This window comes from Gavia stellata, chromosome 10 (genome assembly GCF_030936135.1).
Source record: "Gavia stellata isolate bGavSte3 chromosome 10, bGavSte3.hap2, whole genome shotgun sequence".
Classification (NCBI taxonomy): Eukaryota; Metazoa; Chordata; class Aves; order Gaviiformes; family Gaviidae; genus Gavia; species Gavia stellata.
In genome coordinates this window covers 21,685,470-21,757,558 of record NC_082603.1, presented here as the reverse complement: position 1 = coordinate 21,757,558, position 72,089 = coordinate 21,685,470, and the positions used below count along the sequence as shown (strand labels likewise).

The 72,089-nt window shown below is 37.5% G+C and overlaps 1 long non-coding RNA gene across 1 annotated transcript; it reads right to left on the bottom strand.

The window, feature by feature from the left end:
• Positions 1 to 31,406: 31,406 nt before the first annotated feature.
• On the bottom strand, positions 31,407 to 64,290 carry LOC132317609 (uncharacterized). Its single transcript, XR_009484122.1, has 3 exons — positions 64,228 to 64,290; positions 36,362 to 36,473; positions 31,407 to 32,293 (listed from the first exon to the last, which is right to left on the bottom strand). It is a non-coding gene; the product is annotated as an uncharacterized LOC132317609 (long non-coding RNA).
• Between the last annotated feature and the right edge of the window lie 7,799 nt (positions 64,291 to 72,089).

The window sequence follows — 72,089 nt, the reverse complement described above, 5'->3', positions numbered from 1 at the left end:
GAATCCAAGTGGTATCTCATTAACTCCCACAGGCTTTGTATGGCCAGTGTCTGCTATTTCAGAGAAACTCTGTAAAGAAGGCATTTTCAGGATGCCTTGCCCAAAAGAAGAGTTTTTCTTCTGCTCTCGCCCTTCCAATGCAATGGGTTTGCAATGAGACTTATACATGATTTACATCTCAGCACTATCACTTTGGATACTCTCACCATCCATATGACTTTTTTTACTTGTTTTTAATCCTGCTAAAACCAATGCTGCCTTTTGGCAAAGAGTCCCATGGTATAATTCTTCTTCATTGTGGAGACAAATATTTCCATTCCTCAGCTTTAAATTTCATCTTTTAACTGAATATCCCTTTGTCTGTGTAATATGAGAAAGCTGGAGCTGAATATTCCACTCTCTGCTCTCTATGCCACGTATTATTTTATAAAGCTTTATCTGGCCTCCTTGTATTTATCTTTTCTCTAAAATAAACAGTCCTATTCTTTTTACTCCCTTCAGAGATTTTTTTCATGCCTTCAGTTATCCTCAGAGATCATTGCCAACTGTTTTCTATTTCTTCTTTCCCTCAGCTTTTTCAACACAGGTGACAAAAAGTTTTTACCATAAAGCTTGTCAATGGTTCATATAATGACATGACATATTTGCCACTTTGTTTTCTATAATATATAGATGGCATTTCTTAAGGTACACTGGGTTTAATTAATGTTGCAAAGAGCATTATTCCCTCAAATACAAATAAAAGGTGGCTTTTTTTAAAGTCTCATTTTATTTTATACCCATACTCTCTCTTGAATGTGTCATGTTTATAAATGTTTATATGATATATGTTTATATGATAACACCGACTGCCTGTAGCTCTTTCTAGAACCTGTTAATTTCAGATAAATCAGAAGTTTAAACTTTATTGATACAAAAGATGGAATTGCATTTGGAGTATTAATTTTTACAGATACAAAGTGCCTATGCTGTTTTGCTATATTGGGCTATAAGATTAAGAGAGACAGAGCGACATTTCGAAATTCAGCTGAGAGGTACATTTCGGTAGTTGCATTCATACACGTCTCGTGTTTTGGCTGCCTCCTCTTCTCCCCATCTGCCGTGATGGCTGGCTGCCTGCTCCTGCGCTGGCGAAGCCCCGGCCGCCCGGCCACCCTGCCGCTGTGCCAGGCGATGGAGCCGCCCGGGCAGAGCACACCCTCCCTGCCGCAGTAGGTCCTTACTGATGTTAATGCTGAAATATTGGCTTCGCATGCCCCTTTGAACATTGTTACACCTGCCTGACATTTACATGCCAAAAGTACAAAATGGAAGCACAGGAAAAACTTGAAACACAAAGAGTCAAGTGCAGTTCATTACACAGTGCTTTCATCTTGAGAAAACAGCTGGCTAATGGAAGAGGACTAACTCCTGCCGAGTGGTGGGGGAGACTGCAGGGACGGTGTCGCATGCCCAAGAAATATCCCAGGATTTCCAAGCCCACTGGCATGAGCTATGGTCATAGAAGGACAATTACACCTTCTAGATAGATTATAGACAGCATAAACCCATGTCAGGCATGTTTGCCTGTAACCCTGTGCACTACTGAACCAGGATGACTGGATTTGAGAAAAACTTAAAGACTTACATTGATGTTTCCTGCCTCTGATATCAGTGCATGATGATGATGGATGTATACACCTCTAGACATACTCTGACATATATTGCAGGTGGAAGAAGTGAAAATGAAATTCCTTGTAAAAAGGAGCAAAAAATGATGGTATGCATTTCCACCAAGATAACGGACAAGGAGAAAAAGAAAAAAGATGCACATATGCTCACGTGCATGTACACATGCACACATGCGTGCACTCACATTCGCACAGTCATTGCTGGCTCTGTCACCTCCCAGCTTGCTTGTACCAAAAGAATGAAACATTGTGTAGACAGAAATCTGATTTTCAGTCCCTTATGTTCTGCAGGATATTTCTAAACAAAGTTCTGCTTGTTATCTGCTACAACTAGTTAGCTGTATGTTATTCCATGCTGTTATCTTATCCTATTTATTTAAAAATAAATTCATCTACAAAAATTACTCTTGGTATAGAATCAGAGAATCCTAATCAATGTGAAACACCTGTTCATATTTCTCACTATTTTTATTATTACTTCAGGTCCACTGCATTTGAAAAGCTGGTATGGACTGGCCACTGTTTTTCTTTTTAATAATTGGCAGCCTAACTGCCTAACTGCTCAGTTTAAAACTTCCCAGACATCTCATTAACACTAATGCTCCCAACTTTTCCAAACCCAGAGATTTTCAAGGTCTCAGTGAAAACAAATGGACTTTTTCAAGAAGGAGGTCTGTAGCTTTTCTACCATCTTCAAGAAAGATCAAAAGTCTATTGAAAAATGTTTCATGGAAAGCTCCAAACATTTTTCTGTGTTTGTGTCACTATTTTCATCATTTGCTTTAGTGAAACCAACCATTGCATTAGCATGTAAAGCCTGATATTATTTGTTCAGATATACTCCTCTTTTCTAGCATTCCTTCTTGGTCATTTAACTCATGACTTTGAACTCCACACCATTGTGACCGGGCACAGTTTAAATAACAGGTTCTGTTTCCATATAGGTCATGTTGACATTAAAAAAATTGATCAATTCAAAGTAAAATATTTGTTGTTTCCTGGGAAGAGATTATAAAGTCCTTAGAGAGAAGTTATTCATCCAAGTAATCCTATTTATTTCAGTGGAATTGCTTGTTTAAGAATGTTTTGAACAGAGAAATCAGTCTACAGCATGGCCCATGGTGATTATAACAATTTTTTTTATATGATCACAATTTCAAGTATCATGAGAGGGGAAGACTGAGATTTTAGGAGGATGCTGGTTTTCTTCCTCATTGCTGTAAAGCGTCACGTTACCTATGAAAGCATCCTTGGCTATCACGTGAAAATTCTCCTTTCTTAAGGGACAAGACAGATAAAAACTTGTGGAGTTGTTAGTTGCTATAATGCACTCAGTTCCCAGAACCCACAGTTTGCAAATGAAGCTGTCCACTGGCGATTTTCAAATGTAACAGCTTTGCAACTCAGGGATTAAATGGAATCAATGAATGTTTGTCTGGGAGACAAAAATGCACATGCAGACTTTCACATGCAGGCTAGTTGTTTTCCTGGGATGATCCACCTGCCTGATTAAAAGGCTGGGAGGATTCATCCCTCAGAGGACTTGCTGATAAAGTGTAAGTTACTCTGATGATGAGTAAAACCTTTTAAAAAGAGCAAGTGTCTCTCATGGCCTTCACTTTCCTGCCAGTTTCTTGCTAACTGTATTACAGCTGGCCGTCATCTATGCCCCTCAACAGAGATTTTCCTTTCCAGAAAGGACTCCCAAGGGAAAAAAAAGGCAAAAAAAGGAGGAAAAAAAAAAAGCAGGCTCTATTATGAGGTAGGGAAACAAAAAGGTTTTCTTGTGTATATAAGAAAATTTATTTACAAAAGAAGGACAAATCTAGTTTGGATACATCTCAAGTCATGTGTTTATGAATCTTTTCTTAAGTATATATACATATATATTTGTACACATTTATCTTAAATTGATATCATTCTAATGCTTTCATCATATTTCAGTAACGTGTGTTAGTGAAATAGACCTATAGTAAGGTTTCTTATGTGTTTGAAGTAAAGTGATTTACAGATATTAACTAATCTTCAAAACACTTTGGAAACTGAGGCTGAAATTTTAAGTCAGTGTCAGAGCCTGGATTAAGTCTGAAGAGCTAATGAGAACCTTTAGACCAGAGGAATTATGGAAGTGCTTTAGTGCGTTTTCTCTGTAGGAATGGACTTAATTGAAGTAAAGCCTGAGAGGAGGTATCTATCCTCTTCCCTGGTCTACATCCCCTCTATCCACTCAAAAGACTGATTGGTTTGGAAAGTAATTTAAAACAGATAAAAAATAGAACCAGACTGAAACTGCCACATTGATTAAAGCTGTATTTTTATATTTTAAAATATTCAGGGTAGAAATTAAAATATACACCAGTCTCAATAATACTCATTTACTTACCACATTTCTTTCAGCAATTTCTCTGCTGCCCTGGCTAATTGTTCCTTATGTACAATTAAGCATGTAACTCTGCATCACTCCTCCTTTCAATTTGCCTAATCAAATATGGTGATCTTTCTTACTGGTTTCTGTCTGGATTAAAAAGATTTTAATTCTTTCCTCAGTAGTGTATTGACCACTTGAGTTCAGTACATACCAGTCAGGTCTCAGTGCTGTGTTGATAGTTCTACATTTTACAAAGAAGTCTCTACATACAGTGATAAGCTCACCTAGGAGTGCATTTGCTTATATGATTATGAAATCTGTTAACTGCTTGAAAGGAAAATAGTATCTAAAACCTACATAAACAAGTAAGCAGCCTCTTTATGCTACATGCTGTACAAATCCTCTCCAAGCTGAAGATCCTGCCATTCAAACAGAAAAGCAGGATCAGGTAAAGGGGAGTGGATGGGGATGAGATGGAGGTGAGAGGATGGTAAGAGGATGCGATTGCCTGATGTAGGGAAACTCCATGACAAAGGCAGGGACTGTGTTCCCCCAAATCTCAGCCTGAAGTCTTTGCAATGGGATTCTCCTACATCTCTCACATATTCCTGCTTACCTTGACCCCCTTACCACCACTTTCTGACAGAGGTGCTCTTTCAGTAGCTCTTTTACATAAGGAGTCAGAATTTCCTGTAATGGGAGAGAAAACAGTTTAATTTAAGTTGTCAAAATACAATACAATTCAAAAGACGAATTCCTGTGTTCCCCAACTAAACATTCACCTCCTGAGTGCCTTATAATTACATCGACAGTTGAACCCTAGGAAAGGATGAAATTTAATGACATGAAGGGTGTGGGGGAAATGAGCATCAATTTGTTAAATACTGCCTTTTCTCTCTGGATTTTAACCTTTGGAGAGTACAATGCACATGTGAAATGTGATTACAAAGAGAAGAGCGAATAGAAATCCTGTTCAGTTAGAGTATAATATCATAGCTGTATTTAAAATTCCTGAAGCGCTCCAGAGTTCTGGCTGCAGGATGTTTTCCCAAAGTACCTAATGTAAACATAAGCCTGTTTATATTTCAGTAGGTGTGAATAAACTCAGCCAATACTCAGTGCCAAGAAATGAAGCACTTTTTTTTCCCCATCACAACAATTGATGGAAGTAATCAACTTGCTGTGTGTTGCGAATGAGGCCTTCATTCTGCTGTCTCCAATAAACAATATTAATGCGTGTTTGAGAAGCTTGGACGGGATAATTTTCTACAGAGAAAAATCTTCATTTCTTGGTGTTTTTGTGGTAAAAGAAACCCAACACAATGTTTTGCAAGACCAACTCCTGATGTTGTGATGACATGCAACAGATTTTAATGGTTAACTCTTAATCATGCCCATGCTATGAAAAGGGCCATTGTTCCAGAGGTGACAGGAGGAGCAGAGGCAGGGGAGTGATGGCTTAATAGCAAAAGAAATAGTTTTAGTAGCCTGTGGAGCTAGTGGCCTTTTCTTTCTCTTGGGACACTGCAGAGGCAAGCCAGCCACAAAAACACAATTGAGCTTTTGATGTCACTGAGTGGAAAAGCTTAGGTGGGGGGTGCAGGGCAAAGGCAGGATTTTTCTAACACGCAAGGAGGCAATAGCATCAGGTGGAACAGAGTTCCCTGGGTTTGCAACAGATTTTTTAAAATGAGATGTTTCTGTGGAACTGAAACATTTAATCTGTGGCCAAGAGCACAGAAGGGAGGTGGCTTTGTATTTTGTAAAAATAATGAAGCCATAGATCCAGAGCCAAATTTTTGAAGAGGATTCTAAATGCTGTTTTGGGGAAAAGATTATGGAAAGAATTACCGGTAGCTGTTGTCACCTCCAAAGCACCACTGCTGAAAGAAAGTACTGAATAGCTTTTCTAATCTTTTCTCTCATCCCTTTCTTTTGGATGAAGTCAAGCAGAATGTAGTTAAAGGCTCTATTTCCACTGAAATGTTCTGTGTTAAATTAGACCTTCTGAATCCAACCCTTCCCAGCAGATGCGATGCTTTTTTCTTTTCTCCTTTCTTTTCCTCTCTCTTCCTCTCTTTTCCTCTCTTTTCTTTTCTTTTTCCTCTTTTCTTTTCTTTTCTTTTCTTTTCTTTTCTTCTTTTCCTTTCCTTTCCTTTCCTTTCCTTCCTTTCCTTTCCTTTCCTTTCTTTCCTTTCCTTTCCTTTCCTTTCCTTTCCTTTCCTTTCCTTTCCTTTCCTTTCCTTTCCTTTCCTTTCCTTTCCTTTCCTTTCCTTTCCTTTTCCTTTCCTTTCCTTTCCTTTCCTTTCCTTTCCTTTTCTCTCTTTTCTTTTCTTTTCTTTTCTTTTCTTTTCTTTTCTTTTCTTTTCTTTTCTTTTCTTTTCTTTTCTTTTCTTCTTTTCTTTTCTTTTCTTTTCTTTTCTTTTCTTTTCTTTTCTTTTCTTTTCTTCCTTTCCTTTCCTTTCCTTTCCTTTCCTTTCCTTTCCTTTCCTTTCCTTTCCTTTCCTTTCCTTTTCCTTTCCTTTCCTTTCCTTTCCTTTCCTTTCCTTTCCTTTCTTTCCTTTCCTTTTCTCTTTTTCTTTTCTTTTCCTTTTCTTTTCTTTTCTTTTCTTTTCTTTTCTTTTCTTTTCTTTTCTTTTCTTTTCTTTTCTTTTCTTTTCTTTTCTTTTCTTTTCTTTTCTTTTCTTTTTTCTTCTCTTCTCTTCTCTTCTCTTCTCCTCTCTTTGCTTTGCTTTTCCTCTCTTCTCTTTCCCTCTCTTCTCTTTTCTTTTCCTTCCCTCTCTTCTCTTTCCCTCTCTTCTCTTTTCTTTTCCTTCCGTCTCTTCTCTTTCCCTCTCTTCTCTTTTCCTCTCTTCTCTCTTCTTTTCATAATAAATCAGTGTTTAGTTACTTGACTTTTACGTGGTACAACCTTTGACAACTTCTTGACTTGCTGAATATTCAAAGTGTACTGTTCAGAGTGTTCAACAATACCAATTGCCTTGTTAGCACTTACAATACAGGGGAGGAAAGGGAAAAGGTTCCAGGAGCTGTAACTCACACAGGTTTGTTACATGTCTTGAAAACATGGACTGCACCGAAATCAAACATGAACTGACAAAGGCCTTTATGATTTTTAGCTCTGATCTAGCTGCATATGCATACATATTCATGCATACCCACTTTTAGTTTGCATTAGGGCTTCGCACAACTTTCTGGCTTTGTGGAAGCAGAAAGCTAGGTTTCAACCTGTGTGGGCTCACACCCACTTCCACCCTCAAATTTGACTATGAGCTTTTGAGTTCAAGCAAACTTAAAATTGCAAAGTGAAACACCATCAAAACCAATGAGTTTTCTCTGGCTTGGTGTCAAAAGTGAGAGAAACTGCACATTTTGCACGCTTTTGGAATACGGCTTCATGGGAACATTTCTAAAACATTAATCATCCTTTCAGGAGACTTCAGGTCTCATGCTTTACATTCGCTAACACATATAAATCACAAATCTGGAACACCACTTCTGATCTCAATTATATTTGACACAATTCTCTTGTCATCAGTTGGGTTAAACATGTTTTATACTGGGTCCTGGTCCTATAAACAGTTTAATAATACAGCTTTAAAATTAAGCATATGCATAAATGCTTGGAAGACCGCAGTCTCAGTTTCAGGCTGTGGAACTTCAGTTTTCAGAAGGTAAAACTGTTGTATTATGCGATCATTTTTCCAGTTTTCTTCTTATTGTTTTCCCTATCTATTTTTAGTTTATAAGAATTTCAAGTAATGTCACACTAAACTTCAGCGGAAGCTTGAAACATTGCATTGTTTGACTAATTAAGACTAAAAAGTTTCTCTTGAACAAAATGTCATATCCCTCAATTATATCTAATGAGAAAAAACATAATTCTTAATAGGCCTCTTGTAAATTAAATAGCTCCTTTTGAAAATAAGTGAGAATTCATAATTATTTGGTAGAAACATGAGCTAAAACCCTATTGAAATTTATATATTAATAAAAGATTATTATCTAAGGAAGAATGTAATTAATAATTGTTGAAAAAAAAGGAAAAGTTGTTTCAGTTCAAAAAAGTTAACGCTTTTCTGTGGTTCCTTATAAAAACACAGAAATAGGAGATATTGTCATAGCACTTTTCTTAACTATAGAAAAAATTAAGATATTGTGTTCCTGCTGCTTCCCCAAAGAGAATTTACGAAGCTGTACTTAGCATGCTATGGATATCCTAAACATGCAGAAGAACCTTAAAAGCAAATTTTGGAAATATATGAATCAGCAAGTTCTTAGCCAAAAATTTGCAGAGTTTAACCACAGGCAAGTTGGCTTAGCTATGACATAAGTAACTCCTATTTTACTGACATTAGTTGAAATCATCAATGAATTGATCAGAAAAAGTAGTAATTCAATGTAGTTTTTCATTTCAAATTTGATTTTAACACTAACTGAATAACATTGTGCCTGTCTCCTATTTCTCCTAAACTGTTGGAATTTACAGTGGTTGAGTAAATGTATAATAATAATAATAATAATAATAATAATAATAATAATTTGTATTTATACAATGGCATTTTTTATCTGTATATGCACACAAAATCTTTGAAATAAATTCTTTAAGTTGGATACCTGAATGTCACACTAGAGTATCCATGAAATGTGTTCCACTCATGCTGTTACATGAAAGCTTCTGGGACTGGTCAAAGTTCCCTAAATCGCGAAATAATTTCCTCTGCAATAAGCTGGGAAAATTTTCCAAGAGTTTCTTCATCCACTAAAGAAATTACTTAGTTCTCCTCCTCCTTCCCACCCAGAAGCACTATCTTCCAGGTTACTTTGCTATCTGCTCATGATGGATAAGAGCAGGAGCAATTTAGATACTCAAAGAAGTCTGATTTGTAGTCTGAAAGTAGAAGTCATTAGCAAAATGCTATTTGGCTAGTGGCAGCTTAAACAGTGATATATGATTTTCACTCACTTTAAGTAATTTCTGCACAATTCTTAGCTCTTATTTAAGTGAATCTAGGAAATTTTCTCTGTGAAATGGAAAGATTTGTGCACGTTAAATGGGAGATTATAAAACATTGTTTTTGCAGCTGTCTGATCTCTTGTTAGTTAACACATTTTTCATATACTTCCTCTTCTCTGAATTCTGGTGTACTTCAGACACAAAACTGAACAAGACTAATACAGTTTCTCGGTTTAGTCTGGTTTGGACCTAGAAATAACTTTTAGGCGTAAACAACTGACCTAATTACATATACAGTGCAGGCATTAAAATGCAATATGGCCTGCAAAATGCAGTATGGTCAGCAAAATACTACAGACTTCAAACCAAAAAAGCTGCAAAACTTACTTGTAAAATTTGCTTTACTACAGACAGACACAACCAGGTTAGTAATAACAGTGTGGGCTTAAAAACTAAAGGCAGCTATGTTTCAATTCAGGAGTCTGGAGAAAAAGAGAACAGCAAAGGGAAACCCCTGAAAATTGTACCTTCCCACGAGAAGCAACTTTGTTTTCTGAAGGGACATCAGTTATAATACCCTGAATGCTGTAGTGAAATGCTTACTAAATAGGAATGAACACTGTACTTTAAAAACAAATCTAACAAACAATCAGCTTTTTTTTTTTTTTTTTTTTTACGGTCACCCTTTTATAGTCTCCCTAAGAGATTTACAGTCTCTATAGCTGTAAACGGTGTGACTGAGTGATCTCTCAGTGAGAACTGCCATGGTACTGTTGCTTCCCAGCAGGCAGTCCAGTCAGATGATGTAGAGTGGGCATAGGGAGACAGATCCCATTTGAATGCATGAAAAAAACATGATGCTGAAATTTCATAGCTGTTGTAGAGTATATTCTAGAGGCCTGATCCTCATTTTTTGCATGCTTGGAGCTTCCATTCAAACATAATGCTGGATTTGTGCAAAACTGCACTCTGTCACTTGTTTGAATTTATCAGCATTTAATTTATGCCAACTCTGAATGCACTGCAGGGCAGCACGGAAATCACAGGAACCACACGTGGCTGATGACCGTGCTGCTTTCGTTCCTGTATCAGCCAGGGCTGCAAAGCCACACACCCTGGCCTTTCGCAAAGGCAGAGGCAGCAGAAGAAGCACTCCTGAAATTTCTTACCACAGATGCCTCATCTGTAAATTGGGACTAATAGCCCTTTGCTATTTTGAGCAGTCCTTAAGGTAGAGTTCAGACCTCTCTAATAGATTCTACTTTCAGCCTCAAATGGTTTCTCCTGTGTCCAACAACCTGCTTCTGCAAAAGTTGCTGACTAGCTTGATAAGGAGCTGGATTAAGCTATTTGTTATCTGCCTGTATTGTACCCCAGATACTTATCTATCTAAGGCACTTATATCAGCACCTTAACACCTAAACACTTCCCAGTCTATAATGGAAAGTATTTTCTTTATCATAGTCTTGGAAATAGTATTCTTTTCAATTTATAGATGGGGAACTGAAGCGGAGAGAGTAAATGACTTTCCTGCAGTTTTAACAAGAATCCTGAGGCGGAGGAAAGACCTGCCCCTTGCCTGGCTGTGTGTCAGGCTGTGGCAACAACCGCCTGACAGGGGAAATGAGAGCAAGTTGGGGGAGAGGGAGGAAAAGATGTTTTAACAAAATGTATTCTTTTGGTTATTTATCAGCCATATATCCAATTCCATAAATTGCCCTGATCAAAAGGGACGTGGGAAGCTCATTAAAACCAAGGATTTTTTTCGCTTTTTTCTGTTTTGGATCATATCATATACATAACAGCATAGTTTACAAAAACTTATCAAGAATGTAAGCATCTTTTAGGAAAAGTTTTTGTTGCAACCTCTACATATCCCCTTGTTGGGGAAAAAAACCCAAACAAGACAAAATAAACCACACATCCAAGTAAAGTAAGACTTAACTAATTCTTTTACAATCATGAATCCTCGTAGAATTACTTTAAGTTGGCAAGATACACTTTATTGTTTGTTAAGACAGAAGAAATTTGCCTCAAACAGGGAAATTCACCTTACAGTAGCAAGAAATCCCATCTCTTCTTACCAGAAACAATCACAATTGAAGAGATAAGTATGGTTATTTTGAAATATAGTCTGATAGAACAGAATTTTGAATTAAAATGAGAATAAATTTTGAACTACAATGAGAATAAACCCAACTATTTTGAAGGAATCGGTCAAAAGCAATTAACAATTAACAGAACATTAATGCCTTTTGTTCTAGCTGGCAATTAGTAATTAGCCACTAGTTGGGACCATATGTCACATATCTGCTATGGAAATTAAAATGACTGACAAAGGAAATTAGTATGACTGGGGTCAGTGATTATATTGAGCCAAGTGAGTATGGGCCAAGCTAGTGCATATGTATTGCATATTATGTTTTATTTGAAGTGTGCTGGGAGCTGAAGGAGAAAGGCCCTGAAAGGGATGGGAGGAGAGAAGGAAAAGGCTCCTTCCCTAAATGCAGCTGTGTGTGTGCAGAGGGGGATCTCTTAGAGCAAACAGGGAAGCTACTGCATGAGAATCAGGGAGAAGATACACGGCTAAGTCTACGAGGTAATAGCAAGGGAGAGAGACTTAGTGAATACTATGGAGAGTTTGGGCAACCTTTAAAGCCACTGAAAGAGTGAAGGATTGGTCCCATGAGGACAGACTGACAGGGAAAAGATTGGTTTCCTGTCTTTCTTATTTAGTCTTTCCCCTGTGGCATGTCTGAGATTTTTTTTATCTGAAGTGTTTTCTATCTTATAGTTTTGTTGCCTCTTCTTAGTGGCCTTCTGTTTTATAGCCTGGAAGCCATATAGGTGTTTTATGTCCTTATTTTAAAGAAAAAGGGCAGACAGTTCCATACAGAGCTCTGGCAGGCATGTGGTCCCACCGCTAAGTTTCTTTGCATTTCTTTGCATCTCCTATAGTTAAGCAATGAGGTAGTATCCCTTGAGAAGTTAATCTCTAAAGAACCACAAAGGTGAGATTTTTCCCTGGGGTGGGGCAGTAACATTCTCTTCTGAGAGATGATACCACAAGGGTGAGAAAAAGTGATCCTGATGGTGGGCAGGGTGGCTGAATATGGGTAGGTGAGTCCGTGAGATGTGAGAGATTTCATTCACCTCCTAAGAAAAGCAGATGCTATTCTCTTACAAAATACTTTTTTTCTTTTCCTTTTTTTTAAAAAATGGTAGAATGGGCTATGGTCTGTGAGCCATTCAGCAGAAATTTTAGTTTGATTCCTGCCAAAATTGGTTTTAAATGCAGAAAAGTGTCAAGTTATTCCTTACTATAAATAGAAAATACAGTGGGGAAAAAAAAGGCAAAGTATAACATATCTATGTCATAACTATTTAAATTATTGCCGTAAATTGTATATCAGACATTTGTTGTCTGAACTAACAGTAGGTAAGCAATCTAAGGAAAAAGGAGTTTCTCTTTTATATCACTTCTATCACTTCATGTTAAATGTCCCTGTCTCACTATGTTGTTGGGGAGAGCACTGGCTAGTGTTACATTGCAACACAATCTAGGTGACATCATGCAACAAGACAATTGCAATTTAAAGAAAAAAGGGGGTTAAGATAAATCAGCCCTTACTACAAGAGCTGTTTAGCAGGATTATAAAAGGAAAACAGTTTCTTCAATTACAGTAAACTGTAGTCCATCCTCTGACTCTTCTCTGGCTGAAGGTGCAAAGGGAAGCATTTGTACAGGCTTTGTTCTACAGAAAGATTCTTTTCAAGGTGACCTTTGCACACAAACCAGTCCCTGGACGCTCTCTCACTTATTGCAGTTAATATTAGCTGGAGAGCCTCAGCTTCAGGGCTTATTCTTTCAAAAGCGCTCAGGCTCTGCTGAGAGCTAAGGTGCCTGAGAGTAACTTCAGGTAGGAGTAATGATTATTCCTTGAAGTGAAGCAGTCCCTGAGGAGAGTGGCTCCTTTTCACGGAGGATTACATAGTCCATGCTTCTCCTTGCATCAAGCCAGCTGGGCTGCCTGGTGCTTGAGGTGGCACTGGGCATAACCCAGCTTGTTTTGGCTAGCACATGGCTTGGCTTTGTGTCAATGACCGTCTCCATTATCTAGTTGATACACCGAGAGTATCAAAGGTAAATCTCACAGCTAGCTGTCTTTAAAAGAGTAGCAAGATTGCTGCTGGCCCTGTTGGTATGTAGAGAGAAGAGCAGGTCAGATGGTCAGGAGGCCCTAAGGGGGGGAAGTGCTCTAAAGAAATGTGCTGGAGAACACAGAGAGCTGCCTGGATATGCCAGACCTCATTTGTATGATGGATATGAAGTATTTGTGACATTTTTGTTAAAACATCACTCTAGGTAACCCTGGAGTGAGCATGATGTTTGTATTCATGTTTGGAAATGTTTGTACAATGTTTCTGGGAGAGAGGGGTCATCAAAAGCTCTGTCAAAGTCTTCAGCAATTGCAGAAAGGAAATAGAGAGGAAAAAAAAGCCAATGGAAGAGTTTTCTTTCAGGTCTTCTGTATTTTATAGTGAGAACTGGGAGAGGGTTTGGAGTGTCACTGATGTCTCCTTGAAATAACTTTAGGCTTGATGTAGGGACTGTTAAAAGAAGAGGAAGAGGAACAGTTGTGGTGAAGCTCATAGGAGCGAGGAAACCAAAAGTGAGATGGAAAGCAAGCGAGATCCCTTGGGCTGATTTCAGCAGTGGACAGAAGGAATGCTGGAGGGGCCCCAGCAGCCCTACCGAGCTGTGATCACTGCAGCAGCTCCAGGTAGATCCTGCTTAACACTTACATGTCCTTAACAGTCCCATGAACTACAGACCCAGTGAACTACCTGTACCTTTAATCAGAGGAGGAAGACCATATCATCTGATATACCACCATCTCTGTCCTGCTGGAATAGCCTGGAGCAGGTAGACTTGCTAATCTTAATTATTCAAGTTTCACAAGTTAGTCTTTTCTTGTATCTCCCTCTCATCTGGTTGGTTTTGCTTAATAATCCCCTGGTTTGGAGGGATTGGTTTATTCTTATCATAGTTGGAAAATTAAGAAAGTTTGCTCATTCTTGAGCACAAATAGTTAAATCTCTTTTTTTTTTTTTTTTTTCCCCCCCTGGGTGTGGCTTGCTCTGTTATTCAAATCTTATTAGGAACACAGAATATAAACCCCTATATTTGGCACAGGGTCCCAGTGGATCCAGCATTCTTCTACTGCTGAGGAAACTGTCTTGGGGTTTATGATTTTTTAATAAAATATGTGAATAGTTACTCATGTAAATGTTCTACTTTAATTATTGATAGGATTTCCATCCTCCTAACGTTATACCTAAGGCATCTTTCTCAGTTCTTTTGTATTTATCACTCTGTATAATATATAGAGAGAATATACATATTTCTCACTGTCATTTTTCATCTGTATGAAAAAACACATCAAGTGTTGGTCGGCAAGGGAATAGAGACAAAAAAGCATTGGCATCTGTTGACAAGTTTTTGCTTTCCTAGCAGAAACCTTTGCTTGCTTTATGCTTTATTATTTCAATTAATGGGCAGCCATATATCCAAGTATTTGTTAGCTTAAAATAATGTTGAGTTTATAGGACTCCCCAATTTTACCTTAAAAAGTGAAGTATTCTGTCAGTGATTTTACAAGAGTAGACAAGCATGAAATTAATTTTATATATTAGCACTAGGTAAGCTTGCAGCTTGCTAACATTGGTAGGAAATTTTACTAGAACTGTAATATAAGGCTGTGGGGATTTTCCCCCCTTCAGCTAGGTGAATTTCTTCAGCAATTCAAACCTCTAATAACTTTTTTAAATAGGGTATCTAAATTTCTATACTGGGAGTTCCTAATCTAATTCTACTCTGCCGCCTTGTGTGTGTGTGTAGCTGTGATATAGAATATATTTTTGTATACATAATATTATTATGGCACTATATAGTTAGATTGGTGCCACGCTGGGAAATTTAGACTCACTGAATTAGAGAAAGCTTGTTTTACAGCTCAGTTGAAAGTAGGGCTGAATAAACATCGAGATGTTTGTCCACTGTCCTAGTATATGGGCTCCTGTTTTAAGGCAAATGAATTGCCAACACAGTAGAGCTCACGATATTCTTCAGAAACAACCATTCCCCTCCTCCCATGGATACTCAAGGGAGAGGTTTGTACTCTGTGACTGATTTCTACCTGCTGGATGACTGGGTTCCTCCTGACACATCCAGATGTGGCTGATTCAGATTCTTGCATAAACTGTTCAGCCAGCTACAGCTGGAAACAGCTCTACCTGAGAATCACCATGCCTTTACTATATCTTTCTTCTCAAGTCATTCTTTATTTACATGATCACATACTTGCATGCATTCCAGTACAACCATTCTAGGAATTGGTTCTGCAGGTTGAAAGCCAGGTTGTATTTTTATACCAGTGTATTTCTACTACGTTTTGATAATGTCTGTCTTTCAGCAATCAAGCAAGCAGGCCTAAGTTTAACAGTAGATCAAGAAGTACTTGTAACTTGCTACTACAGTGTATCTTTGAATATTTAATTACAGCACATAAGGACTTGTGATAGTTCTAAGCATGGTACTGGACAGCTTCTAATGTAGTTGTATAATCTCATCTTTTTTTTGTCTTGAAAAGGTAAAGTAAAATAATGTTTTTTCTGCCTTTCATTGTAAATTAGAGTTTTAAATAATGTGGCTGCCATTCAAATATGCTAATTATGCTATATTATTTTACAGACCATTAGACACGCCTATAAAAATGTGTCTTAAGCTCTAAGCCTTTTGATTAACTTGTTGAGACTCAATATTTCCCAGTACTTGCTTGAGACTGGTAATTGGCATTCAGAGAGGTAGCAGAATGCACCTGCCATTCTGACCACTGGTGACCTTCACTATGAATTAACTGCAAAATCCATGTCTGGCAGTTAATTGAATGAAGCTGTGAACTTGTAAGTGGTAATGGTTATGATTAGTGTATAACATGCCATAACAGTAATGATGTAATCTTGGTCTCAAGAGACTTAGGGTTGAAGTCTTGGGGGTTTTATATACCAAATTAAAGAGGGGATAAATGACAAGTGGGAATCTTGAAAGGGGGAGAGAGAGAAAGGAATCCCTCTTCTCTTCTTCCCAAAGACTCTAAAGATAAAAATATTTAATTGGATTTGAGAGGTTGGTGAACTTTTTATTCCCATCAAAGTGCTTCATCTGTCTTTAAGGTAGAAAGAACTGTCAGCAGCCCTTTCATCTGGGCTAGGAGAGATATTTGTCACTGTGGTTGGATGCAAGGAGTAGTATTAAAATGACTAGGTTTTGTCGTTGTTTCAGGGAGCTGGAGAGCATCCGTGGCTCACTGGGGCACATGCTGTGTGTAGTATGTACGTGTGGACTGGCTTATATGCTACTTCTTTGTCAGATACTTTCGTAGTCATTACAGTAATGAGATTAGTGATGCAAAGCTGATCGTGCTTTCTTTAGACTTTACATTTTTGTATACTAGTGACAAATATGAACTGAGCAGCCAGAAAAAGACATTTGGTAAGGATGATGTGGGTATATCTAAGCACACCCTGCATGCAAGGAGGAAAATCTTTTGTAAACTGTATGGATCCTGCTGGGCTTTTAGCTTTAGACCCACAGATAAAAAGGAACTTATCTTTTGTGAAATTTGCTTCTGACTTCATGCCCTGTTTATATGCTTGTTAGAATATAACATCTTGCAAGGATACTCTACAAGGCATGTTGCTGAACCAATAAATGAGAGAAATGAAGCCTTTCATGGCTGTTGTATCAGGTCAGTAATCAGCCTGCTCGTAAGTTGAAATGGAGTGTATGTCCAGAAATGCAAAGGAAGACTTTGCAAAGTGCTGCCAGTCTAGTTTAAGCATTGCATTCTCATTTTAACAATAGTTGTACTACTGCATCACAAAAAGTGTATTTCAGAAATCTGCATATTTACACTAACAGATTAATTACGTAAATGATATTTTAATATGAATGAATTATGGGAACCAAATTTAACTAGCGTTTTGGAAGAGTAATGGAGTAATAATCTAGCTGTTAAAATGGTCAAAGATCTGCATCGTGGGAGTTACATTAACCTTACTAGTGATTTAGTGCATCGTAATGGAGTTAGGCTTTCTCTTGTCAGTACATTTGTGACCTAGCTATAATAAAACTCATGGCAAGAGAGATTAAGACATAAGCATATGCCTTCTTTGTGTAGTCCACATGAAAACTTCATTGTGGTTGTGTTAATGCATACAAGTGCATGCATTGAGTAATATGACCAGACTGTGTACCTGTATGTTTACACCAAAAATAGAAATTAAGTACTAGCTAACATGATGAATCCACTCTCATGCATTATAGGAACACAGATAGACTACATTATTTCTTCTTGTTATCACCAGAGTAAGGATGGAACTATGCCTCTCTGGGGATGTTACTCTGAGCTTTTTCTTTAACTTTTTAAGAACCCGTCCTTTACATACATCATATAATCATTTATATGATTCTGAATACATGCCAAGCCTAATTGTATCAAATGTTTTATTTTTTTCCCCTGAACACGTTCCTTGACCGTTATTTGATTCAAAAAGTATAAGGCAGTATATGATTTTCTATGCTCCCACACTTAACTCCAGCTTTGTTCCTTTTTGCTGAAGTTACTGCAGTTCCATGAGGTCTTGGCACATCTTGTAATGCATGATCCTGAATAAACAGCTTACTCTTTGGTTTTGTTTCTAAGTCAAATGAGTTTAGTGCAGTTATACTACATGTCTTTTTGAAACCTTCCTAGCGAATTTGATTGAAACTGACACATGTTTTCACAAATTATGGATGGAAAGAATCAGTTAATACAGGTCTTGTGATGGCAAGAGGCCAGGTAGAAGAGAGGGTCTATTAGCAACTCCTTGGAGGGAAAGATCACCTGGAGCCTATATTAGGCATCAGAGAATCCATAAAGAGAAGAGATTTAGAGATGTCCAGACCTGGGACATGCTTCAGTCAGGATTCATGTTATCTTGGACATCCCAATCAACTAATCTGTAGGAATCCAGGCTCCCCTATCTGCAGGTCCCAGAGCATCACTTTCTTCAGCGGGTGCACACATCCTGTGAGGATTTCAGGTCCTTCAGTCGTCCTAGGAGTGTGAAATTATGGCAGAGCAGAAGCTGAACATGGTAGGAGCCTGGAAAGCTGAGCGCTATTCAAGATTGTGGCTAGAAGGCCACAACCAAAGCTAAAAACATATTTAAAGGAAAATAAATGCCTCAACCTGAAAGCTTGAAGAAACTTTTTGGCTCTTTAAAGCATGGAATTCAGATGATTTCTTTCAAAACAGATTCTGAGACAGAAGCGCACATCTATCCATGGGTAACTCAATGTCCAGGAGTCCCGTCACTTTTGGCCTGTGTAATGCATGCACACATAAATGTTCTATTTCTACACTCTAACAGAATTGAAGTCCATTACTGCTGTATGTTCAGACAAACCTTTTGGCTTCTCTGCTTTTATCAACAGACATGGTATAGTTAGTTATCATATCGCTGATAATTGTTCTAATAATTAAATTTTACATCATTTACTTATCTATATAATAGCAAATATCATTACTGTTAAATGCAGTGAGCTGACCTCTTGACAATCTAGATTTCAATACTGCTTGTACCACTAATGAAAGATTTTTCTGAGCCAACGTCTTTGTCCTTAGGACAAATGTCTGTACTTGACAAAGTTCTTTTTCGGTTTAATTTCTAGCTCTGCACTAGAGTTTGAATCCCTGATCCTGATTCTGCCAAGCACTGAGCTCTCCATGTGAAGTTTTTCTGCTATTGTCACTGGCGAGAGCCGAGGGCGTTCAGCACCTGGCAGGAACTGGCACTTTGATGGCAAGCAAGGATATTGCAAAGCAGGATTAAAGTGCACTTGCTGACAGAGCTGTTTGAAGAGGCTTTCAGAGCACCTGTCCATGCTGTGCCTGACTCTAGACTTTGCTATCAGTCCCTCAACCTCATTAGCACCAAATTCATTCTCAAAATTAAATAAATAAGAGACTGTGACAGCGCTATTTAGTTCCTGCAGCATGCCTAAGATATTCCCAAGTAATAAAATATAACATCTTACTGTTCTTTCTCCCACAGGGCAACTTAAGGAATATAGTTGTTCTGGATGCCTTGCCCCAGAACAAAAAGAGAAAGGGTAAAACATTAAAAATGCCTGAAGTTTCTTTAGTTTTCAATAAAATGTAGTTTGCTTTTTTTTTTTTCCCCCCCCAAACCAAGAAAGCAGATGGAAAACAAAATAAAATACATGGTTTGGGGGTTTTACTTGTTCTGAGAGTTTTTTGTTTTCACTGTATTTTGGTGGTGACCGTTATCATATTAAATCAAAAGGGGCAAGAGAACAATACATCTGTGTAGTTGGAATTGCTCCCTACCCTTTGGACTTATCTTGGAATAAAAAATTATTTTTTTGAACTGATGGGTGAATTCAAATTTCTAGAGGCAAAGAACATTGAGGAGGTAATTGGTTTTCTATAAAAACTTTCAAGATTGAGAAGAAACCTTGCCATAATAAATGAAACTATTTGGGCAGAAAGGAAAAGAAAAGGGGAAAAAAAGAAACATGAAAAACAAGTACTTTGAGAAAGTCACTACTTTCCTGTAATGATGAACCTGTAGTTTAGGAATATTCCATTCATTTTTAATGAAAATTTCATATGCGCAGTATTTTTGGTAAAAGGCTACTGGAGACATCTATTTTTTTTTTATAGAAAAGGGAGACTATTCCACTGACAACACAGAAACAGAGCAGTCCTTTGGTATGTTTTAGTGATTATCATTGACCTAGGGCAAGAAACAGGTTACTTCCCAAGTTAGCTTTAATATTCACTAGCAGCTCTTCTACCCTAGCAAGAACTACACTGTCTTCACCCTAACACATCACACAGCCAACTTCCATAAAAATATCCCAGCTGAGACTGCTACCCCAAAATCCAAAGATTTGGTGAGTTCATAAATGAACTCACCTGCTGCTGTTATCTGAGCATCTTCCATGCAATTTCCATACTGTAACAATGAAGATGAGAATAAACTAGATAGATCAGGGAAGGGTGCATGAGGAAAACTCCAGACTTAATTAAATTTAAGTTTCTTACATAAATAAAGTGCCTTAATTTACAGATTTTTTTTTTTTTTTTATGGCACCTATAAAGCTATATGTAGAAAGAGATCATTGTTTCATGTCATTTGTAAAGTTGCTGGTGCATATGTGTCCTCTGACTGGCTTGATGGCTTCTGCAACATTACCGGATAACTGCTAGAACCAATTTAAATCAAATTACATGCATAAATCTAATTATCTGCTATTGTTTATAGAAGTGAGCCCTGAGGGATTTAACAGACAGGAAAGCAAAGTGTGAAAAAAAGCTTTGAAGTGGGTGGTTCTGTAACACTGCCCCTCAGCTTTCAGGTGTTCAAAACTACAGGAAATTAAAAAAAAAAAAACCCACCACTGTGACTCTCGCACAGTAAATCATTACATCAGGCTTCTGATTGGTTCTTTTTATTCACTTTGTGCTACAATGCCACTCAGACTAAAAATTACTCATTCGTGACTGGAACATATTTAATATTTGAATCAGAAAAATAACAAATAGTTTTAGTCTTCCCCTTTCATCTCGCCTCTTCTCCACTAAAAATATTAGAAAATAAAAAAGAAATTTTAATTTTAATTTCATTAGTTACTATTTTAAAGATGGTTTTGTTATTATTTTGTCTGTTTTGAACCTTTCACAATGTTATTCTTTTTCTCATTTTGTGTTTTTCACTGATATCTATAATTTCAAATTCTTCAATAATTTAAGAACATCTTGGGGATTGTCTTCTAATAGCGTAAATCAGGAGTAAATCAACTGAAGTTAATTTAAAACAGATGCAATGGGCTTGAAAATCAAATCTTTTTCTCTACTGTATTATCTTTTAAACAAAGTTGTTTTTCTTGTTTTTAACTACATATGTTTATTTCATGTTTGCTCTGTGTTGATTAGATCTCTCTGGATGGTTAAGACAAGCCTACTCAAGTTATAACAGGAGCAGTGCCTGTGAGCTCAACTGATAGGAAATGCTTTCCAGTTTTGCTGATGATGGCAAGTGTTTTACCAACACTTTGCTGTCTGTTACAAGACACAACAGTTTTAAACAGAATTGCATTTCTAATTGATAATATCTAATCAATAAATTCAAACCTGAGAGTACTAAAAACTCATGCAGTTTATATGCTGTTCTCTTGTTCTCTGTGAAGTTTTTTTGTGCTGGAACACGGTATCATGAATGTTTTCATGAACTTTCCTGTAAATTACACTGCTTGCTTTTCAGAGATTGCTTTGTTCCTTAACAACCTTTGAACTTTTTTCTTTCTCAGAAAAACTAGTGTGTAGTGCTATAAATTACAGTTCTCATAAGCTGTGCTATTCATCTTTTTTAGAGAAGAATACTTGACATATAGAACTCTAACACATGACGCTTAAAAGAAGTATAGTATTGGCATTATTTTCTCTCTTGCTGCTTAGTGGAGTAGGTGTGAAACCAATACAGGGAAGACAAGAAAGAGGTGGTCAGCTGCTCTGGACATGATTTCGGATTTTGAAAGTTCTCTGACCTTTGCCATTCATTCTTCCACACTATAAACAAACTTTTATTGTTCTTAAATACTTAGGTAGCTGTTAACAAAAATTAAATAAGTCATTGCTCAAAAAATATCTGTAATGCTTCTAGCAAGGCTTTATCTTTATGACACTAACGATAATCCCTTGTGTAATTAACTGTAGAGTGGTTATGCATGCAGTATGCAGTCCATGACAAGCCTCATAGAAAATACATCAGTATTAGCCACAGGTGAATTCATTTAGAAAGATTAATGACTGCACCTGAATTTTAATGTCTGAAAAGGGATGGAACACTGAATCCTTAATTAAAAAGTTGAATGACTGGTATGGTTTGTTTAACATCGCAAATTTCAATGGGAGATTTTTATATTCAAATGAAGTCTGCAAAGGAAAGCTTTCGTTAGAAGATGGTGAAGTAAGGGTGAAAAGCAAAAATGTTTTATGTGCTTTACTTTATGTAAATCGATACATGGATCAGTAGCTTTGATATGGATCAAATGAAGTATAATTATGGCTCCTCTCTGTTTACAGTGAATATGGGGCAAAGAATTCTTAAGAAATGCAAGGCATTGCTACTCTCTTACTGATATAAAGTTAGATGAGAAGAGCAGTAAAATTGACGAGTGATCTTATTCTTTCCTTAATGAGATGGTTTCCTCTTCATTATTATTTTACAAAGTTTTTAATGAACAGAAAGTAACCTTGAAAAACACTGTTACAATCCCATTCCCAGAAGATGCTTAACTCACTTTTTTCAAGCTCAGCTTTCAATTACTAAGTTAGTTAAAAGTAATTCGGAGAACCACCATTATCAATGCAAACAGTGTCTTTCAAAAATTTCTTACATTTTAATATTTAATAAAAAGAGAGGCTAGATTTTGAGAGGAATAAATAATTGAAGTAGAACTCTCATACCTGTTCAGAAATGCTAACATAAGGGACATCTGAATGTACTGTTGCTACGCTGCCTAAAAAACATCTTTAAAAACCCTCTGCTGACTGCTTTCGGTTAGTCTTAATCATGGGAAATGTATTCTAAAAACTGGAACCCTGGTAAAGCTTATTTGAACATCAAAATGGATCAGTGTTTTCAAAAGCGAGACTGTGACGTTTATCTACTGACCTGAATAGATACCGAAGGTCAGTTGTTCTGCTGTCTTATTCCTAACAAATGAGAGTCACCCAAACTTTATTTTTAATGAGATCTCCTTCTCTTTAACTGCAGTACCAGACTCTAGGAAAGCAAGTTTCTAAGCAAAAACAAGAAAACTAGTTCAGTCGAAGATTGTCTTCCTAATAACCTAATTATATTTCCCATTGCTCCACTTTTATCCACTCAGAAAAGGAACATAAACCAAAAACTTTGAAATAAGAGAGAGAAGAAAGAAATGGGAAATCAAAAGTCAAGGAAGGAGTGCCAGTGATTTATCCTGGGAAGCGCCTGTGACTACTGCTCGCAGCTGTAGTAAAGCAGATTGCGATGCTCTTTAGCTGCAGCACAGTGCCTGCTGTACCGCTTTTACTGCCAAGCAGAAGCATAGCTTAATTCTTGACCACTTTCCAAGGAGGCCTATTTTTAATGAAAGAAAAGGGAGGAGGTATTTGGAAAGCCGCGTGGGGGTGTGTGTAGATCACAGAATCATAGAATCGCTAAGGTTGGAAAAGACCTGTAAGATCATCAAGTCCAACCACCAAACCAACACCACCATGCCCACTAAACCATGTCCCACAATGCCTCATCCACACATTCCTTGAACACCTCCAGGGATGGTGACTCCACCACCTCCCTGGGCAGCCTGTTCCAATGCTTTACCACAATCTCAGTAAAGAAATTTTTCCTAATATCCAGTCTAAACCTCCCCTGGCGCAACTTGAGGCCATTTCCTCTTGTCCTGTCACTAGTCACTTGGGAGAAGAGACCAACACCCACCTCTCTGCAACCCCCTTTCAGGTAAATGTAGAGAGCGATGAGGTCTCCCCTCAGCCTCCTCTTCTCCAGACTGAACAACCCCAGTTCCCTCAGCCACTCCTCATAAGACACGTGATCCAGACCCCTCACCAGCTTCGTTGCCCTTCTCTGGACACGCTCCAGCACCTCAATGTCCTTCTTGTAGTGAGGGGCCCAAAACTGAACACAGGATTTGAGGTGCGGCCTCACCAGTGCCAAGTACAGGGGCACCATCACCTCCCTACTCCTGCTGGCCACACTGTTTCTGATACAGGCCAGGATGCTGTTGGCCCTCTTGGCCACCTGGGCACACTGCTGGCTCATATTCAGCCGGCTGTCAATCAACACCCCCAGGTCCTTTTCTGTGGGGCAGCTTTCCAGTCACTGTTCCCCAAACCTGTAGCGTTGCATGGGATTGTTGTGACCCAAGTGCAGGACCCGGCACTTGGCCTTGTTGAAACTCAGGACCCGGCACTTGGCCTGATGTGTGTGTTTGTATGCATGTATAAACACTCTTTCAGTTACTCATGTAAACTACCTGCAACATTTGCCAAGACACAGAAAACTAGAACATTATACATATATACACATATCACTTATATATATGTGTCTCTGTGTGTGTATACATAATATATATTGTTTTAGTTTTCAGGTATATCAGCTGTTTGAATGCTCAGTTGAAGAGGAATATGTATGATAAACTGCTAACATCTCCAGTTTAGTGTTTGGCTTGTTTATTGCTTCATACTTCCATAGTCTCTGCTGCAAAACAATCATTGGCATATGAACTGTAAATATTTTTGATACTCAAAGTTTAATTTCCTGGAATTAAACACTGATATCAGAGGATAAAAATAAAACTGGAAAGACATGTTGAAATTTCAGGATCCTTGCCTTGAACTTGGTTAATCCACTCAGCAAAAGTCCATCACAGGATACACCTTTTGGTGAATTAAAGCAATGATTTTGTCGATACCAGCTAAAATAAGTTGCAAAAGGTGTTATTAAACTTGTGACAAGGAAATGCTGACTGACAGAAGCAAGTTAAGTCCTCAGCTAGCCAAAACATTTTGCATAAAATATCGGCTGATTTGGGCAAACCTCAAAAAGCACAGCAGTTGTATTGAGCTCAGATGCTTACCTAAATATTACTATCGAATGATTTTGGGACTTGACCCAAAATAAATAGGATTCCTTCTGTTGACTTCAGTGGAATTTGGACCATCATAGTTTAGGTAATAAGGTTAATAACATCTTCTGAACCAGGTAACTTTAAGTTCCCTATATTTAGCTTTTCAATTTTAAGGACGGTGTTCATTGTAAGAGATGTGACTTAGATGAGAACTTGTCTCTTGGTCTGAATTGTAGACCACCTTTCCTTTAATTCTCTGAGCAGTAAATGACTCTAGAAGTCAAAATTTAAGCTAGACAAGAAAATAAGCAAGGTGAGAATTGATATGATACTAAAAGAATGGAATGTGAAAACTAAAAATAACAATTTCAAAGTTGTTCAATTTTGCCTTCAATAAACATTTTGATATTTCTTATTTTGTTCAGACAATTTTTTTCATTACTATTCTGGGGATTCCATATGCTCAGGAGAAAACAAGCTCGTGGTAAACATTTACTATACACACTATATCAAAGGTCCCATATGGTTGTTAAGAATTCCATGTGCAGACACACTCTTAAGGACATGGGGACACACACTCACACATATTCCACCTCTGCAAAATCAAACGTCTCTGCACCCTAGGGTTCTCACTTCCCAAAGGAGGCGAGGGCCAGGTGTAACATGGGCACCCTGTCTGTCTTTGCTCTTTGAAAACTCTAAGGAATTTGCTCAGAAACTTCCCATGAGTCTCAAAGGTTTATAATGCCCAGAAGGTGACCATCCTGCCCTCTTAATGGAGGCAAGGGTATGTGTACTCTCATTCCCAGAAACCACGGGGGACAGCTCCCTAGTTTTTACGGCAGACTTTCCATTGACTGTAATAATGTTCTGGGTCTGTCTCAAACCCCTGGTTCTTCTGTGAAAGTTTCCCTTTATGGGAATCATCTTTCCTAACGTCACCCTTTTAAGTCAGCACATCATATTTTTAAACCAGAAATGCTTTTAAGTTCAAGTTAGTCTTCAGTTTAATAGCTGGATGAATTCAGATTGCCACGGATCACTTTGTCCAGTAAAATAATTTCATGTGTGGGTGTTGCATATGTTTAACCAAAGTGATACTTTGAGAGAAAGAGATACCATTTTATGCAGCTTATATCAAGTCTAGAAATCTAAAAAGTCTTGGACAGTTGATGCCCTTAAAGGAGTCATGGATAACCTCTTCAGGGTGGACTGCAAGTCCTGAGATACACTGTAAATCCCCACATCTGCTGTAATCTTAGCCTGTTTATGCGGAAGCCAGAAATCATGCAGTGCATTAGTGGATCAGATCTGAACCACCTTCTTTGCTGAAAGAAGGTATATAATGCTTTTTGCCATGAACTGAGCTCAGTAGCATGTTTTGGCATTATCAGTAGAACGCAAACCAGTTTTAACACAATTTAGTTGTGGCTACAGTTGTAGTATCTAGGGGGTGTATCTGAAACGGTCACGTTTCTTGAGGTAATCACTTGAACAATACATAACCTTAGAAAGAGAAGAGAAATCCCAGCTAAAAGTTATTTGAAAACAATGTAGCCCACAGGGCACCCCGAGATAAGCTGATTCTCCTTTCATTACTTCTTAACCATCCATTAAAAGCTAAGCACTCTATTCTGCCCCTACTTGCACCCTGCAGATCCTGGAGGTTTGTGCAATGTGAATGAAAGGCACTGCCCCAATCTGTCATTCAAACTACAATTAGACATCGATCTTCAAGAACCCAGGGCATAAAGAAAATATAAAATAGAGGGAAACAAGGGCTTACTTAGAAAAGTAGGAAACAAAGAACACATGGCCCACATAGGCATGTTACGTGTGTTTTCATTTCTGAAACGTTTTGTAGGCTTGGAAAAAAAAATGGGTGCATAGGTTAAAGCAGTCCCTAGGCAACTTTGACTTGCACAACCAGCATTTACTGAGCTGATCACCATCCTTTATCACTGACCTTGGCAATAATAAAAGAATCCTATATTCACAAGGATAAACTCTTCTCCACAACTTCACCAACTTATTAGGGACAAACAGGCTTTACTTCAGCATCTGGCAAGTGTGATTTATATCTATCTATTTTTCATTCAGCCTCCTCTTTCCACCTCTCTTTGGACAGTGATTGCTTCTCTTCCATTTCTCCTGCTGTGTGCTATGTAGGTAAGTTTTCAAGAGATCAGTTTATTCAGGAGGGAAAGCTGACAGTGAATAATATCCAAGAGAGTGCAAGCTTATGTTACCCCAATTAGTCATGAAGAAGTATGTAGAAAAATATGAGCTGCAAGGGACCTAAGACTGGAAAAAAATCCTTTAGGTTGGGCTAAACTGTACAGAAGATACTGTTACCCATTGTATATTGTTCTCTACTTGATAATTGTTGAAGAAAAAACCTGTGTGACTCATAAAAACCTGCTTTTTAAGCACCTCTCATTACATTTATATTTTAATTCAGAACCTAAACTTAAAGTCAAATATGGATTTCCTTATTATTGTAAAAAAGTGTGAAAAATATCTTTGAGTATGTATAAAAATAATATAAGCTGATTAATATTAAGAATAAATAGCTGTGACTAACACACTGGCATTATATTAAAGACCATCTCAGTATCATTCTTGTGCCAGACTGTCTGTACACTCGGTATCAGAGAAGCACATGGCTAGGTATTACTGAAAAGATAAATTATTCTTATAAATGGTGAGATTGAAGTAAGCATTGCCAGAATGAAAATGAAATTCTTCGAAGATAAGTTACTCTTTAAGATCATATTCTTTAAGAAGTGTTTAGGGGTTTTTTTTAAGAGCTGTTGCAGTTTTAATATTTGTTCTATAATAGAATGTCTGTGGAAAAATCAAGTAGAGCACTTACTGCTAAGCCATTTCTCATAGTTTCAATGTCTATTCTCTACCTTTTGTGTACCACTAAAATTCATTACCATTTTAGTAGAAATTGAGTATTATAAAAAATAAAGAGAAGCATTAAGGCACAAACAATGTAAAGCATTAGGTAAGTATTTATTCTATACGTGTAAGTCCTGATTTCAAACATCAAAATAATTTCTTGACCAAAACAGACTGCTGCACAGTCATATGTTTTATGTATCCAGCAAAGCTGGAGGTTTACAGTTTTCACATTTAGCATTAATACTCTGGGATTATGCAGCTAAAGAGTTAGACCGATTAACAACTGTGCTTTTGTTTATATGGTGTTAAGGCAAAACAGTCCAGTGACAACTGTATTATTTCTTGCCTTTTCAGCTGTCTGCACTTGTGCAACAAGCTCAACGTCCTGTCAGGTTTCATCATGTATCCTCTTCATTATCGCATTGTGTGAACCTGTAAAGTTGTAAATTAGAATGTCTTTTCTTTTTTAAGTTGAATTCCTCATCACAGCAAAGATGCCATGGTTACCATGTCAATCAGGCACGGATAATCAAGTCCGTAATAAGGGATCTCAGGTATGCTTGGTATCTGGCTGGAAAACGAAAGTTTTAGAAGTTAATGCCACCAGGACAGTTGAGGAAAACAGCTGCAATGTAGGACCTGGTAATATTTTATGGGTTCTTTTAAGGCTCAAGGGGAACGCATAAAGCAATGTCTGTTACTTTAAAAATGTTGGCGTATTTGTCTCTCATGTACACGCACTTCCATGATCCTTCAGAAAATTCCCTTTGAAAACGTGATAGCAGGAGTCTGGTGTGGTTGATCAGGACTATCTAAGCACACCACCAGGTTTAGTGTTTGTACACTGTGTTTGTCACTGCGATGGGGACCTCTTATATTTGCAATCTTCATAGTCTAAATTTTCTCTGAAAAGTAGTTAGCAGCACAATGCAATCCCAGAGTTTGGCTTATGGGTTTTTTTCATCAGTATGCAATAATCCATTCTCATAGGATGGCTGTGTGCGCCTCAAAAGTGTAAACGCCATTCTTGCCTATGTTCTCATTCCAGGTGCTGAACCAGGAATTTCTCCTTTGAAAGAGCAATGAATCTGCTAGTTGACAGCAATCTGAGATTTAGATACTAACTTTTCCCCTTGTGTTGCTGTGTATTGATCTCCTTTATCCTAATTTCTGTTTGTTTGTTGTTCGGTTCACTGCCTCTGAGTAAGATAATCTGTTTAGACTTTTATGTATACACATGGCTCTGGTTTAGGCTTGTGTTTGCTTTGGGATGGTAGAATTTCAAGAGTGATCGAGGTGTCTGTTACATGGGTCAGACTCCCCATTATACACACACGTCTGGGGATACTGGAAACCTTTGATAACTGGAGCTTCACCATTTGGGTTTTTTTCCTTGATACCCAGGTTTGGTAAAGTGCAATTAATTTAAAAAAAAAAAAAAAAAGGCCAAAAAATTAGTAACTTGGGCATCATAGTCAGTTGGATTTCTCTTTGTAGAATACCAAAAGACCCCCAAATCATCCAGCTCATCCCCTGTCCCTCTTGATGGGCCAATACATGACTTCTAACTGCTCCAGATCTTCCCTTTGGCTGATGTGCCACTCCTCACTGCTGCTTCTAAGAGCTATTAAGGTCAATGGGCATTTTCATTCTCTGCCGTCTGTGTCTCTGCTAATTATCCCAGAGGTACAAAATAAAAACAAAGAACAAAGAACAAGCAAATAAATAGAATAGATTGAATTCCTCAATCCAATATGGAAAAAAATTGCTAAGAATTGTTAGTAAATTGATGGTAATTGCTAAAACTCATAGCAATTTGTTTGCTTTCACATAAACAAATTACTAAAATATGTTTCTGTGACTTACATGTCCCCATTTCATCTCACTCACTAAATGGTTATTGCTCCACACTTTAAAACACTGTTTATATACAATTCTGTAACAACCTCACTGGATGACAAACTTACATTAACTTGGTGTTTAGAGCATTTGCACTCACAGAAGGTCTGTTTGGAAGGGCCCTAAGATCAATGAGAATTTTTCCATCGCTTTCAATATGCTTACTGTGAATCCCAAAGTGAAAAGTAGCTTGCGGGGAGCCTGGATATTGAGCAGGCTGGTACACACAAGTAGGAAGTGCCAGACTGTAAATTTCTGGGAAATGTTTTTGCTTCCAAGCCAGACTGCTGGGTCGGTGTGAAGCTTCTGCCTGTGGTCTCTCGTGCAGTTGGGGCTACCAAGCATTTAGCAACAGTGACAACGAAGACCTGACCTCCACTCTAGCGCTTTGGCTGCCACAGTATCTCTTCACCCCACATGAGTGAATTTTAAATTAAAAAAAAAAAAACTAGTGGTTCTTTTATGCCTTTCAGTAAGCAATTTTCTTTTAAATGTGTAACATATGCTATGTCTATGTATTTGCTTCTCCTCCACTGCCCTCTCTCTCCTCTTCATTCTCTAAGAGAAGGGAAATTTTAACAATTTTTCCTCTGCTCTGCATGGGAACAACATTCAGACTCGTTCTGTGTCAGTCAAAGCTCATCACTCCACAGTCAGGCATATAAACTTAATCCTGCTACAAAGTTCTGACTTTCTCAAAATCTGAGAACTGAGTTTGTCAGCCAACAAACAGCATCAAATTCCTTGTTCCACATGTTGAATGATGAAATCTGTATACTTTATCTCTTTTTCTGGCTGCTAAATTCTCAGGAGTTCATATGCTTCTCTGATGGGAACTTCAAAAACTTCCATTAATTGTTAGTAGCCCTGGTCAGAGAAATTTAGCTGGAATCATATTTCTCTGGAATATTCAGCTCTGTCAAGATAGTACAAGGTCAGTTCTAATTTTGCCATAATTAGCTTTCTGAAAAAAACCCTGGAATACAGTTCTGACAATGTTACAGGACTCTAATTTTAACTGGTTTTACTTCAAAATGTTCTGTTTATAATAACAAATTAAAAAATCAAAATCAAAGTAACTGGTTTTTGTAAGTGAATTTCAGAACACTCAGGTTTAATTTCTTGTCTCTTTCTAAATTGAAAATTGTTTTATAAGACAAAATGTCCACATGTGATCCGAGAAACGTCAATATAACACTAGGCAGAGTAGACTTTAATATGTATCTCAATGAAATACCTTGTTGTACAGTCTACCATACATGTTAATCACATGTCTAATGTTTCCTATGTGATCTAATAAAAAGGTAGAAATATTCTGGAAATAATGAGCTTGATAGAATGCATTTGCAGTTAATATTTTGTGTAATGCATGCTATACAGTGTATTGTGGATCATAAAAGGAATGCAAATCAAATTACTTAGATTAGTCTAAGTAAAGAACAAAGTCAAATGCCTTTTGCTATAAAACCCAGGTTTTATCCCAAAGTTTTTTGGGTTTTATCCCAAAGTTTTCAGCATTTCTCAACCTTACATATTTTGCAGTGTGATTATTTAAATAAAATATTTCAGTACAAAAAGGTAAACATACACACAAGCACACATTCACATACTACAAACACTAAATCTCACGTCGAATGTGGGTTAAGCAGCATCTAGCTCTTCAAAAAACATCATGAAAAACGATTTCACATCCATCATTAAAAATGCATGAGAAAACAAAATACAGGAGAAATATACAACTTGAATACAAGTAGGGGAAATTTATAGAGATCAGTTCCTTTCTTTTGAATGCACAGGTCACTTCTCTCAAGCCTTTCTCAGCTTGCTTTTTAGTATCCTGTGTGCTGCTCTATCTATCTAACTTGCTACAAATCGCTTTTGAACACTAACTTCTAATAGTGACAGGGTTTTCCACACCCCTAAACTGAAAATTCCTGCAAACGTTAACTACTAATTCAATAAGCATGGGGCCTGCAAAACAACGCAAGCCTTAGCTCTGATTTTCTTCACATTGACCCTTTGCTCAGAACAAACTGCATTCAGTTAATCCCACTGCTCCAGACCAAAATTTAAAAATTAAAATCTTGAAAGTCGCTGCCCTTTGAGCAATTTTAATGGGGGCCCAATTCAAAATCTAGGTTCTTTCTCGCTGCTGACTTTACTGGCTTGAGTGAGCCTCCTCGAAAAGCTTTGCGCTGTCCTCTGCTAAGTGTCCTTTGGCACATAAAAAACAAATGGTGAGAAAGGAAGGTAAAATCTGTTTGCACTTTTTTTTTAATGGAGGTAATTATAGCTGTTTGTTAATTCCACTGAGAGGATCAAATTCTGCTCTCAAAAGGCAGCGTAAATCCACTGAAACCCTTCAAATTGCTCTAAATTCAACCCAGGTAAATGCCAGAAGAATTTTTCCCCTGGGACTGCAATGCCACAATGTTAAATGCGTTAAACAGAAAACCAGAACTCCAAAAGGCAAAGAGTTAATTAGTACACAGCTGAATATATAAACTAAATAAATTATCGAGGACATATTGTGCCCAAAGAAGTGGTGCCAAGCGTAGCTATTTTGAAAAGCTGTCAAATGGAGGCTTTCAGTGGTTTGCACAGCAGATACAGACTGCCGAATGCCTCCCTTGAGCCTGACACCATTGATGCTGTATAACCATAATCGAGATCCAATCCCAAACTCTTCTCCCTCTTCGGCTGTTGGCAGTCAGGTCTACCTGTGAGCGAACAAAATTCCAGATGTAGTAACTCAAAGCTGTAACCTCCCCTCCCCAAACTGATGTGTGATAGGAATGCTTAATATTGAGATTGCTTGGAAAGATTAAAATAGCACTTTTCATCTCTTTCCTGAAAAAGAAAATAAACCTGATTTTCTAAACTGAACGAGACCTAGTATAATTATGTGATAAAGCAAATACCAGACGCATAGCACCAAAGCAAAAAGTCTAAAACATCAAAGCCAAACAAAACATCCAAGTCTGTCTACTTTTCTCCTCGTTTCTGTTGAAATAGTTGACATGTATGCATAACCAACCGTATGTAGCACATCTGCATTCAGAGGCCAGCTGTCTCTCTAAAAATAAATGTAATACTAATTGCAAGAATGAAGTCTGCTAAGACATACGTAGCAATGACATGAGTCAGCAAAAAATACATTCAGCTGTTCTGTCCCTGAAAGTGTCCTGAGGCTTGCACAATGCAAAAGTTTGCCCTTTTCTACTTTTTTCTTTTATTTTCCTCAAGGACCACAGGTCACAGTTTCATTTTGTCCTTCTGATCATTAACTTCAAGGGATGAGAAGAATGATTCCAGCAGAACATCTCGAAAGAATTACAGTCTTGGGTTAAGTTCGGTGACTCCTGCTCTTTGTACCTCTTGGAGCTGTGAAATAGACCCTTTTCTGCTCACCTCTGTGCTGCCACAGTCTCTCCCTGCTCTACTGGCTCTTCTCCCACCTTCTGCCCTTTTGCCAATGCTTTCACATTATGTTGCTTAAAATCTTTAGACTATCTGGTGCTTCCTTAGGATGTAGTCAGCATTTTGCTTTGCTTTGAAGAATATGTCAACAGAAGGAGGAAGAAGGTAGGGTATTGTCAGGAACCTTGGATATTCAAAAGATACTTTTGAAAAGTCTCCTTTTAGAGATTTCTCCAATTTACTCTGAATGTTATTAATTAAAAGAACAAAATGAGAAGTTGCCATTATTCCCTGTAACCACTACAAAAATAGCTCTAGAAGTAATTTTTGTCCTTTAAATTTTTCTTTCATACTAAAAGAAATTAATTATTATCATGTTTTGTGATGACTTTTAAACGTTATTAGAAATCATAGTCAGTAGCCTTTTGATAACTGCAAACCAGTTTTTACTGCAGTATTCCTTGGGTAAATATGTATTTTGGCCATATTACTATGACTAGGTCTGGCAGTCATTGAAAGCAAAGTACATGCCCAGATTTCTTATTTAAATCTGACACAATATATACCACTACTAAACTATAGGTGGATCCTTAGGCACTGTAAATTGAATTAATTCTCTGAAGCAGCGGAGCATCAGAACCATTCATTTATTTTAACAAGCATATAATTAATTTATTTGTTTCCCTATTCATGGTCAGTTAGCCATTTCTGTTTTCTCAGTGAATTAGGATATCACACATAATATGCACACTTTCTGTGTGCTTCTTTCCATGTATTTCTTTATGTGTAAAGAGAGTATCTTTTCTTTAAGGACATGCCTTTTCTGCAAGTTCACAGGGATGAAAGAGGCCTTTTTATAGTGTTACCAAAATCAGAAGAGTCCAGAAAGAGGAAATGTCCTTTCTCATACCGAGGACTCGACAGAGAAAATTGGTGGTTTTCCATAAGTGAGCTGCTTGATTGAAGTCAGATAGTTATTTAGGTCTCATTACATGTGGTTAGTTTGACTAAAAATAGACACATTCAAAACCAGACATCAACGTCTTAAAAGCCACTCATGGGATAAACAACAGCTTCTTTCTTTAAGCCACTTAATTTTTGCCATCAAATTAATATTTTATTATTCCTTAGAGCCTCTGACATAGTCTTTATGGGTTTAAGATGTGCAACACACCATATGCACAAATTCTAAATGGAGTCTTGCAAGTCCATTGAGAAAAGGTGCTGGAACTAAATATTTTAGTTTCCATCAGAAGTAATTAACTGTGTATAACGTTGCAATAGTTTCTTTTAAGTGAGAATGAGCAAGAGAATAAAAATATAAATAAATACAATTTGTGAATTGCTTATCTATAACATTGGCTTCTGTTTTCATCTGTAAATATCTTGTTTAAAGCTGTTGATTGAGTCTCCTGCTGGTAAACATATATTTTATAGCCTAAACCATTCCATATTTCACACAAGAGACTTCATAAAGAAGACAGATTTATAATTTTTTTCATTGATCTCAAAATTATCAATTACTTTTTATAGAACTTTTTGCACCATTTACTGAGAAGGTATTCATGGCTTTATAGACCCTTTGTTTTTTCATCAGTCATTCAGAAGTAAAAGATTTATGAAGTCAAATGTTTTTTATCATGCTCTGATTCATACAAGCATATTGGTTAAAACTGGCGATGCTTCAGTCAAAATAAGTGTTCACAGTAATGAATTTATACTTTTTAATAATGTAGAACAGGTGAATTAAGAAATAGGATGGCATGAACACATAGACAAAGACAGATTAATATGGGCCAAAATTTTCAAAAAGGACTTTCATGAATTAATTGTACTTTCTCATTTGTTTAATTATTGGGTATTTTTTCTGGATTATTGTAACTACTGGAAAAAAAAACTGCCACATTTTGAGCAGTGATTACATCGAACAAGCAGAAAGGTAATAAATCGTTTGTCAGAAATGGCTAGAACAGTTGTGGCTAGGACATGCAAATAGCAACATACAAAAGGATATTTAAAATTCCTTCATATTTAATACAAATCAGGGGGCAAATAATTAGCAACATGTAAACACTGTGGGATTAGACATGCTCTTAACCTAAATTTATACGTATTTTGGAAAGTTTTCTGCACAGCCCCCAGGGCAGGCACACTGATATTGATACGCTCTATGAAGGATTTAGTCAGGTGGTTTTTAACACCACCGGTAGGATCCCTTCCTGCCTCCATAATATGTGCTTGTGTAATAATAAGCCATTAACTAGAATTTACATGGGTTCATTTCTGTCTGGCTCCCAAGATGTGTACAAGGACTGTTGACAGCTTTGTACTGATATGCTCTTACACAGATCATTTTACATTAATATGGCAGTGTATATTTTTTACAGAACATATGACAGATACACAGTACAGCTTTGCTATCAAAAACATGCCAGGAAAAAGCAAATACCAGTCTTAGTGGTCATTAGCAAATACCTGGATTAAATACCATACAGAGGGAATCTGATTATCAAGACAGCTTTCTACAAATGATGAGCAGAGTGGTTATAGAAAAGCACAGAGGATTACAGGAGAATGACCGTATCAGAGCAAAAAAGAGCAGAGTTAGAGAGCTTAATCTGAGCTGAGTGGAATAGGCCAACTGCAGCCAAGTAGGGTAGGATGGCTCCATCAAAGCATAAGAAAGTAGGCCAATAGTGCTGGCAGTGAGAAGAGGAGTGTGAGCCAACTCTATCAGGAGGAAAAGAAGAGCTGAGAAGAACAGTTCCTTTGATGAAGAGTGGAATGAGCCAGCCTCTTTAAAGGGAGAATCAGACCACGCTCAGCAGAGAAGAGAATTGTACAGCTACAGGACTTAAAATCCTGAAATCAATATTACTTGATTGGAAAGAACTGTAAATATCACGCCAGAAGAGGCAGCTTTAGCTTGGATGCAGAGGCAAAAACCATGAAGTACTCCATGTAAAATAGCTTGACATGCAGTATACCATAGTGAGACAGACTGCTAAAGTGAGTGAAGCCGTGGCTTACAGAGCTGTTGGAAATGTGTGTTGATCAATGCTACCAACAGCAAGATCAGTGATTCAACAAGTGCCTCTCACTGTATTTACTTTCCATCAGTATTTCTGTCCTTTACTCTGTCTTCCAATGATACATTGAGAAGAGGAGACAGGTAATCACAGAACTTTTCAGGAATGATTTTGAGAGAAATACAATCTAGTAATGCTTTCCATTCATCGCAAAGTATGATGTAAAAGCAAAGTGAGGTGATCACAGTAACTGTTCATTCACAGACAAATGGAACAAAGCAGTAAAGGTTTAAGATAAGGTTTTGATGTATGTTAAAGCAAATATTTCCCATTTTATACCTCAGAAGTTTGCATTGAAGTAGGAGGTAAACTCTTTCATTTGAATGATGAATTACAAATCTGGGACAAGCAGGTATCTCTGAATAGGTGTTGGGGAGATGCATCATGCTTCCTGCAAAAGAATAACAATTCATGAAATAACAGCAAAATAAATGTCTTTGAGCTTTAGTTTGAATATCTTTTATTTTCCTTTATCAATTTCACCGTTACTATGATGACCTTCTTCAGGTTGGAAGACTGGCAAGCAGGTCCCAAAGACAGGATGAGGCATGGCACAGAGCTGTCACTGTCTTTCGTGTTCCTCGGTGCATGTGTATTGGTCATTGTGGCCAGAAGTCCACTGAAGTATCTTATCAAAGGCAAACTAGCGTCTGGGAACTTGGAAGTTAATTTTTTCAAAAAGAAATAATAACCTGGTGTTGTTACCATCTATTAATTTTTTTAATTTGCACTTTATTCTGGGCAAAGAGTTGCCTCGTGAATCCCCCTGGAATGATGAATGGTGGATGTTTTCCAACTTCTTCCTCTCTCAGAGCTCGATCCACGGTTACGGTAATGATTAATCCCTGAGTATTCATTAGCCTTTCTGCATAATCCTGATCTAGGAATGACAGTAAGGAGGATTCCTCATAATAGAATGATGTAATACTCTGGGAAATCAGTCACTGAGAGTTCCAGTACAATAATGTTACATTACAGAGAGATAATCACAAGAAGAGAAAGTCTTACAGTGACACAGCATGTCTATGAAAGTCTCTGGGTTACAGAATCAAAATGTTTTCTACAACCCCCTGTCCATGTCAAGCTTTAATAATGCCTCTCATCATGACATTAGACAAATCAAACTGAGTTTCCGTTATTCTAGTAGCTCCAAGCCAGAACTGAAAATCCTGGTTGTGACTGATAACCTCAGTTAAAAAGAGAGAAAGAAAAAGAAAAAGAAAAAGAAGAAAAAGAAAAAGAAAAAGAAAAAGAAAAAGAAAAAGAAAAAGAAAAAGAAAAAGAAAAAGAAAAAGAAAAAGAAAAAGAAAAAGAAAAAGAAAAAGAAAAAGAAAAAGAAAAAGAAAAAGAAAAAGAAAAGAAAAAGAAAAAGGGTCTCTTCTAATTCTCCAGGGACTGTCTATTATAGGCAAATCACTTTCAAGAAATGAGGTACAATTTGTGGTAAATTAACATTCCTGAGAGTGAATAGCGCCTGAATTTCTGCCAGAGAATGAAGCTGCCCTGGAGCTTCATCAAAACGTGATGCTAAACTTGAGCATCCAGCAACCATCTGATGAAGTTTTGTTTTGGCCCATGTCTAAAAATAACGGTGAAGTCATAACAAAAGACTCAAAAATGTATGTGTGAAAGCCTATAAGAAAAAAAACCTTCCCTCAAGTAGGTACAGCAATTAGCAACAAAAAAGATGCAGAAGAATGGATCACTTAGTATAATGTTAATAGAAAATAAGCAAGTAGGGAGCACTGGGAGTAAAGAAAGAAACATGGTAATATGTAGAATGCCCTTATGCTATCTCAATTTAAATCTAGCCTGAAAACTTTTCTATTTGCACCAACTATTCAGGTTTAGCTTCCTCTTTCCCCATTTTATAAAGGACTTTGAACTGACTGCTTGATGTTAAAAGCAGTATATAAATTGAAACTCTATTATGCTTCAGAGCAGATAAAGATATTGCAAATGCAAAGAAAAACTTTCAAATGAGACACACTACAGCTGGAAATGCAAACCACATTAATCCAAGAAGTTTTTCGTTTTTAGTTCTGCCAAAGGAAGAGAGAGGTCAAGGGGGAAGTTTTAAAGAGTATAGGAAGGGATATGAAACAAAATCATAGAGGATAGTAAAATAGCTGAATAACAAATGAAAGCACACACTGTCAGATGAGTCCAAGAGACCAGGCAGGAAGCCAGCAAATATGGTTGCAATATTAAAACAAGGGATGAAAATAATCAAGAAAATTATAGACACATTAAATATCTGTATGTGGGGAGGGAAGGGGGCAAAAGTAAGTGACACAGAGGGAGTTGTCAGGTGACTGCATGAGGTTATATTTTACAGCATGTGCAGAACATTCGGGGTTTGTCACAGTTTGCACAGGGCAGCAGTAAGGGCATCCTAAATATTAGGTAAAATCTGGCCATATTGGAGTCAATGTGAGTTTTGCCACTGACTCTGACAGAGCCAAGATTTCATTCATTAAGGGAGGACTTTAATACCCACCTCAGTGAGGTAGTAAAAAGCCTAGTATTTCATTTCGCAGAGGGGAAACTTGGACTCCAGTAGAACTAAGGTCACATTCTGTAAAGATTTGTTGCCTCTGTAAGGTCTAGAGGACTTCAAATTTGAACAGCCATGTGTCTGGCATGTAGAATAAGATCTCAAAAGAAGATTTAGGTGTTCAGCTTTTCACTGCAATATTCAGGTGGAATTAGTTGGGTAACTTAAACCAAGAGAGCTGCCTTGAACTAAGCCAACAGGAGTAAGCTTACACTAGACATTGAGAAAAAACATGGGCTTCCCCAGCAATGTTTTGTGGTTTTGGTATTTTTTAGTAAAATCTCTGTAAGTAACTGGGAATAACTGGGAAATGTGCCTAATTAGCTTAGGCTTGGCATGACACAAAGACCGTCACACAGCATTGTTTCAGATCAGGAGGTGCTCATAGTTCACCAGAAGAAATGCCAGAGGAAACATTCATCAGGTCCACTGTATATAGATGAGGAATACCTTAGGAAATACTAAGTAAAGAAGTCTGTAACCCAGCCCTTCAGATTTAAGGTAAGAGGGAAACAACTCCTAGGCATAAGCATTTCATTTATTTGTATTCCTCGAATGAAATGTGCATGACTTTTTCTCTTTAAAGAGATGCTGGAGGACTTGTTGAATACATGTCATATTAAACAATTATTGACAAAAACCCCTCTGAAATAAAATGCGGGGAGTACAAGCTAGAACACTTCCCCCTTTTCACAGTTGAATGCCCTGCTAAAATTAAAAGCCACGCTCTGCCTTTTATTTTTCCTGCTGGTGAAGCTACTCTTGCTTTATTTACTGTTTGCATTATTTGTTATGACATAGTGTTGTCAAGATAGGAGATGTATATTAATTCCAGACAATCTGGTGACTCATTCATTGTGGTGGTTATGGCTTGTAAACCTCCTGACACGTGGAAATGAACATTGTTCAGGAACTTAAGTGCTTCCTCACATTGTTTTTTGGTTTCTGATGGTGCTTATAGAGATTTCCCATTTACCACAGCTGTCCAAAGCATGTGCACAATGCGTATCTGTATATACCTAAAGATGCTTCAGGTAGGTCAAAAAAAAAGTTACTTTTTTGGCTTATAAGGCCAGAGATCAGAAAGGATTTTAAGCATTATTGGAGTCTCATTTTCAGTGTGTAAGGCATATACGGACATTCGCTTTGCAACTGGTTGGAACATCAAAGTGCTCCAGCCCCTAGACTGTTTTCAGCCAGCTGGAAGCTCGCTATGCTTCCCCTAAAACAAGGACTACGTAAGCACTCCACTTCATCCAAAATCACCAAAGCTTCAGCTGCTGAAACCTTACCTAAAAACTGCATGAGCTCAGTTAACTTTGGCTGAAAATAAAGGAGCAATACCAAGGCCTGACCCATTACCTGAGCTGCAGCTGCAAGGCTGCAGTTGTAGCTAGTTGCAGGAAGGACGTCTGCTTGTGCCTCAGGCTTCTTGGACCTCTTTCTAAACAATGTGCTTTTGATCTCCCAGATCTCCCGAAGTTTGTGCTTAATGTACTGACCCTCCATCTTCCTTGTTGCTGGGAATTTCCTCTTGACTATTTGTCCTGGAGCCTGGCAGTCTCTCCCTAGTCAGCTTGTGCATGAGTTATTACAATGTTCCTACTGCAGGGATCAACAAAACACCCTGTCTTATTAAAAACATGATTTTCAAACTTATTATTTATGTATAGAGTTGCCAGCTAATATGGGGTTTTTTAGTCAGGGTGTTTGTTGTATTTCATACACTCCATGTTCTGTTTCTGTATCAGCCAGGGACCACTCTTTTGGAAGGACAGATCCTTTAAAAGAAAGAAATTAAACTGGCAAGCAAAACTATTTATTCCAAATCATTTTTCAGTTCTTGACCAGCTACAGGCTTAAAGTTGTCTATCCATAAACCATTGAGCCAGACTAGAGTATTTTATATCACCCTTTCTATTACTGGTCTAAATTTCTGACTTAGATTTATGTAAAATTAAGTTGGATGCATTTTCCACATTTCTGTTTCTTCACCTTTACCTACTATAATTAGAGCTGTATTACAGATGAGGGAGACAAAAAGGTTAAGTACCAATACATTAAAAATAAAAAAACCTCTTCAAAACAATTCTCAAATATGTAGAGCATAGGTTACATGAAAGTAATTGATATAAAAGTTTTGTTTATGCTAACATTGGCCAGGCTATATAATTCACCTTATGCTGAACCATTCAAGTCTTGTACTCCGAGTCTGATAGTGGGTAAGCAAGTGGCAATGCATATATAACATAAAAATAACCAGTCAATCACTATATTCACGAAGTCATTATGTAACATGTTTCGTCATCTGCTTCCTTATATCTATGCTTATGAGCTAAGCCTTGAAGTTGTCATCACCATCTGTACCACAGCTGCAGCCTGCACCAACAACGCAGTGACTAAGGTGTAACCTACCCTGCAAAGGGGAACCCTCTAGAAGACAGTCTAGTGGTCTCCCCTAAGACTGTCCCCATTTTCTGCTAGAAGAGATGGAGAGAGAGATGCAGAAAATTGGAACAGGATGTCGTAAGGCTGATGCTCATGACTGATGCTCAGTTCTCCTTGAAATTCAGTAGTTAGATACAGAATTTGCTCATGTTCTCTTGAAGATACTAATACAGCTGCAATGTGCTAAAAGTTGAGAGGTTTCATAATGGAAAATCAGCTAAAGAAAATAACACATTTTATTGTTATAAAATCAAAATATAACTCATAAAAGAAGAATAACATTTTTAAACATAAGGATCTGTGAAATACATAAAGTAGCTGTAAGAAATGCTTTATTGGTATGTCAGAGTCATTCATTGACTGGGTTACTAGTTTAACACCTCAAAGCAAGGCCAGTGTCCCAAGAACAAGGTTTGGTTTTGCTGATCCTAAATCACCTATGCCAATAGGAAATAAAATCTGAAGGGAAAAAAACCCCTAATGATGAGACTGAGCACACAGTAGTTTGTATGTAAAATATATTCTAACATTCTATATACAGGACAAGACACAGATATAAAGTAGTTACAAAAACAGAAAGGAGAAATGTATATTTAAAAAATAATGGTAGTAATATTTTATAAACATTAAAGTACAGGTGGGCTATTGCATGCTGGATAGTCACTGTCAGCAACAAGCAATGTTGTTATTTATTTTTAATTCTCAGTTGTGCCTTAAAATATTCATAGAAGCATAGAATAGTTTGGGTTGGAAGGGGCCTTTAAAGGTCACCCAGTCAAACCCCTCCTGCATTGAGCAGGGACATCTTCAACTAGATAAGGTTGCTCAGAGCCCTGTCCAACCTGACCTTGAATGTTTCCAGGGATGGGGCACCTACCACCTCTCTGGGCAATCTGTTCCAGTGTTTCACCACCCTCATCGTAAAAAATGTCTTCCTTATATCTAGTCCGAATCTCCCCTCTTTCAGTTTAAAACCATTACTCCTTGTCCTATCGCAACAGGCCCTACTAAAAAGTTTGTCCCCATCTTTCTGGTAAGTCCCCTTTAAGTATTTAAAGGACACAATAAGGTCTTCCCAGAGCCTTCTCCTCTCCAGGCTGAACAACCCCAACTCTCTCAGCCTTTCTTCGTAGGAGAGGTGTGCCATCCCTCTGATCATTTTTGTGGCCCTCTTCTGGACCCGTTCCAACAGGTCCATGTCTTTCCATCATTCACGTCATTATTCTTACTAACCCTACAACTGTTAAAAGCTCTGCTGATCTGAATGGTGGTAAAGATTCAAGATTTGCAAGGTTTGGGTTGGTTGAGAAACAGATTACTTGCAGCATCTAGTTAAAAATTGCTTCTCCTTTGTCTTCATATTTCTTCCTTTTTTTTTTTTCCTAATAAATGGCTCAAAAATATCGGCTGTATTAGATGACAATTCCTGTATTCTATGAAAGTGCATGCAAGTATGTGAATAATTTGAACATTAAGCATACGTGTAAGTAATCAGTCCTTCCAAGATCAGAATATAAACTTGCACAATTAAGAATTTGCCACTGTCTCAAAACTAGTATCATTCCACAGTCTAACACGAAAGGTGCTTTTTCAGTTTTGTCTATAGTTCAGGCTGAAAAGAATATGCTTAAAATCATGTATTTGAACAAAAAGGCATTAAATTAGAATATTTCATTGAAAAACATCTTATTACTGGAAAAGAATGCAATAAATCTGAACCAAGTTTCCTCTGAAGAAAAACTAAAAAGAAAACAAAAATCTACAGAGAACTTGGGGCCTGAAATGCAATGGGAAATGCATGTTTTTCACAGATCAAAAATAAGTTTTCTCTCCTATAGAAAGGAAATAGCTGTCCTTGTACTTCAGCCTCTCCACCCCTTGCATAGTGAAGGACTTCTTGGTGTGGTTCTAGCATTTGGGAATTCCCAGTTTCTTTAGAATTGCCTCTATTTCTCCATGCCTCCCAATTCCTTCCATTCAGGAGGAACGTTGTGGAAGAACAGAGGACACATAACAGGCTTTAACTAATGAAAATAATTAAATAAAGTATTAGCATTTACAATCCTTTATCAGTAGTTCCAAAATGAGATAAGTAAATAAAGTTGCAGCCTAATTAAACCATATTCATTTTATCTTATCTATGTCTCCCCAGGTGTCCTGGACAGCTGTACCTTACAAAACAGATACCAGAGATGCCTAAAGAGTAAACTCTCATCGGGGAGGTACTATTAAGCATGCAACTTTTTGTATGCCATATCCACCTGCAACATGCAGTTTTAGAATTCCTTTTGTACCAAAGCACAAATAAGGTACTATAGAATAAAAAGGTAAAACAGAATAAAGACGTGTTGCCTGTTCATTGCTAGCATGATATATTTCTCCAGTGACAAAAAGCAAGGGAGTCCCGCATGGAACACTATTATTTCTGTGTTATCACCTCACGCTGAGATACCACAAGTCCCAGCATATTTGGTGCTTCCCTTATCATCCCTGCTGTAGTGGTCACATGCCTATATAGGAATCCCAAATTTCACTCTAAAAAAGAAATGCTCTTGCACTCATTTTGGGGTGAGAATTGATTCATAACTGTTCACAGCTTGGGTTGCTGGTACAGTTTCTAACCTACTTTAATGTCATTATCTAATAGCAATAAAGGATTTTGATAGCAAAACCAACAACTCAGAAGTGTAACTAGCTCAGAAGCGTAACTAGCTCACCCTACAGAAATTGAGTAGAAAAAGCTGTATTTCAAGCACTTGCCATGGCTGCTGTTTCAAAAACATGTGACTAGCACCTTATTTCATCCCCAAACATGTCATTTTGACTCATTCATCTAAAGCACTTACTTCAGTCTCAGCCAGCTGCAAAACCATTTGAGGTTATCTTGCCAGAGAAGGAGCCTTCGTATCCTGCTCGACTTGAAAAGCACCTTTGCTCTTTACATACCGAAAGGTAACTACACTGTAAAAATGCCAAGGCCTACCACAGTTCAGATATTTGAGAGCCTCATGAAGAAAAGGCACACAGGGAACCTGACTAGATGCTGCCCATGAACTTTTCAAAGAATGCAAGAACATAATTCTTGCCACTCTGAGGTGAACAAGTTATCAGTTCATTCCTAATTCATTCCTCTCTTAACAAGCTTATAGAGCAAACCACTACAGAGAAGAGCGTGCTTTAAAAGGAGATCAATGGCAACCCCACTCCCCAGCTGTGCTGTGAATCTTCTCAGGAGACAAGAGCTATGCATGGCCTTCCTTATGGCACAGTGTAGCATTTAATATCAGAAGTAAGTGGCAGCAACTGTATAATTAAAAATTCCTTTCATTTCTTTTACTTTGCAAAGCAAAGGATGAACAGATTTGAACAATGCTCCTAAGAATAGAGCACATACCTAATCAGGCTCCAGAGATGGCACCGTTTTAGTAAATATTATGTCCGTGTTGAGATCTCCTGCTCATGAAGACAGGGGTTCCTACCAGAAATGATAACAGATGCTTACATTTACCAGCATTAGCAGATGCCACTTTATTAAAGACAGCATCGGACTGAACTCCCTGCGTTTGAATTTCATAAAGTTTATTAAGGAAATATTTTTTAAAAGAGAGGGAGAAACTATGTTTTAATGATGTTCACATGTTTCCCCAAAGAGTGAAAGCTGATATGTGCAGGCGTTGAAAGCATTACATGCTAATTTCATTACAGTGGGGGAGGGTACCTAGAAAAAGCACAAAAGTAAATGCTGTTGACCTCCCTGGCAAGAGGCCGAAAAGGAACCTGCTCTGGGAAGCCAAAACTTTTTGCCTCTGTAACAACTACGTAGGTGATGGCTGTCTTGGAAAATTTATGGTATCATTTTATTTATAGCAGATGTCCCCTAAAAGCAAACAGTTTTGCTTTATGCTGCACAAATCTTATGGATAGTTACAAAATGTAACGTGGAGGTTCAGTAATGCTGCAGACATCAACAGTATTTTCTAAAACGGATTATGAATGAAAAGAGAAAAAAAAGTGTCCTGATACTGATCTAAGTCTTGAAGATAAAAGGTTAATCAAAACAAGACTTTTGCTTATGCTTTCTAGAAACTTGTTTTAAGGGGAAAAGGTAAAAGTTGAAACTTTGTATGGAGCCCACTAATTAAATTATCATTTACCCGAAACGAGTCTTGCAGTTCCAATAAAGATGATCAGATGCCAAAATAAGCCTTAAGTAGTATGAGTAGTTATGGTCAGAGACCACTCTCTACCAGAGAGTTTATTTTGGATATGTATCTTTTTTTCAAGCAGGGAAACAGTCCTAGCTGCATCTCTTGCTCTACCTAAGTAAAACAAGTTCATATCATCAATTCCATTTTCTCAGTGGAACCCATATGATAGACCTCCTTTTCATTTAAGCTATGGTGGTTTTTTTTCCTAAGGAGGCATTGCTGAGCTGCATCTTGCAGAAATTTCATCATCTCAAACCAACTAAAAGAATCAAGAACAATTAAACCTAACATTGTAGTCCCATGGAAAAGTTTTACCAATAGAGAGACTGATTAAAGGGGAAGTTCCACCTTTCTAGGTCAAAATTTTAATTTCCCGTGTTAAACTCTTTCCAGTTTCAAATATAAAACTTGATCCTTCAAGCCCTTGGACATGAACAAAACTGCTATTGATGGGGTTTTTGCTTCCCTAATTTTTTCCCCTAATTAGCAAAGTTCAAGGTGGAAATAAATGAATTTTTTGAACAGGAAATACAAATGGACAGAAACAATACATCTGTGAATTCACTGTTCATTATGCATCGTTTGTAAGAATGCATATTTCAAAAAGAAAGTCATTAAAGTTATTCTGCTGTTCTGTTTTGCAGGTCTTCGTGACAGTTTAAGCAATAAAATGGTTTAATCTCTCTGGATTGCAAAAGCAGAAACCCCTGACAAGGACAGGAGTTTGACAGAATTTGTAATAATATATTTTTACTTATGTCACATATTTGTAATTTCAAGGACATGATTCACAATGACCCTATTGCAATGTTGTGTAGGCATTGTTCTACATGATTTGCATTAATATCTACAGAAGAGTTTTCCTCTCTTTACTGCTTCAGAGGATATGCTTGTCATTAAAATTCTGGTCACAGATGTGGGTTAAAATATCTCTAACCTTTACAAATGTATTATGTGGCACTACTGACATAGCTTTTATTGCAGATAAAATCTATAACAAATTCTGTGTGTGACAGGAGAGGAACATGATTTTGTATTAAACTCAGATGATAGAGATGCATTCCTTGCTTGTACTTTTAAAATGTTTTGGATAGAGTAACAATGAGTTAGGTTTTCTTCTCCATTGCGGTTAGAAAGCCATTAAATCTATTCATTTTGTTTTAGCTTTGGTATTTTAATAATTTTTTCTTAAACTGACTTTCAGAAGATGACATAAAACAGTGGAAAGATTTCAACTCATTTCCAATCTTGGTTGAATTCATCAGAAGTAAACAAAAAATCAGTTTATTAGGACGGACTACCCAACATCTATCACTGAAAATTTTTTATAGCCTACATTAAATACAGCCCATGGCCCTTTGCTTCTGTTTCCTAACTTCCATTGGTATTCACATGCCTAAAAAGGTCTCACGTTAATGTGTTTATTTTCCAAGTACTTTTCGCACATCCCTCTGTATAAACAGCATCCTGAACATCACTTCAATTTGCTCATACATGCAGGAGAAAGGTAGTACTTTCCCCACTGGTTATAGTAACAGTCCCCATTGGTTATAGTCACAGTATTGTCATCCTGGATATGTTTACACAAGAAAGTTGCATCAGTTCACAAACTGAAGGCATGCGTTTAAACTAGTATTTAATACATATTATTCCCCAATAATTTTTTCTGCAAGAAGAGTACCTTTTTTGCTTATATCAACTGGGGCTGATTCCACCCTTGTTGCAAAATAATGGTTTCCAATGGATAAGGTGACAGTTTCCAATGGATAAGGTGACAGTTTCCATTGGTAGTTATACCAGCATAACTATCACCAAACCTCACAACCGGATCTACCACTGTAACTCTGTCATTAAGAATGGTGAGGCAGTCGTGCAGCTGGAGGAGAGGGCTTGCTGCAGGTTGAGACCTAGACATTTTAAGTTTATCGTTCTTACCTTGTACAGCCGGAGACTTAACTGGCTTGCGATGTCAAACACGCTCTTTTGAATGAGCCATGAGCCTGTCCTAATGAGCACAAGGCAATACAGTCTTCCATTTCACAACATAGACATATGTATCAGAGCTTGTGACCATATTTATGCATTATCCATGTGTTTATATTAATACAAAAGCTTACGACATTTTTTTTTCTTTTTTTAAAGAAAAGAGGGTCACACCAAGTGACTGTTGTGGCTTCAGCTGTCAGGGTGGACTCACAAAATATATCCGAATCTTGTGTTTACTGGTAGAGAGAGGTATAACTCTGTTAGTGGATGATCTTTAAATACAACGTGTTTTCTTTGGGAAAAGGAATTGGAAAATGGGGGGAATTTAACCAAAGAATAAAATAAAATAAAATAAATTACACCACTGAGTTGCCATCTGCACCTCTACATTCACTACAAGGCTGCTGTATGCCGGCACACTACTGAGAGCAAAGGAATAGGTCATGATAACAGATGCTTTGGGCCCCGTAAGTGGGTAGTCAATTCTTCCCAGTGCCCTCTCACAGTTAATGTTGGCTTGTAATGTGTTAAGTCAACTTCTGTTCATAGCAAATCCTAGGTAAGTATGTATATATTTTGACATTCTGATTTAGACACAGCAGAATGTATACTTAGTGACTCATTTCCTCGTCTGGAAAGAGTGCATTAAAATCAAGAACTCTCAAATTATTTCAGTGTTTCAAACTATTTAATCGATGAGTTTTCAACTCCTCTGAACTCAGACCAATAAGGTAGCCAGAAAGCTGTAAAAAAAAACTTTGTAAAATAAAGTATTTGACCAGTGATAGCAATGAAATGTTTCTTTTGAGAATTGCAAGAATGTGAGAGGCTTCTTGATGGAAAGAGGATTATGTAGATTAAAGGTCCCCAACCCTGCTGCTGAATTTTCTCTGCAATTCACTTAACTAATAAGATTATGGGAACAGATACCAATTTTTTTGTTGTTTAAATTTGTTTAATTTAGTCATGATGCTAAATCATTTCCAGAATCCTACATGGAGTATAGTAATTTGAGATGTGCACAGAATACAAGGTGAGGCCTTTTCTAAATACCAAATTTCCCTGTCTGTAGAATAGGAATAATGAAATTAAAGCTAGTTTTTTGAGAAATTCTAAAGTTTGAGAAATTCTAAAGAAAAGTGTTATATGAAGACTATACATACATAATGTTTGTATTACAATACATATCCAAACAATGTGTTTATATAAACTTACCTAATATTAATAATAAACTTCCTGATATTATTGCATTTTAAGTTATATTTTATTAACTATATTATTAATTTACACTTTCATATCGACACCAAAAACCTGATGAAAACCACTCTTCAGATTCCCATTTACTGTTACTCATTTTGTGTCAGGTTCTAACACCACTGACAGCAATTGCATGAAGACGTTAATGAATTTTACATGATATTCATGAGAATGAATGTATTTCTCATCAAATGAGATGTACAAGACTCTGGCCAGAAAAGAGTAACTGAGTTTGCGAAAATGTTAAAATGTAGTACATCTCTGAGAGAACAATTTGCAGTATACATAGGAGAAAGCTGATAGCATTTGTTCATATTGTAAATTACATAATTCTTCTCCATGCAGTGTACTTCTACTGAAAGAGAAGGAGAGGGAATTTGCCTCACTTTAATGCCTTTTTCAGGGGTGCTGAACACAGATGAATACCTTTGTATCAGTCTAAAATTACGTGGCAAAGAATATGACAGAAATCTGCTGTAAATAAAATTCCAAGCCATTTCAGTCTTCACTGTCATTAAATGCCAGATGAAAAAATCATTTAATGTTTTTTCATCATAAACAACTACAATAAAAACTATTTTTATTTCATTTTGCTCTCGTAAAAGCAAATGCAGAAAAATATTATTGAATTTCTTTCTATTTTTGACAAAAGAATAATTTTATTTCTTAATTATAACAAATATTTTTGTTCCGTTTTCTACTTGATTTTCAGTAATCTGTTTTCTTTAAATACAATCTATCTTTATAGTTACAAGAACAAATTCAGCCTGATTCAGATGTGTAACATACTATTGAAGTCAACAGAGCTGTCTTTATATGACATGGATTTTTCTTTCCGTCTCTCTGTCTGTCATATACAGTCATGTCAGCGTGATTGAAGATGAATAAGCTCTCAGCACAGGCCAGATCCTGCGAGGTGCTGAGTGCCCTAAGCTCAAACCAGCTTCAAAGGAAGCACTCATTACCTCCTAGCATATCTGGCTCTAAATACAGTATTTCCTTGTATTTCTCCATAATTACCCTAGGAAATACTTGGAATAGTTCAAATATTGAGTTTAGCCCACTGCCAGAGCCAGCCTTAGTGTTTTTGGCTAGATCTGTGAAAAGTTGCGTTTGGCTCATTTTTTGGTTTTTTGATGCCCTTTTTCTTTCCGCCCCCTCCCCCCCATGCACATGTAACAATTTTTGTTCATGCGATCGTGCCCACTAAACACAAAACGGGCCTTAGAGGTCTTTTGGAGGGTAGGACATAGACTTATGCTACGCACAAAGGCTGAATGGAAGCAGAGTGCATGTGCATGCCTCTGTCTCTCAGTGTTTGTTTTGGGGCAGGCGATATTTATATTCCCCACAATGCTTTCTTTTTGCAAAAGCGGAACCCAGCTGCCTCTAACTGTCATCAGCTTGAAGTAGTCCCTGTCATCATAAAGGAAAATGCTAGCAATAAACTTATTTCCCATCTCCACGAATTGAAATGTTCCTCTCCTTTCCCAGCCATCCCATATCAGTTGATGTTCACAGCTACCATTCCTCCGAGAGAAAATTTTTAAAAAGCTTGCCTGGTACACTCAATAGGACAGATCTTCACAAATTAATACTGTTCCTGCACAGTGAGTTTTGGAGCTAAACCCACTGAAGTAGCAAAGGCTTGCTTACAGATACAGAGAAGGGAAAGAAGCAGAGCTGGGTCATTTCAGCCTGAGCCAGGACTGGCAGAGGAGAGAGCTCTACTCTGCAGCCTATGCTCTCTCTCCATAGCTTGAAACAGCACCTAGACGTGACATGACTGACCCCGTCCTCAGCTTCTTCCAGTTACTCAGTACTGTCATAAGAGACAGCACGTTTGACAGTCCGACCCAAAATAATCCAAATTGTATTTGCACTGATAAATAGATCTAAGGGTTCTAGATGAGAACAAACGAACATAGTCCTGCTCACTCCTTCCCAGGGTTTTGCAAGGAGATGAGATGTCTGCGTAAATCAGATCTGCTGAATAAAGTGCTGGTACTGTAATAAAACCATGAATATTGATAACAAGACAAAGCATACAACAGAGTCATGGAGAGACTGACACAGTAACGAAAAGGTGGGTAAGCTCTACACTCTCATGGAGTAATTTCTTTGCATTACATAACCCAGTGGAAAAGGCTAAAGTGGTTTCTTAAATGCAATCTTCAATATTGCTTCTCTGCAAAAATAAATGTGATGAATTAAGAAGTAAGACTTGCATGAAGAATAGGATTGCCTGAATTCCTGAGCAAACAGAAAACTAACCCAGAAAGATTTCTTTAAAAACTGATTTACTGATTTGTTTGACCTTATTAGCTCTTCTCTAGTAGTTTCGTTGATTTTTGCCCGTCAGCCTTGTTTCAAATCAGCTTCAAGACTTATAGGGAGCACAGTTTCATAGTATGCAAATTGCGTTTAATGAAAAAGAGCTTCCTGAAGGCAGCCAGAGAACTGAAAGACTTAATTCATCCAGGTGCTAAAATTCATGTGTGCCTAAACTGTTTTCATTCACTTCTGAAAGGGAGAAGAGGATTTGGATTGCTGAAACAAGAAGTGAGAGTAAATAATAAAAATAACTTAGGAAACAGGAGTCCCTGGACAAAAAAAAAAAAAAAAAAAAAAAAGCAGCTAGATTTTCCATTCAAAACTCCTGGGATGAGATTCTCAAAACAACGTCAGCGTAGACACCAAATTGCCATTATTTGTAACAGCAAATGTGTATCGACATCCATTAGCTGCTTGTGAAAAAGATCTCAAAATAAATGTGTTCATCTTTGACACTGCAATCCCAGCACTGCTCCCAATACTCACCTGGAATAAAAGGCCACAGATCCATTTAATTAATCCATCTCCTCTGGAAACTTGCTGTTGGTGCTTCACAGGTGGAACCTCAGTTTAAAGGTAAAATGGGGGTTTGGGGGTCCTGCCTACCTTAGGCGACCTGGATTGCTCCTTGAAGCAATGGCTCTTTCTCTCTCTCCCTTTTCAATATAGAGATAGTTAGAAAGACAAGGCTCCCAGTTTTGTATCTAAATTAAGTATTTAATGCTGGGTTTTATTAATATGCTCCAGGATTAGCAAGCGCCTTAAAATTCCTAGTCTTTAAAAACACATTTCTTTATTCAGATCTTCGGCCTTAATCCCATGAAATAAATATATATGCTTAATTTTATGTACTCTGTACAGTTACATTGAAATTACTAGAAACAGAAAATAGGAAACTAAAGAATAGCCTAAACCTTTCAGGAATCAAGGTATGAAATGGGAACATTCTCAGTTGAGTGTTATTTAATATACTTGATTATGATACTGTTCCTGAAATTAAATAGCAAATCTCAAAATGGTACTTGCGAAATGAACATTTCGTATATTAAAATACTGCATTGGTAATTGGGGAAAAGAGAGTAGATTGCTGTATGATGTTGGTACAAACACTATTGCATTCACTTGACTAATCTTCTGTTGCACTGCATGGACCAAAACCAACAGAGTCTGTTGGGGGGGGGGGGTAGTCAAACAGGAAAAAAACCAACATGAACTAATGCCAGGAAAATACCAAAAATCTCCAAGTGAATCAGTCACTGAAAACGCCTCTCTGTCATGTTAAGAGAAACTCTTTTTCCAATTGCAAAGACAAAGGTTAGAAACGGTGAAGTCATTACGGAATCCTAAGCTGCAGATCTAGAAAGGGCAGTGAGCAGCCTCTGCGAGAGGACCTGGTGCTCTGGGGAGACAGAGTGAGGTGCAGAACTTGCAGCAGGGAGGAGAGGTAAAAGGGCTTACAGTGGAACATGTGGGGGGAAGCCCTGGCACAAGTAAGGAGGCAAAAACACAGGGAGGATGATTTAGATTTCACTGCCATTCAAAAAGGGTATGAGGGAATTATCAGATATCCAGCTCACCCCTTGAGCCATTCCAACAATTAAAGGCAAAAACGCTAATACTGTATTTACAGAGAGAAGAGACACTTGATCTTTTATAATGACAATAGACTGACTCTTTTGTCTTGTTTGATGACATTACATTCATAAGACACAAGTGGAAGAAGCCCCAAGTAGCTTTGAAAATACAGGTACGCTTACACGGATACTCACAAATCCCTTTCTTTCACGGGGTTCAGCAGATGTGATTTGTTTCAGCTGGTCACTCAAAAAAAAAAGATGTGATAAAGCTGTACAGAACGTCATACTGTACTATCAAACCATGTAATCAGATGTGAAGACTACAGTTTTAAAGAACTTACTGTGAATTCTGATACATAATCTTGAATACTAGTAGTTAAATCTTCTAAAATAAAGGGTTTGTGAAATTTGTGCTAATCTTGTTAAAACAGAATCCCACATTAAACAAATCAAATGTCTTAGATTTTGTATTTATTATTCATCAACGTACATGCGGGTTTTTCAATTCTTGCAGAACTCGTTTATCCACATACAAGTTTTCACTTATATATTTTAAAAAAGCAAAACGTCAGGATCTTTAGAAATTTAACATAATTGTTGTTGCCAGAAGTAGCTGGCTCTCTGAGGTGGATAATAAAGACAGAATAGTTTTACAAAAAGAAAATCAAAATCTAAAATTTTTTTTGTTTCAAATGATTTTGAAACATATGCATGTTTAGTTTCCATAGATTTTTGTAATATTTGTTTTCAATTTCCTAAAAAAAAAATTATTGGAAAGTGAATAAGAACACAACTATTAATAGAATAAATTTTCCCATATTGCCTTTTTTTCCTCTGTAATTGTGATGTTTATGGGTGGAGTTGTTACATACTGGTATTTGGAAGTCTATGGTATGCTACCTTATTCTGTCACCTGGTATTTATGGTAGTTTTTTGTTTCCCTATGTGATGTTCCTCAGAGTCCTTTATGATGCTCAGAGCCTCACAAGATATAAGACTGTTTTTCATGATAAATTCAGAGGGTCAGTTAGCATAATTATGCATAACACAGTATCTATGTGAAGGCATTCTGTATTTAATATGGAGGTATATTGTGTTATTTTATACTATTTCTTCTGCTTTCCTTTCTTTTCTTGCCTCCTCTCTTCCATACCCCTTTTTCAACCATTTCTTAATTTTACTAGACTACATTTAAAAAAATGTTAATACTATTATTCCTGTTCTTTAACTAATGAAACTAAATTAATCTCCTGTTTGACTATTTCTTGCCTTAGTCTGGTTAAAAAATGTGTTTTGTTTCCTTTTGAGTGGGGTAACAGACTGGCACAGAGAAATGTGTTGAGGCCATTTATATGCAGATGATCTGCTGTCCTGCTTCTTTCAGTAGGTGCCATAAATTAGCATTCAAATTTTGCAACAATTTTGTCAGGTTTTTTTTTTATTCATTTCATATGTATTTAATCCCACATCAGTCTCAGTTGTTCTGCAATATGTGCCATATTGTAGCAGCTTTTTAGCTGCCACTGATGGTTTTCACATTCCTTTAGTGTGAGGTTTTAATTCTCCTAACACTTTTGTTAATGAAATACATTTCACTTAACGGAATTAAATGCGTACCTTGTCTATTGCTCATTACACTATACAGTCTTAGAGTTTGGATTTAAATTTCACCCTTCTTCTATAAAGATTATCTGCCACATTTTGGCCTAATAGGCACTCTGTACTTTGTATAAAGTGTGGGAAAGCTGTCATTACAAGCAAAATACCAGTAAAAGTTGCAATGTTCTCTGGAATGTTCATTTTATTCCTCTTTCTTCTGTTACTAAATATGTTTAAAATGCATTTTCTACCATTTCTTTATGTGGGGTTTGAAAGGATGAACTAGCAATTTGATCACCTACAGACATCATAGGTAAACCTCAAACTATTCAGAGCATCCATTCTTCCATTTTTTTATATAAATCATGAAACTACTTCAGAGATTCTCTCCAAATTGAGAAAAAACTCATACATATCTGCAAGCATACAGAAGAATTAAAGTCATACAGGAATGTTCCAATGAAACAGCTTCTCATAAGAAACCAACTTTCCTTTTTTCATAGATTGCATATTTTGTGAAAAATCTATGGAACATTTTTTCAATTAAATTTTTGTTGCGATGTGGATTCTCAGCTTCTGAGTGGCTCATTTTGGGGTTGTATTCCACATGTGTGACCTAACATCTCTTTGGCAGGTTATACTAAAGCTGTCTCCAGGTTGCAACCTGAAGACTGGCTGCTCTTAAGACAGGTTGTTTCTGAGGTGGTTCATTTTGTCTCTTATGAAGATTTTGGTACAAGTTGGGGTAAAAAAAGAAAAGACTTTGGAAATTGCAGGGTTTGTTGTAGGATTCTTTTTTAGCTTTGCCCTGGGCCTACAGACTTTCTGATAAAGGCCTCTACAGAATAAGCCCTTTGGACTTATTACAGGTAGGTGAAAAGCAGGGTATCTACCTCACAGGATTAAGAGAGGATTGTTTGTTTGTTTGTTTGTTTGTTTATTTAAATTAATTGAAGGACCTTTTTTTTTCTGTATGATTTCCCAACCCTATAGCTTCTCGATGAAAGTTATGTTCTTGTCAACAGCTCTGCTATTATGAGTGAGTTTACCTGAAGCAGAACAGTGATTATATTGCCCATAGTTGCATACCTGAGACAGGGAAAACAGGGTCCAAAACTTGCAGCCAGATGCACCACTGCTGCACCACATTTCTTCACCTCTACAAAAAGACTTACAAGGGATCAAAGGTTTCCTCAGAGCCTTCCTTGAAATCTACAACACTTTGTCAAAAGTTCTCCAGTTCAACAAAGCCGCTTTTCTCAATGAAATTTCTTCAGCCAGAAAATATCTGACTGGCTCGGCCTCCTTCAAGCAAAGGCTTCATTTAGAGGGTCACCAAGGATCTGTTTTCTTCTATTTTTCTCTTTAGGAAACCAGATCATAGGCTCTTCTCTCTGGAATGAATCAGCTCTGGCTCTGCCAGAAGTACTTCAGGTAGAAACTTCTGCTATTGATTATTTTGGATAGTTGGAGTTTAGTTACAGTTTGTATACACATTTATGATAAGTTATGAGAAATCCAGGAGCTCTTATTTTATCTGAATGTGTTCGGTTATTGTTGATGTTCACATCTGCCCATATTGGAAATGGGAATAAACAAAAATAGCACCAACAGCAAGAACTTTTCTGCCTTTGCGTATTAATCTGACTGTGTAGGAACTAAGTTATATCTGCTGGACTTTCCCTTCCAGGATATGGCAATGTCCTATCAATGTGCTAGCCAGTTGTTAGAATGTATTTGGCTTTTCTGCCATTATAACCATGATTGGGTCTTTTCTGCTTTTCCATTGTCTAATCAACAGAGAATTGTTAACAGCTTGTACAATCGCAGAGCAAGGATGTTCACGTGGATTTAAATAAATCAAAGGGCCCTCTTTTATAAGTGAATCAAAATCAAGCCTCTTGTAAAGTTAAAAAATGTTTTTGAATTTCTTTGTCCATTTTCTCTAATCTTTCCTACATCCTCCACTCTGACTTTGCCTGACTTGCACTGTGATCTCAGTCATGCTAAAAGATAATATGCTTTTCTCATCCCTTTTTCTCCAGTAGTATTTTCCTCGTGAACTGCACTCTTGTCTTTTCCTGCTAGATTATCTTGTTCCTTTCAATGTTCCTTTACTTTTTCTTAGTTATCTTGGATGGAGGGCCCAACAGATTCTGTACCGGATGCTAAAATAATTGTTATATCTATGACATACTCTTTCCTTATCAGACGTGTTTCAAAATGAAGGGTAGAAGTGGGAAGAATGCACAGTGCATCTATCAGACAGCATATTCTGAAGCATGATAGATACGCCATTGAATCTGCTCGATTCTTCAGCAACACCAAAGACACTGATTGGCACTAAAAAAGGGGGAGGAAGAAGACACATGACAGGTCACTGAGTTCAATGGAATATATTACAGAAACTGGGAACAAAAGGCAAGGAATCTCTCGAGTCTGGTCTTCTAATTGCATAGGCAACCAGGTGAGATGACTTTTTTAGCGAAAGAATCATTCTCCATTAAAATGCAGTTAGGTTTTTTTTACCCCTACTACAGCTATTGGGAGTCTGGAAAATTTACTTTTCTGGTGGTTGGAATCATCTCTGTGTTTCTTATCTAAGCATGAGCTGCTTTTCCATTTGTCAGCCTTGTCCTAAAGCTTTATATGGCTGTTTTCCAGCCTGGTGTCTAATGAATACATTTATAGACATCAGCCATATCCCCTTTCAGCTTTTTGCTTAGCCAGGCAAAAGCAGCAAAGCATTTCACTCTCCTCCCTGAGTGGTGGCTCTCCAGTCTGCCAGCAGTTGCAGTTGCACCTCTCTGCAGTTATTCCCATTTTAGCATATTTTCTTGACTCCACGTGACAAAAGACTGTGCACAGAATTTCAGAAAAGGCCACACTCTCAGGCCTGTGGATGGCGTGAATATTTCTTTTTTTATTGTAGAAAAATATAATACCATATTTTATGTGTGTGTATGAAATATTTGGGTACATGTATTTTATGTAATTAAAAAACCCCAGCAATCCTTTCTTTTTTTCCTAGCTTAATGGAAACTGTAGATTTCACACTTCTTCTCTTTATGACTGGATCTTAAAAAAAGATTGATCCCAAGACTGATTTTTGAGGATTCCTGCTAGTAAACTTCCTGCAGTTTGGTGCTGCTTCTTTCAATACCACCTGTTGCCATCTATCCATTAGACAATCTCTTATGTACTTTACAACTCTTCTCCTAATCCCCTGTTTCCTATGTGATGCTGTATCATATGCACCACAGATACAGATAAGATGTATCACAAATCCTTTGTCTAGAAAATCAGTTATCTTATTAAAGAGAGATAACAAATTCACTTGGCACAATCTATCTTTAGTAAATCCTTTTTGTATGTTACCCCTTTTTCCATTTACCTCCCTGTCTTCAATTATTTTTTCCTTCAAAATTTCTTCTAAAGCAACTGAGGTCAAACTAATGGGTTTGTAGCTGCATAGGTCTCCCTTTTAGAAATGGATAATACATTTGCTATTCTCCAGTCAGCCAGTATCTTGTCTGAGCTGCTTCCTACCAGGTTTGGGATTTCATGTTCCCTTTCTTGTCAGAACTATGGAATGGAGTTTATTTGATATCTCTCACTGGCCTGAATGCACTGTGCTTTTAGCTTTGCTTCCAGTTTGGTAATTTCTATCATCCTGACTTCTTTCCCATTATTTATCCCGTTTCCTCTCTGGTCAATATTACTGAAAACATACACAAAGTAGTCACTTAGTTTTTAATTGTAGATAGATTTTCTTTATTTCTGTTGACTCCTGCTTGTATTGAAGTCCCATGTTTTATTTGGTCTCATTTTACCTGCATGAAGATTGTTTTGCTGTTTGTTTCAATATCCCTTCCAAATTGTAGTTCAGTTTGGCTATTAACAATTTTTGCTTTACCTTACATTTTGACCCCTAAAACACATCTGTCTCTGCTGATATGTCTTTTTTGTTTCCTCCTGTGCATTGCATATGTCTTCTTGAAGGAGTTCTTCATTTGCGTGGAATAGCTTGACCACTTTCCCATGCATTTTCCCCACTCCATCAGCTACACATTCCACATAGCTTTAGCTCCTTTGATTTAAAGTAATTCCAAGGCTCTTCCACATTCAAGGTCTTGAATAGATCAGTCTATTTGATTTCACTAATAAGACTTTTTAGGTTATCAAAATTTGCCCTTTGAGCTCTAAAGCCTTATTTTTACTGATTGTTCCATTTCATTTAAATGAGCTTAACTCATGATCAGTTCTTGGACCAGTTTTCTCATAGTATCTGTATTGCTTATTGAAAAAAAGACAGTTTCATCTCTTACTGGCTGTTGACTGCTTGGTAAACATATGCATTAATTTGGCCCAAATGTGTTCTGTTTGATGCGTGTCATCTTGTCTTATTTCTTTTTAATCTATCAGATTATTAGAAGGCACTTACTCAAGATTATTTATGCTTTCTTCATATCTTTCTTGGGTAGCATGTACACTTCAGTACTGTGGTCCCAATATATAATTTTACCTTCTCTTTCCTGATCATCCACTAGTATTTCCTCAACCATAGCTCAATTTTCATTGATGAGATTTTCTTCTTGTCGTGTACAGTAAGAAAGCATGAAGATGACATGAACATCTGCCAAGGCTTCCTTGTATTTCTTAAGGTTCTTTTTTTAACAATGTGGCTCTCAGTCCCAATTTCTTCCATGGATATTCAGCCAGATACCATTCCCAGGAGCCTTCACTTTTTTAGGCATTTTTCCTTTACCTAAAATGAATTGATTTAGTGTAATACTCTTTAATTTATTCCAGCGGGAATTTCATAGCATCATTTTCCCACTGTGAAGAAAGTTAAATTAAAAAAAATATTCTTCTCTATTCCTAGCAGAATCCTTTTTTCCTTTTCCACCCACATCCCACATCCTCCTTCTTGGGAAATGACCTCGTATCCTGTTCTGTGGAATTGATCTAGTGACAACTCAGTTGTTTCTCTTTAACACAGGCTCCCAGTTCATGTAGACACTATTTTTTCTCTTAGTTCACTTCACCTTCTATTCACAGATGATCCTGCCTTTTGTTCTCTCCCCCTCACAAACTTCTCTACCATACTCACTCCTCTTTGGATCCCAGTTTCCTACAATTTTTGGTGGAATTAACTTTTCCACTTTCTTTCTACCTTCTGTTTTGTTTTTGTCTGTTGTACTTTTTCAGTCTCCCAGATGGCAAGCATATTCTTTAGATTTCCTCTGTTTCCCAGACTGTTCCACTTGTTCTTTTTGTGGCAGGCTTCCCTGACTCACCAGTCTCCTCTGAGCTATCTCTTATACGACCTCTCACTCAACAAGTGAATGTAAATCCCCCGTTGCCCATTCAGTTTGCTTTTTCTTACACCATTTCCTCAAATCCACATCTTCATTCAACATTGCCTCCAGGCACATCTCTAGTAAGGTCTTCTCTTCATGAACTTTAGCAGATGACACTTCAGGCATACATATCTTTCCAGAGAATAAGATACATCTCACAGCTTCTGCATCCAGTTCATATTGTCCCTGCAATTTGTCTTGTACCCCCCATGGCTGTCTCAATTCCCTATATAGTCATTTCCTCTAACCTGTACTTTTAAGGTGAAAATCCCTCTCGTCGCTGCCTATTCCCTTCTTTTGCCAGGTTTCCCTACTGCCAGTGACATACGGGTTGGCGGGACTGAATAGTTATGCCATTACCAGCTTGGCATACTGCAGGACTGAGGAGTGTATTGCAGGGAGCAGAATAATAGGAGCAAATTTGGTCCACAGTCCATCTTTTTCAAACCCATTTATCAACAAAGAGGCTGCTTTCCACAGCTATCATATACAGGTTTGATATCGAGGCTCGACTTCTGAGTGCCCTGCTGGAGTCAAATTCATCTGTTATTACCTGGTGAGTGGTCACTGGAAAAAGAACAAGCGAGAAAATAAGAAATAAAATTTGGGGTCCAACGTACAAGTAAGATATGACCAAAGAACAGGGTTGAAAAGTTCTGGAGACTGCAAAGCAAAGGATGAGATTTCGGTCAGGTTAAATATTATCTGGGTAAATATTCATACATACAGAGTCTAGTTGAAGGATCCTCCCTCTCTCATACTAAAATAATCAAACTCCCAAACCTTCCCCAGTGAACCAAGAGCATTTCTCAGAAGAAGAAATTTATGGGGCTCAGGCAGACACCAATAACTGTGTCACACAGAATTTATTAGAAAATCCAAATATATTCTCCACTACTTTGTCCAATATCTATGTGATCATTTATCTGCAGCAAATTTTACTGTAAATGTGATTATTTCCAAGAAGCAATTTCTCATGACTAGATGGAGTATAGTACTTACATATATTCTGTTCAGATAGAAGCATCATTCTGGAATCTGTGTTACAATTCCAACCATCAACCCAACACCACCATGCCCACTAAACCATGTCCCACAATGCCACGTCCACACGTTCCTTGAACACCTCCAGTGAGGGTGACTCCACCACTTCCCTGGGCAGCCTGTTCCAATGCTTTACCACAATCTCAGTAAAGAAATTTTTCCTAATATCCAGCCTAAACCTCCCTTGGCACAACTTGAGGCCATTTCCTCTTGTCCTGTCACTTGGGAGAAGAGACCAACACCCACCTCTCTGCAACCCCCTTGCAGGTAGTTGTAGAGAGCAAATAAGGTCTCCCCTCAGCCTCCTCTTCTCCAGACTGAACAACCCCAGTTCTCTCAGCTGCTCCTCATAAGACTTGTGCTCCAGACCCCTCACCAGCTTCGTTGCCCTTCTCTGGACACGCTCCAGCACCTCAATGTCCTTCTTGGAGTGAGGGGCCCAAAACTGAACACAGCATTCGAGATGTGGCCTCACCAGAGCCGAGTACAGGGGCACGATCACCTCCCTACTCCTGCTGGCCACACTATTTCTGATACAGGCCAGGATGTCATTGGCCTTCTTGGCCACCTGGGCACACTGCCGACTCATATTCAGCCGGCTGTCAGTCAACACCCCCAGGTTCTTTTCCGCCAGGCAGCTTTCCAGCCACTCAACCCCAAGCCTGTAGCGTTGCATGGGGTTGTGACCCAAGTGCAGGACCCGGCACTTGGCCTTGTTGAACCTCATACAATTGGCCTACGAAGAGAACTCCTTTCTGGGCTTTACCCCAGAAATATGGATGACGAACAGTAGCACAACAGACTCATGTTGGACTTAGCTTGATCTGCAAATGAGCTGGAGACAGAATTTAGCCCTGGTTGTGTTTGTAGACAGTTTCATCTGTTGATCTCTGAACAAGCAGTATTTTACAGTAAGACATGCTTCTTACAAGACAAAGTTCATCTGTTTTAACTGCTAATATAGGACACTTTGTCCCACCAAATCTCACCAAATAATATTTCTCAAAGAATGTTAATTGCATCCATTCCTATTTTCAGCTGGTGATGAAGGGACATGTGACAAGCCATTCTACTTGCTTTTCATGATTTCTGTTCTAATTTCTGAGCAGAATGAATACATATAGAGGTTCACAAAACTCTATACCATGGTGTAACAATAACTTATTTGCAGTACTCTAAACAAAAGAAACAAAGTTTAGTTCAGGTTCCTCTTGGATTGGATGTTGGTTCAAGAGGGTTGAACGTATTCTCATATTTCTCTAATCAGCTTAAGTACTGCATTTAAATCAAATCAGGAATATGCAACGGGTAATGTTTGTGGTATTTATGGTAATAAGGGGGAAATTCTGAAGTGGTTGAATGCAAATTTTTTGTCTCTCTTTTGTCTTCATAGATTTTAGATAATGTTGAAAATACTGGCTGGAGCACACACCATCATCCTGTTAGTGATCCTCCTGAACAGAAGAGCTTTGAATGCTGCCTTCCCTTAACTATTTTAAAGACACCTGCACACTCACAAATAATAAATCTGTCAAGGCACACTTGAAAATATCCCATCTCCATTTGTACAATTTACTCTGTTCAAAATACTTCCGTGTTTAAAATCATTTAGTGTGGTTTACCAGATTTATAATAATTTGAGGCTTGCAGTATAAAACCCTAGCTGTATGACAGACTGAGTTATTAAGTGTTTATAGAAATCTAATCAAACGGACCATCAGAAGCTGGTGGGAGTGGGGCGGGGGGGCGGAATCTGTTTTAAACTCGACCATAATGACAGCTTTCCTCATCTTACAACTGTGACATGAAGAGGGAGCTGTAGCTCTTCTGAGACACAGCTCTGCCTCAAGCAGCGTATCCAGCCAAGCGCCCCGATCTCCTCTCTCCCTCGGTCTCCTCCGCTCCCCTCTCTCCTTCACTCACTCACTTACTCTTCCTTTTTTTTTTTTTCTTTTTTTTTAATCCCTGTGCCCCTGTGCCAGTTAATTTAAATGTATCTGTTCAAGTGGAGATAATCCATGCAAATCAGAGGCACTGGCTCCCAGTGCTTGATTCACAAAGAGAACTCAGCTTCAGGAGGTCACTCGTTCACAGCTGCTCCTCCCATTATATTTTTCCCTTATTGCAGAACTGCTGCATGTATACAGTGACTGAAAGGACTCAATTTACTGCAACTGCTGCCTGGTTTTACTTACAACTTTCTTTAAAGGGGGACTTACCTTCTATCAGTCTTGCTAAGGTAGGAAGTCTGATTCTTCTAAAGACATGTAATGCCTCCAGTGTTTGCTCATTATCAGATCCCACTATAATGATGCATATTGTTGTCAGAATTAGGTCCTAACAGAATTGCGCCAGGTGCCTGATGCTTTTGTTACTTGTGTGTATAGGTGCAACTGTTTAAATGCTGTTTTACTGTTTATTTAGCCAGCTATGTATTACCCCCCCGCCCCATTTTCTTTTCCTTTTCATAATGGCAGGTAGGATCTTAGCACAGCAGCTTTCTAATTTACAAATGTAGTCTTCAGTCAAGTTTGTATTTTCTTTTAAAAACGTTTTCTAATGTCTATGTAAGTTAATGCAGTGCTCTGTACCCCCCCAAAGGAAAACAATATCAAGAGAGCTTTCTGGCCTGAAACCTTATTAAGGTGCTATCTTTGGAACAGAACAAACTGTTGAAAGGTTTTAAACAGAAATAAAAAAGGTCACCTTTTACTTTGCAGTGTTGTAAACAAGGAAACTCCAGGCCTCACTGCAAATGGGCCTGTCATAAATTTAGACCACAAGATAAACATATAGTTAATAGAATTGCCAGCAGAAGTGGTGAAATGGAACCCTCACAGTTCTCTGTTAATATCTATTGTTTAGAAAGGTTGGACAGGCAGTGCTTGCTTTGCAAACAAATTGCAACTCAGAAACAACTATTTGGATATGATTCTTAAAAAACTCCTTAAGAAGAGGAAAGTCGGGCACTACTTCATTAGTTACTTTCTAACTTTGAGCATACATCACATGAAATATTGAACTAATGCATCTGACAGCACACACTGGTTTTATGAAAGCAGATAGTAAATCTTGTATTTATTTATGCATATTTCTTTGAATATGTTGTCAGAATTTAGGGATGCAAATGATTAAAATAAATATAAAACAACTTTGGATGTGTTAAATCACAAATAATGGATTTGAAGAGTAATATATTGAAAAAACTAGAATTATTCTGACTTACACTTGTCCCACAGTAAAGTTCTTGTTTATTGTCTTGCACAGCTGGAGTTAAGAAATGACAATGATTAGATTTGGAGCCACCCTGCTTTTGTATAGACTCACTATGTAACACACCCAAGTTAATCAAATAACAGTTCTGTGAAGCTTTAGACAGAGTTTAAAATGAAAATTTAGTTGACCAGATAAGACAGAGAGAGGCATAGATATTCCCAAACACATCCTGTCTAATTTCTTCAAGAACACTTGAAGCATACATTTTCCATTTTACCTTTCCGGATTAGATATTGTTAGTTAGCATACTTCAGGAAAGAGTACTTGCTCACTGCATTAAGTATTTCAGTGCCTAAAATGTGCACGTTTTCTCTTTGATATACAGTCTGCTTTCTGAAAAAAATGCATTCTGATTTTGGAGTACAGTACAAACCTAGGGAGCCTTGTCATTGTTAGCATAAAGAAGACATCTACACAAGTATTACTGTGCAGAGGGCAATCTTCCTTTCTCTGGCATTTGTTAGGTTACTGTACTTAGAATTTAGCAGATAAATACCTTTTGCTTCATGGCATTTTGGAGATCCTATTGGTATGCAGGTTACCCTGTGAGGATGGCAACTGAAAAAAGAAATATGTTTTATAGCAGTGTGTAATAAAAGCCCTTCACAATGATGTAAGTGGAGTCTGACCTTTCATTCTTATCCTGTAATTAGAATTTTTATTAACTCTTTCAAGTGCAGAGTTTTTTGAGTAAACTACTGTTACATAGGGAGAACAAGCACGTATTTTTGATCTACGAGTTTTAAAAGTAAAACTTTAAAATCTTTTTTAGACAGGGAAAAAGGAATATATTCTTCCCAGCAACTTGCTCCACACGAAGCAATTTTGATTTATAGAAAAGAGAGATTTGATACAGGCATCCTGCCTCCCCCTAGAAGAAAGAAAAGGAAAAGAAAGAAAGAAACAAAAAAAAGCATTTCTAAAAAAGACTTCTTTCATTTTGTGAAAGAGGAGGGGAATAGATTTCAGAGAAGAGAGCTGAACTTAAGGAAAGACATTAAGGATCTTTTGTCTGGCTGAATCTCTGGCCAGGATAAAGTTGGGAAGGTGTTCCCTGTGGAGTTTAGCAATATACAGAGATGAGATTAGATGACTCACCACTGGAGATATGAAAAAGGGAGAAAAAGACCTTTCTGAGGAATATTTTTTGGAAGTAAGTGGATTAAAATATTGTTGCAGCAGACAGTTATTTCCTGCTTCCTTTCCACCTTTTATCCAATGACCAATGTCTTACAGGGACAAAAGTGTCCTTAGTGAGTCAGCAGCAGCATTTCATACAGTTACTTCCAAATTATGTACTCAGTTCTCCTTGTAGATTCACCCGGTTTACCTGACATAACTCAGTTTAATTCCTTGAAACACTGAAATAAATGAGAAGAAATCAGGTGGTTTTGTTATTGAGGCCTCTGAATGTATTTTCAGTAAACTCTCAAAAGGGTGAACCTTTCTGTTTCGTTTCAGGCTAGTTTTTACTATATAGTTTTCTAAACAAGATTGTCAATGTCCTCCTACAGCCAGTTCCTTTTTTCTATTGGTGTGGTTTCTTCCTCTGCCTCTGCAAACTTGCCATTGCTATAGTAACTCAGTCAAACATCTCTTCAAGATAAGTTACCTGATACTCCGCTGTAGTGTGCCTTGCAGCAGAATCTATAGGATGCAGTAAAACTTGTAGCTGTATATAATGCTGGGCTTTTACTCCCATCAGGCTCTTTTCTGCTGGTTTTACAGAAGACACTTAAAGAGATAAATTATCATCTTAAAAGGATGCTATAGAGATTGTTAATAAGTTCCATCCAACTTCTTAAAGGCCCTGGTTATTTTCAGCTCTAAGCAAGTATATTTGCTGAACTATACCTTAAAAATATACTAGAGAAGGAAGAAAATTTGGGGATCCTAAAAAGTAACTGGTAGAGCCTTTGAGAAAATGTACAACTATAAATGGGAAATCTAATTGTCTACAAAGTCCTTGGTCAATGATTTGTCATTAGTATTTTCTATAATTGCATAGAAGGAATATGTTCCCCACAGCTTCTCATCAAATTACATACACAATTATATCACATTCTCCTTTTTTATCATTGCCTTATACTGTAGAGTAGAATATTAAAATGTAACGTCGCACAGTACAGACCTTGCATTTCTTTTGCAGATAAAGCATGCTTATACCTCTAAGGGTTAAAAGCTGAATCAGATCCGTAACTTGCCTACTGACAACCTTTGAAGTCGCTCCTTATTTATTTATTTATTTATTTATTTATTTATTTTGGTCTAAAGGTTTAGATTGACATCCTTTTATATGTTTGGAATTCTACAGCAGATGTAAAACGCTTGGTAATGACTGAAATTAACCTGAAGCTTTATATATCCATCTTCCCCAGGAACTGCACTGAAGCTTTAGTAACAGTTGAGAATTTTATGCAAACAACTGTTCTCATGGGCACATTTCATTTTTCTGTCCTATCATACCCCCTTTACAATTTCTAGAGGTGTTTTAAGTCAAGTTGGACCCTTTTGCTTCCCTCTCTCCCCAGTACCTGTTCTGGGGAGTCTACATGAAAATTTTCACAGATGAAATACACCAGAAGAGGGTCAGATAAAAAGAAAATAAGTGGCGTGGAAATTAATCTTTAAATGGCAAGTCTGTGAAACATTGAACATGGTTATCTGACATTATGTCAGAGAGTGTTATCTCTTGAGGAGAAATGAGCGAGAATAGTCCACACAGGAAAAGTAATGGTTGCTTTACTTCTGTCTGTTTATTTGGGATAGCTTGAACTGTCTCCCACTTTTTTATTTCTCTCAGTGTGAAAAGAGTAACTATTAGAAATGCATTTGACTGAAAAGCAATGCTCATTTGACCTTTGGACACAAAATATCTCAGCAACCTCAAACATCACTGAGTACAAGAAATATGCAGAATGTGGGTCAGTAGAAATTCAACACTTTTAAAAATAAAAATAAAAAACCCTCCAAAATCACTTGGTTAGATTAGCATTTATCTCTCCATTCCATATCAGAGTATCAGATGCTGAGGTTTTGTCCAGTGTACCTGAGGCAAAAGATCTGTGGCAAAATTCTGCATTAGTTTTAACAACTGTGACTGAAATGTTAGGGAGAGGAATAAAGGGAAAAAGGAGGGTAAGAGATGCTTAACCAATACCTACATATTTCTCAAACGTTACATTTTATAAGAGACAAAGGGTACATAGGAATTAAGATGTGTTTAAAGTCTGCGTAGTGCTGCCACTTATTTATTTAAAGGTTACTTTTATCATGTAAGGGACTTCATCCCTCTCACTGTTTTAATTCTGCTGGTTTCGTTGGTGGGGCTGGGCTTTGTTTAACCTCAGGGGGGAATGTTATGTGAAAATGCATGAGTGTGAATGGCTAAAAATTAATCCTTCTGTAACTAGCCACAATTTCTTACCTCTCTTCGTACCAAGTTATGAAGGAGGAAGGCAGAAGAGACAAAATGCATCCCATGTGAGACAAAGGACTGAAAGAGGGATGCAGGTTCTATCTCTGGAGAAATAAAGCTAGTCACAACAGGCCACTGGAGCCAGGATTTTGATATCTGACTTGCCCCTACAGAACAGTCTATGACTTAGAAACTGCACTCTGAGGAAGAGGATGAAATACTTGTTAAAGTCAAGTAACAGCCCCCATGCAATTTCTGTTACCTAGTCTTTGCACTAGCTGTGTTAGGTGAGTTCATAGAACAGTAATAGTATAATGTTAATTGACAACCTAAAATTTAAAAAAGGAAAGACGTTTCAGAATGTGCTCCAGCAAACCTGAGGGTATATAATTCCCATCACCTTTACAACTAAGTCAAGAATGGTTTACTTGGAGGATATAGAGGAGGTATATTAAGTTTTTCTTATTAAAACTTCATTGTCCATGTTGAGTCCAAACTTGAACACTGCAGAAACCACCAGCCGAGTGAGCAGGCAGCTCGGAAGAGGGGATCCACAGGCACCCCATGTGTAAGTGACCTTGTTCCACATTTCCTGCAGGTCACAGAACTGGTCTGCATGAAACTTTTCCATAGTTTCAGTAGCTTCTGCACTTTCTGTCCAGTGAGTTATGTGTAACCTGGTGTCTCCTTTTTCAGGGGAGAGAGGGATGGTCCACAGAGAGAAGCCTGAAAATTAAAGAAGATAAATGTTGAGCTTGCCAGAAAATTATGCAGGCAACGCTCAATACCATTGGTCTCCCAAAGTCTACCAGCCAGCCTCAAAGATACGTCTATAAATGGCAAGATCAGAAGTATTTCACAAATGTGTATTATGTGGCTAATTTTTATGTGGAGCAGGCAGGACAGACAGACAGACACAGAAGAGTACTGAGGTAATATGACGGACAGCCAAGGGCATTATAAAAAGGCTGCTTAAAAGTACAAGACATGGTTTACAGCCAGAACATTTGGTTTTAATTTATTTAGAAATTACATTAATAGATTGTGAAAAACCAAATACAGCATGGCATTTTCGGGGATCTTCCCTGTCTTGTTTGGCCTGTATCTTTTCTCTAACATTCCAGTCTCTCCCTCAGGCTTCCCTCTATCCCCCCAAAAAATCCACCAAAAGTGTATCATAAAACCTGTTTAATTTCCTACAAAAGATTATACTAAGTGTGCTTTTAATGTAATGATGTCAGTGGCGGATGATAACATGTATTAGGTAGCGCAAACTGCTGATTATCTGTCAGAATAAATTTGTTTATTTCAGAAATAGCAGTCTGACAACCCCCTGTTGTTAATCATGAAAGTACATGCTAATGCCAGGTACTGTTTGGTTGGAGTCTCTCAGGGGAATGCGTTTGTTAGATTTTTGCTTTGACAGTCTTTACACTGAGTTTTGCAAATTTTCTGAACATATATATTTTTTTATTATTTTTTTTTTAAGAAAGAGGCTAGAGCAAAGCCACTGATCTACAGCTTAGGCTCACAGCAATTCAGAGGAAGGAAGGACTTGTGAAAAGAGAGAGTGGATTACAGGGTTACACAGCGGTTCAGACTGTGCCCATTGCCTGGTTCACCTTTAGTAATTTCAAGGCAGACCCATTAGTGATGAACAGAAAAAAAAACAAAAGGAAAGTTAGGCAGTTCTTTTCCCCCAGGAGTCACTCCTCTTATATTTGTTTATTTATTTCTCAGCATTTACATCAGTTCCTAATTATATCCTGAACTAAAAAGACCATCTCCAGATGATGGTCATACCATTCCTTTTTAATGAGATTAACGGCAAAGTGAACCAGCCAGCTTTTATCATGTTGTGAATTTGACCCATCTTTTGTGTTGTAGAAAACTAATATTATGTATTTTGAATGAAACATAAATGGAATACTGATGTACAGTTTGCCAGATCTTAGGTGAAAAGGTATTTTGTCTGACTTTATTGCATTTTGATCATTTCATGAATGCTGTAAAATGCTGAATAGCATAACAAAAATTGATATTTATATTGACATTTCAGTATTCCAAATAGAAGCTGAGAAAATCTAAACAGACTTCAGTATTTCTGCAGCTGTTCCTCCAAACCCAACTGAGTTCTAGCTAATTCACTTTTTTTCCCCACATACCCTCAGTATAAACATCTCTCTCTAAAGCAATTTCTTCCTGGAAGATTATGCACATCTTCATCTTAATTCAGAATTTACATGTGTACTTTGCATATTTTTGCATCAGTATGTGTGTTTTAAATTAGATAAAGGTCACTGTCATTCATAATCAAGAAGAAGGTGTATAAAAGGTCAGGATTCAATAAAAAAAACTGATTAGATGTAGAGGTTTGTTCATATGATTCAGTATATCATTGGATAAGTGGAAATCATGAGTCAACAAATTAACCTTGGTATAATGGGTTACTTGCTTCATTAGGATCAGAAATGAGATTCACAATTTTTTTTCCAATGATGTACTCCTTGTTTGTCTCTGTAATAAGAAGAAATACTGTGGTGTTGATAGTTACACAACTGAGTTTTTATAATTTAATTTGGCTTAAAATGCAACACCAATGAGAATTCTTGTGTTAAAAAAGGAACTGAGGCACCAAATACATTTGCTATGAATATAAATATCAATGAAATTAAAATTATCCACTGTCAAAATAGATAAGTTAATTTAAAATAATGGCCTATATGTTTAATGTAGGCTTTAGCTTAAGCATGTTAAAGAACCTGTGATGAGTCAGGCATTCAACGCCTAGTGTCAGGAGGAGATCCAGATGCAAGCGAGCATGAACTAAGAGCAAGGATAAACTTGCACTCCACATATTGGTTCTGCCACAAACTTTCCACGTGTTCTTGGGTAAACCACCTACATTGGCTATGCCTCCATTTCCATCTGCAAAAAAGGAAAAACAGTAATAGTGCTTATATTGCAGGAATGTTTCTGTTTCTGCAGACATGGATTTACCAGGAGGGCTAAGTAGATTTTAGGATTTCCACCATGGCCCTGTTCAGTACCCCATATTCCTGGTCACTTACTACAGTCAAAATGGTAGGGCTGTGGATCTCTGCTTTTGAAAACATCTGAGGATTCTTCAGTAATATTCTCCAGGATAGATGAGAAATATCAGAAATGGAAGGAGTCCATGTTTACAAAATTATCTGGCCTAGAAAAGACAGCATCATTTATACAAAATTATAAAACTATATTCTCAATTTCAGACTGTACAAACTTGGTGCAGTTTTTGTGATTCCACCATAAGCTTTTCAAAAGAGAATTTTTGTGGGGTCTTTTTGGGGGTTGGGGGTGGGTTTTGGGGTGGGTTTTTTTGGCTGGAAATTGTTGCAACTATTTCAGACTGTACCATAGCAGAAAAGTCTATAAGAAAAGCAACATTACAATTAAAATAGTTATACATGTCAATGTTTCAGACATTGTGTATTTCTTTAAGCTTTCTTCACGTCTGTGTAGAATAAATATCAAGTTACTACTTGTTCACTTTTTTCCCCTTGGGCAGCATTCTGTACCTATTAAATCCTAAGTATGAAAGAAAATTAGACTTGCTTGTTACCCCTATAAACTTACACCCAATCGTTTTCAAATAACATGTAGGTAATCTCTCTTCTGTAAACATAGAGATTTGGGGTTTCTCATAATTAAAGCTGCAAGCATCACAGTTTAAGCTGAGTCTTTTCTGATGTTCATATGCCTCGTTCTCTCCCAAAATGTAATGAAAGAAAATACACTGAACCCTGGTAAACTTTCCTTATTTACGATATTGTTTGGATTTTATGCAGTTTCAGTACAGCTGTAACATTAGTCCATTATTTCATTCTTTCAAGGTTAGTTGGGTATGAGCAGGACTTTCAGATGGGGCTTTAGCAAATGAGATTGTAGTATCTGTTCCTGATCATTAAAAGGATCAAACAACTTTTTGTAATGACTGGGCTTATATTACTGAAACTCTCAGCATCCACCTCTCCTCTGTCTCACAGGTTTATAGGCCTGAGCTTTTTGACCAGTGCCCACCTTACTAAGTTACGCTGTAGGCAAACTCCTGATGTATGCTGGGCTTGGAAGTACCAAGCTACAGAACCAACACAGGAGTGCATGGACGGTCTACTTCTGTGAGGGTGCACATAAATTAGGAGTGCACTCTTGAAGCAAATCTCCTCGTCCTCCCAAAGCACTGAGCTTTGGCCCACATCCAAAAATAGCCTCGTTCCTTCTGGATATCACCAAGCTAGAGGATGTGTTTCAGGAATGCCTCTGATGGGATTTGACCAGTCGTGGGCATTCAGACCACAGGACCAAGCTAGAACTCGCCTGAATTAAAATACCATGAAATACGCATGACATGTATGTTGGGTTCTCAGTGTTTGACAACTCATACTACAAACTGACTTCAGTTGTGTGGCAGTACTTACTAAATTAGACAGATCCTGAGACATATCTACATAGAGAGTCAGCACTAGGCAGAATTCACCAGTTCTAACACGTATTTCAATTTTAGAGATTCATAGTGTGTCCAAGTCATCACTTCTTGGGTCTTGCTGCAGACATAACATAAAAGGGAACTTTGGCCACCTCATCAAAGCTAGGAAGTCATACGGATCAAGGAACACCCTTTCTGTACTGTGGCCATCTCCTGTGACTGTCAGCTGATAAGGAAGGTGCTCCTCATAGTCTCTCTTCCCTCAATAATGTCTGCATGTAACAACCAGAATTGAGTCCTATGTACATAGAAAGAAAAATTCCTCATGCTCCACCAAAGCTGAGGAAGTGAACTTAGGACACTGGATAGGACAATCTGGTGCATAACTTCTAAGAAGTGTAAAGAAAGCTAAACCATAGGAGTTTTGTAGACAGTAACACAGCTATTCGAGTCAGTTTTGTGAGGGCTTTCT